The sequence below is a fragment of the Microplitis mediator genome, chromosome 1, assembly GCF_029852145.1.
Source record: "Microplitis mediator isolate UGA2020A chromosome 1, iyMicMedi2.1, whole genome shotgun sequence".
Classification (NCBI taxonomy): Eukaryota; Metazoa; Arthropoda; class Insecta; order Hymenoptera; family Braconidae; genus Microplitis; species Microplitis mediator.
The window spans coordinates 27,919,017-27,975,751 of NC_079969.1; the positions used below are offsets into that span (position 1 = coordinate 27,919,017).

The 56,735-nt window shown below is 31.5% G+C and overlaps 8 protein-coding genes across 12 annotated transcripts; 3 read left to right on the plus strand and 5 right to left on the minus strand.

Moving 5' to 3' along the window:
* Positions 1-9,250: 9,250 nt before the first annotated feature.
* On the minus strand, positions 9,251-13,382 carry LOC130671594 (transcription factor MafA). 4 transcript variants are annotated; one of them, XM_057475598.1, is made up of 4 exons: positions 13,274-13,382; positions 10,835-11,369; positions 10,205-10,530; positions 9,251-10,038 (listed from the first exon to the last, which is right to left on the minus strand). In XM_057475598.1, the coding sequence occupies exons 2-4, from the start codon at positions 11,346-11,348 to the stop codon at positions 9,655-9,657; spliced, it is 1,224 nt and encodes a 407-aa protein (XP_057331581.1). In that variant the 5' UTR covers positions 11,349-11,369; positions 13,274-13,382; the 3' UTR covers positions 9,251-9,654. The 4 variants fall into 4 exon arrangements, with proteins under 4 accessions (XP_057331581.1, XP_057331590.1, XP_057331573.1 ...); XM_057475607.1 differs by lacking the exon at positions 13,274-13,382 and adding an exon at positions 12,649-13,141; XM_057475590.1 differs by lacking the exon at positions 13,274-13,382 and adding an exon at positions 11,627-12,642 and having other exon boundaries at positions 10,214-10,530.
* A 5,430-nt stretch (positions 13,383-18,812) lies between these two features.
* On the minus strand, positions 18,813-23,474 carry LOC130664907 (coiled-coil and C2 domain-containing protein 1-like). Of its 2 annotated transcripts, XM_057465094.1 has the most exons (9): positions 23,208-23,474; positions 21,840-21,963; positions 21,681-21,781; positions 21,271-21,592; positions 19,875-21,186; positions 19,537-19,803; positions 19,300-19,338; positions 19,154-19,244; positions 18,813-19,088 (listed from the first exon to the last, which is right to left on the minus strand). In XM_057465094.1, exons 1-9 carry the CDS (start codon positions 23,253-23,255, stop codon positions 18,969-18,971), a joined length of 2,424 nt encoding a protein of 807 aa, XP_057321077.1. In that variant the 5' UTR covers positions 23,256-23,474; the 3' UTR covers positions 18,813-18,968. The 2 variants fall into 2 exon arrangements, with proteins under 2 accessions (XP_057321077.1, XP_057321086.1); XM_057465103.1 differs by lacking the exon at positions 19,300-19,338 and having other exon boundaries at positions 23,208-23,472.
* A 128-nt stretch (positions 23,475-23,602) lies between these two features.
* Positions 23,603-28,469, plus strand: LOC130664919 (V-type proton ATPase subunit d). The gene is made up of 5 exons (XM_057465117.1): positions 23,603-23,858; positions 23,938-24,288; positions 25,669-26,003; positions 26,074-26,151; positions 27,946-28,469. Exons 1-5 carry the CDS (start codon positions 23,738-23,740, stop codon positions 28,105-28,107), a joined length of 1,047 nt encoding a protein of 348 aa, XP_057321100.1. The 5' UTR covers positions 23,603-23,737; the 3' UTR covers positions 28,108-28,469.
* A 7-nt stretch (positions 28,470-28,476) lies between these two features.
* LOC130664926 (probable tRNA(His) guanylyltransferase) lies at positions 28,477-30,812 on the minus strand. Its single transcript, XM_057465129.1, has 3 exons — positions 30,363-30,812; positions 30,053-30,294; positions 28,477-28,812 (listed from the first exon to the last, which is right to left on the minus strand). The coding sequence occupies exons 1-3, from the start codon at positions 30,712-30,714 to the stop codon at positions 28,543-28,545; spliced, it is 864 nt and encodes a 287-aa protein (XP_057321112.1). The 5' UTR covers positions 30,715-30,812; the 3' UTR covers positions 28,477-28,542.
* A 1,218-nt stretch (positions 30,813-32,030) lies between these two features.
* On the minus strand, positions 32,031-34,345 carry LOC130665104 (probable tRNA(His) guanylyltransferase). The gene is made up of 3 exons (XM_057465384.1): positions 33,867-34,345; positions 33,558-33,799; positions 32,031-32,519 (listed from the first exon to the last, which is right to left on the minus strand). Exons 1-3 carry the CDS (start codon positions 34,216-34,218, stop codon positions 32,238-32,240), a joined length of 876 nt encoding a protein of 291 aa, XP_057321367.1. The 5' UTR covers positions 34,219-34,345; the 3' UTR covers positions 32,031-32,237.
* Positions 34,346-37,110: 2,765 nt separating this feature from the next.
* LOC130671286 (uncharacterized) lies at positions 37,111-40,107 on the plus strand. The gene is made up of 4 exons (XM_057475080.1): positions 37,111-37,585; positions 37,656-37,759; positions 37,852-38,294; positions 39,355-40,107. The coding sequence occupies exons 1-4, from the start codon at positions 37,499-37,501 to the stop codon at positions 39,429-39,431; spliced, it is 711 nt and encodes a 236-aa protein (XP_057331063.1). The 5' UTR covers positions 37,111-37,498; the 3' UTR covers positions 39,432-40,107.
* A 629-nt stretch (positions 40,108-40,736) lies between these two features.
* Positions 40,737-44,242, minus strand: LOC130671278 (neuroendocrine protein 7B2). The gene is made up of 5 exons (XM_057475069.1): positions 44,087-44,242; positions 43,585-43,675; positions 42,914-43,292; positions 42,644-42,834; positions 40,737-40,876 (listed from the first exon to the last, which is right to left on the minus strand). Exons 2-5 carry the CDS (start codon positions 43,654-43,656, stop codon positions 40,802-40,804), a joined length of 717 nt encoding a protein of 238 aa, XP_057331052.1. The 5' UTR covers positions 43,657-43,675; positions 44,087-44,242; the 3' UTR covers positions 40,737-40,801.
* Positions 44,243-48,311: 4,069 nt separating this feature from the next.
* On the plus strand, positions 48,312-52,584 carry LOC130666183 (uncharacterized). Its single transcript, XM_057467011.1, has 2 exons — positions 48,312-48,445; positions 48,554-52,584. The coding sequence occupies exons 1-2, from the start codon at positions 48,395-48,397 to the stop codon at positions 52,448-52,450; spliced, it is 3,948 nt and encodes a 1,315-aa protein (XP_057322994.1). The 5' UTR covers positions 48,312-48,394; the 3' UTR covers positions 52,451-52,584.
* The last annotated feature ends 4,151 nt before the right edge of the window (positions 52,585-56,735 follow it).

Consider the following 56,735-nt stretch of genomic DNA (forward strand, 5'->3'; position numbering starts at 1 on the left):
CATGAAGCTTTTTTTCATTAAAAAAAAAAAATAGTGAGTAAATAAATTTTATTACGAGAATATTCCGAAGGAAAATATATCAAAGAATTTTTATTTGGTGTATGATAGGACATAAAAAAGTAAAAGTCTCGAGATCGAGTCATGAAGGTACACAAGTAGTGTAGTAGCGATCAGTAGTTGTGTCGTGACGGTATAAAAGTACCCGAAGACACGTGAAGAAGAAGGTCGATCGTCGTCGGATAGTATAAGTATTCCCGAAGGCAAGGGGCAATTTGTCCCGGTCATTTGGCGAGTCCACTGGGACTCCCTGACTGTAATCCAATCACCAGCCACACTCTTTCTCTTGCCCGAATTTTATTTTTTTCCTTCCCTCTCACTCTCTCTCGCTCTCATCAACTCATCGGCTGCAATAGAGCACTATCTTAGCGTCCTCGATTCGCGCATTCTCGCCCTTGTACACATAACTAGCATCATTGTCTTGCTCTATCGGTCCAGTACCGCGATTGTCTTTCTCCATTTCCCGAAAGAACCCACACCTAAAGACTCATCTATCCGGTCATCTATTTGTCCCTCATCTATCCACCTTATAGTTATATAGATACCGCTATTTCTTCTCACGATTTGTATTCGGTTCACTTTCCCTGGACCTCGTGCGGACGCTGTCTCGCTCACCCTCACGGCGGCTGATTCTCGTGTATTTTTGCCCAGTGGTAGTCAGTGGAGATGAAGGTGGTGAAGACCCTACAGCTACTGGCTACTCTTTACTCTCACCCTTGCCAAACTAGTCATCGAGCCGTGACAATCGTGACCGAGTGACAAGTCGTGTTGACTTACACCAGCACTGATTGCGTCACTTGAAACAAACATTTTTTTTTTTTCGCTAATGTAAAAAATAATAAATTTTTCAAAGCGAAAAACTAAAAGTTTCATTGAGTTTATGACTGAAAAAAAAGTAAAATTTATAATCCGTGAAAACAATTATGTCTTGGAAGAGTCAGAAAGTCCTGTGGAATAGAGAAGGTTCGGCCTGGACGCGCAAAAACGGCCAATATCTCTCGTTTGATTTATATAGACTGTGCTCTTGCTCTCGCCGGAAATGGAAGGGGTCTGGTAAGACAGACGCTCCAGAAACTCGAGATATTAAATGGAATATTAAAGATTTAGCGCACACGCACACCCACACACTCGTCAACTCAAACAACTTTTATTTTAAAAAACTACCACGGAATATATAAAATAAAAATAATAGTAAAAAAAAAATTTAAGTGCCGAATGGACGATAGACTGATATATCTAAAAGACGTCAGTTACCTGGAAATCTACACGAGTTACTGCGTGCATAGAAGCTAAAACTGGCCATTTCAATAAACTACCCCCATAAATCCCTGGAGTAGAAGGGACAGATATCTAAGCAACATTTTTTTTATTCACGAATCCTTCCCTTAATCCTTGGAAAAATGAAACCGGGTATGAATTTTTTCGCCCGAAAATCGGTTACCGGACTCCGCTTTTCTATCAGATTAATAAATCGAACAAAAAAATTAGAGCAAGGAAAACATGATTTAGCTTTTCTTTTACACGTCATATAAATGTGTACATAAGCATTTATTCATATATTTTTCTCTTGTGACTCCTGACTCCTGACCACTTACTAAAGGGTCCAAAATTGCTTTTACTTTTTTTACTTTTGCTACAGATCGCGGTCAAGACCATAAAATTCTACTGCTAGGCTGTTGAATCCACCTGGTGTTTGGTGCCGTATTGCATGTAAAACATGAATGCATTCACGATATTGGTGACCCTTAGTCCTTTTTTTCATTATCTTAACAACAGATTTTTTCCTCCTTTAAGTATTGAACAAAAATTTGCGTAGTGAACGCGGGTTAAATCTGGAGTGAATGCGAAGCGGATGATTTTTAACTTCCCGCTAAGAAAATTAAAATTTTCAAAAATTCGGGAAGTTATTGGTTTCGGTCCGATTTGCAAAAACTGAATTTCTATCAGATTTTGACGTTTTGTGGTTCTAGGAAATTATCCTGACTAATTTTACTATGATGTCCGAGTGTATGTATGTGTGTACGAACGTACGTACGTATGTATGTATGTAAATATTCATAACTCTTGAACGGATGGACCGATTTTGATCTTTGAGGTGTCATTCGACGCGGCTTGTTAATATCTTGAAGCTGCGAAAATTTGAGCTTAATCGGTACGGTGCGTTCGGAGATATTTTCAAAAATCAAATTTTTTCAAAAATGTTTTGTTTGGATAACTTTTATTTTGCTCGATTGATTGATTCCAAAATCTACTCAGCTCTAAAACTTTATAAGCCGCGTCGAATGCCACCTCAACCATCAAAATCGGTTTATTCGTTCAAGAGAAACAGTTGACGAAAGAATTCAAAAAAAAATTTTTTTTCGTTTTTTTGAAATTTCTCAAAAACGACTCGATAAATCAATTTCAAAATTTGATCAGCTTTAGAACTTGATAAAACACGTCGATTGCCGCCTCAACCATCAAAATCGGTTTATTCGTTCGCGAGATATCGTGAGAGAAAGAAATGCTAAAAAATGTTTTTTTTTAAGACAATGGCATACAAAAGTATTATCGAGCTCGAAAATGTATTTACAATAATGTTTTTGAGCTCAACGAGCTCGAAAACAGCGGGAAGTTTTGGGGCTGGCCCGCAGGGTTAACCGATAGACCGATTTTTTTTTATTTAAACCTCCCAGAGTAAAATTTACTCCGAAGGGGAGTTTATTTTAGTATTGAATGGGGATTTAAATAAAATTCAGTTCACTGCGAAATCACTCCTGGAAAAACTCCCCCTTTACTCCGTATGCGTATTGACTCCCGATTTTTTACAGTCTAAGATATTCAAATATTTAACGTGATAATTGTGAAAAAAAATCTAAAAGAAACTGTCATGATTGAAACTATCACTGTACGTCATATATATTTTGTTGGACTACCAGCTGGTATGTGAGAGGATGTACAAAATACAATACACGTGAGATATAATACCAGAGAGGGTGGATGAATAACTGGTAGCAAGAGCCGAGAAACACCGTAGCCAACCCTTAACGAGGCTAATACACTTGTCACACGTCAACCCGGAAATCCATGACGTGCTATTAACGTCGGTCCTAAGCTCCAGAACAACTGTTGAACGTCATTGTTAATTTTAACGGGTAAATTATATACTCATCTACTGCTCCCTCGCTATCATTTACATCCATATAAACTACTTCATATTAACTTCAAATAATTAGTTATTAATTTCTCATAACCGCTCTTAGAAAATTTTTGTCTATAGAGTATAGAGCAATAGTCTATTTTTTTATTTTTTATTCTACTAATTTGAACTTGGAATAGTAACGCGCGGTTTTTAAATTCATCCGCCAGGTGGCGCGATAAAAATTTTTTCTCGTTGGCACAACTGTCCGTCAGGCATTGGAAGTTAGGGAGGGGGCAAAGTCAGACATCACTTATGAGAAAAAAATTTTTTTGGTAAAAAATGCTGACGGTTTGTAAAAAATAAGGGGTAAGATGGTCAGTCTGGACACTGCGGTCAATTTAAAATTTAAAAAAAATTATTTTATGAAGAAATGGTAAAATGGGCCACGATTGAAAATTTTTTATACTCAGAAAATTAAATGATAGGAATTATCATCTAGTGATAGTAAAATTTTTACTATCAATCCGATAGTAGTGAATATTATCTAGATGATTGTATAAATCATCTAGGTCGTAATAATATTAATTACAATCCCTGATAGTAACTGTTATCACCCTGATGGTAATTTTTACCATCCTGATATTATAATCTCTATTAAAAAAAATTATAACACTAACTGTTTGCATTTAAAAACTTTCGAATCATTCTAGATGATTGGAATTAAAAATTTAGGATAATAAACACAATTACACTGTAAAAAATTCGCGGAGTGAATGCGGATTAAATCCGGAGTGAATGCGGAGTGAATGAATTTTTAATTATGCCCCATACGCACACACATATATAGACGCACACACATATATAGACACACGCACCTACACATTTGCACACACGCAACCATTTGCACACACACGCACACATTCGCACACATCCGAACACACACAAGCACACACACACGTTGTTTAACAGTTTAATATAAATTAATATAAATATATTTAAGTATTAAAACCCCGGACCGGAGTGAATTGGGAGTGAAATAAAATCCACGTCACTCCGATATCACTCCGCTAAAAAAAAAACTCCCAATTTACTCCGCATGCGGAGTGATTGTTTCAAAACTCCGGAACTCCGAGTGGCGGAGTGAATGCGGAGTGAATTCGGATTTAATTTCAATCCGAATTCACTCCGAATTTTTTACAGTGTACTTAATTTTCTGAGTGTACTGAAAATTGAAAACTTTGACTGTTAAAATTTTTCAAGTATTAAAAGTGAGAAAAAATTTTGTAATTAAATTTATTCCTCGGCAATTTATTATTATACCCAAGTGTGAAAATTATTTTTCCAAGCATAAAAAGTATCGCAGAACATAAAAATTTTTTATTTACTTTATACCATGGAGAGTAGTTATCCGGTCATTGTAAGTCTGTCGCGCTAATAATGGGCGGGAAGTCCAGTAAGCCAGTTGACCGTGACTAGATAAAAAATAGTGGATGACAGTAGTAACGTCCTAGCTCGGACCCTCGGTCCAGGCATCTGTAACAAACTGTCGTTCTGCCCCCGACTTGTTGTCATGCTAATCGTATACGATCGTATGTGCGTTACACCCGCGTCGCATCACCCGATCTGTGCATCAGCTTCTTTTTCTTCACCCTCCAGCCGACTCAGTCTACTCCCCCTCGAGATCCCAGGCGAGCGGCCACGTCGAAAACGAAAACACAAGTACCAATGCAATGGACAAATAAAATAAGAGAATAGATTGCTACTGGATGGAACCGATTCAAGATTTTCTGGATTCGGAGTAAAAAAAATACAAGACAAATCGGATTTTATGGTGGCTTATATATATGAGCTGTGGGATAAAACGCGAATACCTACAAGCCAACAAGTCTGTCATTCTCATTCTCTCGAGGCTTCCCTCGTGTATAATATTATGTCCTACGAGTTTGTTTGTCTCTGCATCTGTTATACATTCATCTATTTTTTTTTATAGAGGCAAAGATTTTATTGATAAATTTATTTTTAAATATTTTTTGAACCTCTTATTATTTTGATAAAAAAAAAGGAATGGAAGAATCATTTAAAATAAATCTATGATAACATTAAACGACAAAACTTATTTTATACTGCTGGACATTGGCTTATATACTAGTGATATAATAAAATAAACTGTCAGCAGCAGCTCACATAAAAATGCTAAAAAGGAGCATCACTGGCCATAGACTAGTATGGATCTTTCATGGACTAGACTAGACTCCTTCCCAAATCAGTTAGACGTTAAATTATTCCGGAAAATCGAATTAATATCGGCATTGGTCCTGTCAGTGCTCGGATTATTTATTTCTTTTTTTTTTATCAAGTTTACAGCGAAGGAAATTTTGAAAAAAGAGATTTTTGAGTCTAGGAGTTAAAAGGAGAAAATACCTTGAGCTGGGTTCGAACCGCCGACCTTTGGAAATAATCAGCGGCGCAGTTTTACTTTAAATGAGCAAAATTTTTTAAAAAAATAAAAAAGTATGATGCAGAAAAATTTGAAAGTAAAAAACAGAAATTTCGAATTTTGAGAAATAATTTTTGAAAAATTGTTAAATTACAATTTTAAAAAATGATTACCTCGATTGTTTAAAATTAAAAACAAATAAATAATTTAAATAAAAATAATTTACTAAGAACGGGTCAACGCTCGGGTCGACGGCCATCAACAAAATAAATTTATGCAACGTCTTTATTTAATTTCACTGACTTTGCGATTTATTTATAAACATTCCAATGATGCAGTGATACCTAGATATCAAATATTTAATTGAGAATTAAAAACAATGAGTCACATAAAAAAAAGAAATTAAAGTAACGTTAAATGTTGAGGTAAAAGTACTTAAGTGACGGAGTTTCTTAACTTTAACGAGATAATTTTTATCCATCAAGCCTTGCGCAGCAGATTTAACTTCCCCCTTATAATTCATACCACCCTTAAACCTTGACACCCGTTAAATTAATTCCAATTGCTCAACTTTATCAATTTAAAATATAAAATATACGCTATTAATATTTAAAAAAAAATATAAATTTAAAAAAAATCTATTTTTTAGAAAAATAAAATTTTTAAAAGATTCAAAGGATAATCGGATCATCTCATGAAACCTGTTCGTCAGTGAGTGCAGGGGTGAGATTATTATTATACTCGTCATCTAACAGAAGAACGAGAGGACAGAGGATTCGATTGTTTTTCATCGATGCGTGAGAGCCCGTCGGGGATGAAAAAAAAAAAAGCGACTGGTTAAAACTGGATTTTATAAAGTTTCGCGGTATTACACCACGCGATTCCTTTATACTTTAATATTCTTTAGCAGTAAACCACTCGTTCAAAGTCTCTTATTTTATTTTAAGACCTTAACTTAACTCAACAGCTCACCAACTCACCAGTCATCAGCGTGATTGACGAGTGATATCGTTATAACTAAACGTTTTAGTCCTGCGAAGGCGCGTGCGATCTACTGTGATGATCTTGTTAGTCACTCCTGGACCTTTTATCCCCGGATATCTCTTTAATATAAATTTTTTTTTAATTCACTTTACTCGTGTCGATTTAACACACCTGCTATCAAATTTTTTTTATTTAAATCAATACGTTTTTTATTTTCCACAAATGATTATTCCTTGGAAAAAAAATTTTTGTTACTCGAAATTCAAATTTTTATTTTTACCGGAAATTTTAAAAATTTTTGACGGTTGGAAATGTCAATAAAAAATTATTTATTTAAATATACCGCAAAATTTGAATTTCGTTTCAAAATTTTTCAAATTGAATTGCGCGCGCTAATTTAAAAAAAATTTTTTGTAGACAAAATCAATACGTTTTTTATTTTCCACAAACGATTATTCCTCGGAAAAAAAATTTTTGTTACTCGAAATTCAAATTTTTATTTTTACCGGAAATGTTAAAAATTTTTGACAGTTGGAAATGTCAGTAAAAAATTATTTATTTAAATATACCGCGAAATTTGAATTTCGTTTCAAAATTTTTCAATTTAAATTCAAATTGAATTGCGCGCGCTAATTTAAAAAAAATTTTTTGTAGACAAAATCAATACGTTTTTTATTTTCCACAAACGATTATTCCTCGGAAAAAAATTATTCTTACTCGAAATTCAAATTTTTATTTTTACCGGAAATGTTAAAAATTTTTAACAGTTGGAAATGTCAACAAAAAATTATTAATTTAAATATACCGCGAAATTTGAATTTCGTCGCAAAATTTTTCAATTCAAATTTAAATTGAATTGCGCGCGCTAATTTTCAAAAAATTTCTTGTAGACAAAATCAAAATTTGTGCTTTAGATAGTAAAATTTATAGATTTTTATAACATTAGAGCTTTAGATCTCTTTGTTTGTTCACTAGGAGTCAGCTCGAACAATAAAAAAGCGAAAAAAAAGTTAATTAATTATTGAGACATAAAACAAAAATTAAAGTCCGTGAATAAATAATAAATTGAATATAATTCAAAGCCAATATCCAAAGAATAGTTTCCAACTCCGAAAATAGTGATCCGTTGACCAGGGGTCAAGATATCCGAAAACTAAAGCGGACATCATTCGTCTTCTCATCGGCGGTCTTTCCCTCATTCCCAATACCGGATCTCGTTTTCAATTCTACCCGATTCAAACCGTCCTAAGAAGAACCCACACTCTTTTTACTGCAATTCCTATTCCTCCTCTACTTATACTCCACCAACTTTTTCTTCTTTTTATCAACTTCCTCTTTGGTCCTCGTATTTCTTCATTCAGTCGCCGCCAAAAGTTTCTTGCACCACTACATATATATATCTATTACACATACTTTTATTTTTACTCCAAAAACAGAAATAAATATTTCAATCAGGAAAAAAATTTCGTTAGTGAAAAATAAAATAATAATTTTTTTTCCAGTGAATATGAAAATGTAAAGTGAAAAGAATATTGTAAAATACTTAGGCTTTTGTTACATACGAAAGGGTGACACGAGAGAAGATAAAGATAGGCCACGGTAGTTTCGTGACTTGACAATAAAGCTTGACTCAGCTTTACTTCATATAAACTTCTCTCTCTCTCTCTTCTCTATCTCTGTTACTACCCCACATTTACGTTCCCCCTTATTTTATTTTTTCGCAAAAAAATTACAGCATGCATCGGAAGATTTATTTGTTATCTTCTAATGCTTGTAATCACTTTAGTAAATTTATTTTATTATTATTATTTATTAAGCAAAGGAATTAAAACTGAAGGAGCAAAATAAAATAAAATAATTAATTTTAAAAATACAAATTATTAACATTTTTTTTTTTTTTAGTTTTATTATCGTAATAATCATCTTATATACAGATTAACAGGAAAAACATTTTTTTTTAAACATAGTGCACAATTTCTTACAATGAAATAACAAAAAAAATTATTTTGACAATTTTATTAAAAATATTTTTAAAAAATAAATTAATTTGGCCATTTAAATAATAATTAATTTTTTTAAATATTTAACAATTCAAAATTATTAATTTTTTTTTTTTCCTTTAATTTAAAATGAAAAAAAATATTTATCACGAGATATAAGCAGTCTCGCTACTGTAAAAATATATTTAAATCTTGACCTCGTATACGTACAATTATTTTGTTAATTTAAAATTCAGTTACTTATTAGTGATCCTATTTTATTAATCTGCATTAAAATATTACTCTATTTTTTTTTTTTTTTTTATGACAATTGGAAACTGTCATTTGCACATTTTCCCCATAGAAAAATTTATTAAAATTAATTAAGAAGTTTATTATTGCTCGTCTTTGAACCTCTATTCTAATAATAGATTCAAAAATATTTAAAATAATGACGGCCAAATTTTTCAACCAAATTTTAGCTTTTAATAGAAATTTAAATTTATAAACAATTACAATCTAGTTGATATTTTTTTACAATAACAATAGATCAATAGAGGCCGCGGCAAAATGGGTCTCTGTCAAAAAAAATTTTTTTTTAATTTTGACGTTTTAAATTTTCAATAATTTTTTTTCAAATATTCCCGGTGTTAAAAAAAATCATCATTTATATTTTCAAATTTCACTTTTTTTTTTACTTAGACTGCGATCACAATAAATTTTTTTTCAAAAAATTTATTAATTCGCGCATTTTTTCAAATTTTTTTTTTTAACCAAAATTAGACCTGCTCATTTTGCCCCTGCTCATCTATCCCCTCATTATTCCATAGTAATTAAACTTAATCACTATTAAAAAAAAATAATTCAATTATAAACGCACCAATTAAATCCTATTGCTAAATATATTTATATTCATATATTTATATATAAAAAAAAGGAAATGAAAATCAATCGATTGCACTTAATCCACAAGAGTTCTATAGCTCACATCACTTTATAAACTTATCTATAAAATAAATGATTAATAATTAATATTAATTACCCTAAGTCCAACAGGCGCCGGCGCGTCGCCGATGTCACAGATAAACTTCAGGACTTCCAGGTGCTGGTTGATGTTGATGGTGTCCTGGCCCCTGGTGCTGATGTTGGTTCGACATTTGTCCGGTGGTCTGTGACTGGGGCGTCGTCTGATGATGATTACCATGGCTACCATGAGTACCATGAGTCCCATGGTTACCGTGATTTTGACTGCACCTCGCGCGCAAAATTTCGTACCGCTGCTTATACATGTCGCGTTCTTGGGTCAGTTGGGCATTTTTTATTTTTATTTCCTGCAACTCGATCTTCAAAGTGCTATTGGTCGTTTCCAAGTCATGTCGCTGCTGCAGTCGTTTGCTTCGGCAATTTTGCGCGTACCCGCGATTCTTAAGCGTCCGTCGCTTCTGCTTCAGTCGCACGATCTTAACATACGCGAATAATTAAAATTATTATTTATAAATTAAAATTTCATCGAATTTTTAAGCATAATTTTTTTTTTTATTAATCAATGCTTGGAAATTGACGTAAAATTTTTTGTTAAATAATTAAAGCGACAGGAAAATGAATTAATATTAAAAAATGAGAGACCTTACTCACCTCCTCCCTTGGGCAGCCGTGCAGTCGCTTATTGAGTTCGCGAACGGACAGCGACATCAGGACCTCGTCATTCATCAGGTCATCTTGAGAGCTGCTGCTGTTGCAGTTCAAATAGTGACCGCTGGAACGATGGACGGGACTGTGACCGCCGGGACCACAAGAATTTGCTGAGCATACACTCAGTGGTCGTCCTGGTTGCATTGACATCGTGTGCATGCTGTCGTCCATTCCGTTAAGAATTCCACTGCTTGGAGGTAAAATTCCATTTCCTGGTCCTGATCCTGGACCATAGCAGTCTGACATCGTGATATATGGAGCTGAAAATTACCAAAAATTTTTTTTTTATTCTTTAAATTTCTGCACAGAAAAAAAAGTTATCTTGAGTCAAGAAAATATTTTTGAAGACAAACGTTTTCGGGAACCAAGTCAAGATTTTCTTGAGCCAAAAGAATTTGTCTTGGTTAAAAAAAATTCGTCTTGGTCGCAGAAGATTTCTACTTTATCTGAGAAAATTTAGGTCTCCAAAAAAATTTTCTTGAATCAAGAAAATTTACCTTCAGTCGAGAATTTTTTTTTTTCTGTGTCCTGAAAAAAAGTCCCGAATATTTTTAAAAAATTTACCTCCATGTCTGATATGCCTGGGTAAGTGTTGCAACTCTTGAAAATGATGATGACCGGAAGACCAACTTTCCGGAGGTGGTTCAGGAGTTTGTTCTTGAGGGCAATGGGGCCTCAAGTCCAAAGGTTCTTGTCTCAAGGACTGGGTCAGCCATCCCATTCCGCCATTCATCTGGTGCATGTCCGCATCCTGGGGTATCTGCTGATGCTGTTGCTGCTGAAGATTCAACAGAAACCCGGTCTTCTCGTTACGCAGATCGCGGTCATTGCGATGATGCTGCTGGAGCGGAGGCGGCGAGGCCGAGACTGGCGGAGTGTCCGGCGGCGTTCCCGGATGGGACAGAGTAGTCAAGTGAGTGGCAACTCCCGGGGGTGCTTTAACCAGGACTCCGTGCTGCACTTGTATGTGCGGCTGACCGTACAAAGGATGCGGCTGCTCTAGCTCATGGGCCGGGGGAGTCAATGGAGCTAACGCCAGACCCGCGATCTGGCCCGCGATGTTACCGTTCACCATCATCGCCGGTGAGCTTAGTCGTACCTAGTAAAATTAATTCATGAAATTGATGGTCCAGTTGGTACTCGACAAAATAAAAAAAAAAAAATTAACAAAAAGGAAAAAAAAATGATCAAGAAATTAATTATTAATTAAATAAATAATTAGGTGTTAGTCCCAAGGTATCAACGGGTTTGCAAGGACTTTATAAGCAATAAGCATTAATTTAAATTGTCAAATAAAAATATAAAAAATGAACAAATGATAAGAAGCGATTGTTTGGTTTAGGAAGCTGAGATCACCTCGCGCTTAACGTCGGCGGGATCGAGATGATCGAGAACAAATTCCTGGACGTATTCCCTTGCTAGGTGGTCCTCTTCTTCCATCTTGACCTCGTCGACCTCAACAGTTACTTGTTCCGCGGCCGTTGTCTCTACCGCGGAGGCTGCAGTAGTGACATAAGGACCCGGCTTCTCACCAGGATTTACTTTGTTATCACTTACGTTTAATGATACGTCTTCTTCACCGCCACCACCACCACTACTCTCTTCGGCGGCTTCTACACAACTCGGTACTCTTATCTGTGGCGTCTTGCTGACTTTTTTTAACTTCAGTCCCAATTACTGACTACATCAATTTATTTATTTATTAATTTTTAAATCCTGTGTCTGAATACGAACACTTTCTTACGCAATTGCACGTCACTTAAAGCCACATTAATTAATTATAATCATAATCATAATAAATCCCATTGCACAATTTTGGAAATTCACTATTTAAATTCACAAATTTAAATTCAAAAAAATATAAAATTTTCCCGGTAAAAATTAAAAAATAAAAATCCACTTAAATGTCATCACCCTGATCAATCATCGCGTCATTCGGTTTTACAATTCGCGGTAAAAAATAAGCGTAAAAAAAATAAAGTAGATGTCAGACACGAAACGATCGAGGAGATCTGTCCGATTAGCTGGCCGGTCACTGAAAGTGGATTCGCACCTCCTCGACTGGGTATTTTCCCATTCGTACATACGTCCCACCGTACAACAACATATTTATATGTATATACATATACATATATACATATATTTATTAACACTAGCTGAAAAGAGCGAGAGCTTGATAAAATGTACGTCTTAAAATGAGCAAGACCAGAGCCCCGGGGCCGAGTATGAGTTTACGAAAAATGAACTCGCCAGAGTTAAGGTAAGAGATAGGAAATGGGTTTAAGCTCACAGGTATTTGTGTTGTCAGTGTGATGATAGTGTGTATGTGCTGTTAAGAATATAGATATAGAGTGGGAGGGTAAGTTTGGACCACGAACCTGAGGATATTTCGTGCGCGGCCCACAGTAGATACACCAACCGAATGGGAACCTGCTCAGAGGCTCAGTCTGCCGCTAGTCGGCCATGACGTCACACTAGTAGGTGGAGCCTTTACTAGTCAGACCTTCGCTGGCAAAGGATTGGCTGATAGTACTATCACTTGCCATTGGTTCTGCTCCCACTCAGTAATTTTCACACACTTCTAACCCTCTGCGTACTTTACACACACTCACACACACACACACTCACACATGGAGGGTAGATTGAGAGTAAAATACCTTAAGAATACCGTCTTTAACGCTTGAGTATCAATGCATATCTACAGAGTTCCTTTACTACTTTTCTGAGGTGTCTATTAATTTATACTGAGATTATTCTCATTTTTCATCCCCTACTGGGGGTGGCTCTGGTATTCCTTTTTAAAAAGACATTTAAATTTACATAACTGTTGGATGATTAAATTGTTAATTGTCTTGTTATCATTTCTCACATATTAAGTACAAGATTTTAGTAAAAAAAAAAAAATGAAAGATATTTTTAATTGTTTTAGAGCGGGGACTTTAGTAAGACTGGGATTTGTGGAATTCGAGGCGGGAGATTATGGATAAAAAAAATAAAAATTACCTGGAATGAATATTTACGTATAAAATATTCTTATTTGGGTGTGCGTGGTATCGGTGTGGGTGTGGGTGTGTGGAGAGTGATACGAGCCGAGTGAATACTGAGGAGTGTAAGCCGAGGCGGTGCTCTTCTATAGTCTAGGAACGGCGTTGGGAGGTATGCGACGGGGTGGAGACGGGGGGGAGTCTGTGCAGAGGAACGGAAGAGGAAAGAGGGAGTGCTGGCTCAGCAGCTCGGTTCCGCTCGCCCCCCGGCAGCTTCAACTGGTAGCCTGCACATCGATACCAAACCTCTATCCAATGATACCTCGCACACGCCACATCAACCGCTAAAAAATCTTTCCATTCATATTGCGAAATTATCTTCGAATTATTTTCCCGAAATATTTTATCAGTTTCCTATACTTTATTATTATTTAATATTTAAATTTTGCACTGCAAGAAATTTTGGAGGGAACGCGGGTTGAATCCGGAGTAAATACTGAGCGGATGACTGTATATTTATTTGATCCCTTTGCTCTAAAATTTACTCCAAAGGGGAATTTATTTGAATATTTAAACTCCGGTTGAAAGTGAAATTTACTCCGAAGGGGAATTTATTTGAATATCTAAACTCCGGTTTAAAATGAAATTTACTCCGAAGGGGAATTTATTTGAACATTTAAACTCCGGTTTAAAATGAAATTTACTCCGAAGGGGAATTTATTTGAACATTTAAACTCCGGTTTAAAATGAAATTTACTCCGAAGGGGAATTTATTTGAACATTTAAACTCCGGTTTAAAATGAAATTTACTGCGAAGGGGAATTTATTTTAAAACCGAAACTCCGGGTCGGAATGCGGATTTAAAAAAATCTAGATCACTCTGCGGAAAAAATAAACTCCGTATGCGGAGTGATTTTTTTTTACTCCGGAACTTGGAGTGACGAAGAAAATTTGAATTTAAATAAAATCCGTAATGACTCCGAATTTTTCAGTGTAATTTACATTGACATGCGTTGCATATATATGAGGATAAGCGGGAATCCGCGGTATTATTTTTATTCGCGATTTTATTTATCGGCACTGGGATTTAGTAAAGAGATGAGAGCGAAGATATTGAAACGCACCTTTTTCATTTGGTATTAATGTCGCACGATGACGGTTGATATATAAGATATAAGATGACAATGAATAAAATGAGTGAGAGAGCGAGAGGACGATGTATAGCTTCTAACACACTAGGGGATTCCATTTGTCTCGCTGCAAGTACTTCATCTGTTTGCTATCCGCGCTCAATTATTAACGGATAATCGTTTTGTATTCTACTGTTCTGGAAACAATTCAAAATAAAAAAAAAACGACGGATTCGAGAATTTTAAAGTGGAAATGACTTTTTTATGTCATTTTACTGTAGATATAATTATTGTTAGTGATAATGACGTGAGAAAAAATTAATTAAGGAAAAAGGAAAATTAATTTGAATTTTTTTTTACACGGAAATTTTATAATTGTAGAGATCGTAAGTCGAAGTGGAAAAAATTGGATTTTTTAAAGAAAAAAAAATGTCAGCTGGGAAATAAAAAATTTTTCATAAAAATAAATTGCAACAAAAATTAACAATCAAAATTTTTTCCACGTCCATAATTTTCACTCGAAATAAAAAAAATTTCATATAATTTACCCCTAAAAAAAATCCTTTTAATCTCTTACAGTATTTTCATTACAAAAATTATGAAACAATAAAAATGTCACATCCATAAAAGTCTTTCACGATATGACAAATATGATGAGACTTCCGTTTCATCCCGAAAACTAGTGGATACTCCGGAAAACCACTAAATGTCTTTCAATTTATTTCTATCTCTATTTAATACTACCAATTTTTTTCTATATCGTAAATAATAAATACAAGCTCCAAAAAAAATAAATAAGTAAATTATAATAATTATTTTATCATAATCAAAACAACAAGCCATTAATGATAAAATTAATTGCACGTGGACAAATATTATGATGGAATAATCAGGCATCCGGGCAAGTTTTATGATACATTGTAGTACATAGTCCTCATATATGTACATATATATTATAAAATGTATGGCCTGTCGTGGTAATAATAAAAAAAGAGTAGACATATTACGTATTACATATGATATATATATATATATATATATATATATATATATGTATTATATCGTCTCTGAATCCTTCTACACCCCACTTTCCTCTTCTTGGGTATCGGGTCACATCACATCTCGTATCGCATCTACAAACCCAATCTCCACGCGCGCTATATAGCGACGCCTCGAGATCACGTCACATCCGGCCTTGGCGCCGATTAAGCGAAAAGTGATCAAGTCCACTACTGGTTAAATTTTAATGTGTGTACATTGTACATATCATGTGTTATATTATGAATATTTAATACTCATAATACAATACTCGTATATATAGATATATAAATGTATATATTTTTTTAAAATATTATATCAACGGTGGGTGTAAACTTACATACTGGGTTTATAAATTAAATCTAAGTCATAACATGTTTGTAGACGTCTATGGTGTTTTTTTTTTTTTTTTTGAATTCGCGGTATCTTTTACTACTTACTATCGGGATAGATTACGCAGTAGAAAATTCGTTAATAGTCAGTCGGGTATTTTTAATATTAAACTTTTTTTTAACTCGCGTATTTTAATTTTAAAAATTTAGTTACGGTCATTTTTATTTTTTTCAAATTTATGGGATTGAAAATCATTCAAATTTTTTTTTTTTGTAAAATACAAAAATTTAGTGACAATTTTTCTATAAAAATATAAATAGAAAAAAAAATATTTCTTAACACAAAAATTTTTTATTTGCCCTCAGTTAATTTTTACATTAAATTAAAAAAAAAAAAAAATTTTCTTATGGCGAGAAATTTTGTCTAGTCCTCAGAAAATTTTTGTTTTATTTCAAAATGGAAAATTTTTACTGTAACACAAAATCTTTTTTTTCTGACCCTGGCGGAAATTTTTCGGACTTTTCTCTGAAAAACTGAAAGAATCTTTAGAACTTTAGAACTGAGTTTTTCAGAGAAAATTCCGAAAAATTTTCACCAAGGGTATAAGAAAATTCCTTTTTAATTAAAAATTAAATAAATTTTAAAATTAATTCCATAAAATTTCAAATTAAATTTTCTATCAAAATGTTTAGGCCTGACCTCATCTTAGATTATCTTCAAAAATATTTATTTAATTATTCAAGTACAAAAATATAAAGACAAACAATTTAATCATTTTCCCGTTTTAATATAAATATAAATATATAGATATTTACTTATATATTTTTATCAATCAACGATAAAACAAAATTATTTATTGCAAACGTCGGTCAAAAGTTATCACGATCTAATAACCATGTGATACATTGTTGCAAACGATGAGCAACAAACTAATCAGCAACACTAAACTCCCATCTAAAATCTTATATAAAATGTATATGAACTTGTCGCTTGAACTTTTTGTATAAAAATCCCGATAACTGATGATTAAGTTCTTACCCAGCACATAATTACGTAATTCTATGATGACTATCAGCAGTTTATTAAATAAATAGTGAATAAAGTTACAATATTAGCATCGTACAATATACTACCATGTATATAAAATATATGTATATATATATAGAGCTGATATCAGTGATGCGAAATTAAATAAATGAATATAAACATCATTAATTTGCACGCATAAATTTACAGTTGGGCTTTTCTGCGCGGGGCAAAAGGTCAATATTACTTTTGCTACTACTACTACAACTTCTGTAGTAACTACAGTAACTACTACATTGTATAGCCGGCTCGTCAAATAATCTTTAGCGATGCGTAATAAATTAGCGATGTAGATCGTAGATCTCCGAGCGTTTAATTTTCTCTGATCGCATCACTGATTTAACCCTTTCGCGGGAGTTTATATAGACATTAAGAGCGAGCAGATACCACTGACGGATATCGCACGTGCTCGAGACTCAATTGTCTAATTGGCAAATAAATCCTACCGTTGTTTTCGAGCATCTCTCGAGAGACGAGACCAGAGACCCTGATCACTTGTCGATCAATAGACGCCTGTGGCTTTTTTTTTTTTTTATTATTTATGCATCAGTGGAGTATTTACTTTGATTTTTATTTTTCTGCCGTTTGACACCACGGGGTGACGACCCTGTCAACCCTTTTACTCTACAGTAGGTTTTTTTTTGTGGCTGATTTTTAAAAATTACGCGACGCGCGATTGGAATGAAAGTTTTGGATTTGAAAATTTATTTTTGAGAACTGGGTTAGTGATAAAAAAATGTCGAATTTTGAAAATTAATAAATAAATTGTCAGTACATTAATTAATTAGAAAAAAAAATTATTTATTAATTTTTTTTCGAAGTATTTTATTTTACACTAGTAAAATTATAATTACAATAAAAATTAATTAGATAATTAATTTATTTAATGAATGTTACATTAAGGTAAAAAAAAAAATTTGCCCCCATTCGGATAGAACTTTAAAAAAATATTTCAAAATTAATTAATTAATTAATTAAATTTTGAATTAAAAAAATTATCAGTGAGCTTTTAATTACTGGATGTTAGTAATTAATAAAATGTCAAATTTTGAAAATTAATAAATAAATTTTCAGTACATTAATTAATTAGAAAAAAAAATTATTTATCAAGTTTTTTTCCAAGTCTATTTTATTTTACTCTAATTAACTAGTAAAATTATAATTACATTGAAAATTAATTAGACAATTAATTTATTTAATGAATGTAACATTGAAGTAAAAAAAAAATGGCCCATATTGCCCCCACTCGGATAGAACTTTAAAAAAATATTTCAAAATTAATTAATTAATAAAATTTTGAATTAAAAAAAAAATAATTAGTGAACTTTTAATTACTGGATGTTAGTAATAAATAGTGTCAAATTTTGAAAATTAATTAATAAATTTTCAGTACATTAATTAATTAGAAAAAAAAATTATCTATTAATTTTTTTCCAAGTCTATTTTATTTTACTCTAATTAACTAATAAAATTATAATTACATTGAAAATCAATTAAATAATTAATTTATTTAATGAATGTAATATTAAAAAAAAAAAATAGCCCATATTGCCCCCACTCAAGTAGAACCAGATAATATTTAAAAATTAGTCAATTAAATAAATGAAATTTTGAATTTAAAAAAATAATTAGTGAGCTTTTAATTAAATAGCGTTTAAATAAAATAAAATTATTTACTCTTTAGCAACTGGAGTAGTTACTGTAACTACAGTTGAAGATTGTAGTTGTGACAGAAGCTGATTCCACATTTCCTGGAGAACAATACACCTGGTGAATACCACTAACAAACTATTGTCCAGTAATCGTCAGTGTCTCATTCATGCGCAATATATTCGCTCTCTGTCTCTCCCTTTCGGGTCAAAGTTCCATCGTAATTAACCTTCACAAACACACACCCACACCCACACCCACAAATAGACTCTTATCAATTAATAATAATTAAAATCACAAAAATAAAAATGAACCTTCGGGTAAATATTTACATATCTTTATTCATAAATACATTTGATAAAAAATAAATTGTTAATTTTATCACATCAATGTGCAATAAGGCATGCGCTTCGAAGTACCAGTTAAATTAAAAGTATTTTTTAAAAAGCGAGTTAAAGAATCTTTAATAATTAATAATTAATTATCAATAACAAGCCATCTGTCCGTCATCTTCTCAATCTGCTTGGTCGAGATCGGGTTTCGGAGCCGGATTTTAACTTCCAGTTTTCCTCCGCTAGCTTTCCTTCCATTCATCAACTGCAATTATTTTAATTAATTAATAATTTACTAATTTATTGGTCAATTAATTTATCAATAAGTACCGGAAATGAATCATGCAAAATACACTGGGTTTCCAGTGGCTGCAATTTGACAGTAACGGTACCGAGCAGACTGTCGCTTCTTAGAAAACCTCTGTAATAAAACAATAATTTAATTAAATAAAATAAAGTTAATTAAGAAATCGTACCTGGGGTGGAGGCAACACATCAAAGGATTTGTTGAGCATCTGTAAATTAATATATCCTAGTCTACATGGATAATTTTACTGATCATAGATAAAAATAAAGAGCAAGAGTGTAACTAATTATCTAAACTGTCAAGCAGGAAAATTTTCCCTATCAAAAAAATCCTCTATGGATTCCCATGCAACCCCTTGGATTTTTTCGATAGGCTGATGTTCAATTAAATAATTGTTAATTTTTACCCTTTGGACCAGACTTGGCACTTCAATGCGTGCCGTTTAAAAGCGCGCTGACACTGTCGTGACGATCTGTCAACACTTCCGGTCAGTGTAAAAGTTGAATCATACTCGGGAGTACTCGTGTTGCGAACTGTTGGAGTTCTGTCCGTCGGCGGACGTTCTGGCGGGTAAGGAAACTCGTAGATGACGTAACTGTCAGCTTCTTTTGGATAATTGACTCCGCGGATTATGGAAATTTCCAGGTCGCTGTCAGTCAAATCCGTGCAGCTCCTAAATTTTTTAAAAAATCATTTTAATCAGGACTTTAAGTGGGGGTTGATTGGAGAAAAAAAATTAATTACTGGACGATGGCATAAGTTTTTGATTCGTAGTGATGTTGGGGTGGCGGTAGTCCGTCTCGACGACGAACGCGCAGCATGTCGACGTCTCTGCTGTAACCCAGAGCCATGCGCTCCCATCTGTTGTAACCGGGAACGTCACCTAGAGCTTTTGCGTGGTCGCGAGTGGCCAGACAAACTTTTCTGTGTTTAATCAACTGCTTTTCCAGATTGTCGTAGATCTCCTGGTCGGTTCCGGTGATTTCCCCGGGCTGGCAGTCGTCGGAAGACACCAGAGCGAAGCTGTCACTAGACGAGGCGTCGATGGCTCCGTGGAGTTCCTCTTTAGCGAGTGGGGACAGAGGAAGTGATTTCAAGTCCACGGGCAATCCGCAAGTACTCGCTTGCAGCAGAGGATCTATTCCCTTTGCTTGTCTCAAGTAATCTCGCGCCAGCTCCAGGTCGCCGTCTTTTTTGGCCATCAGCGCCGCGCGCTTCAACTCCGCCTGGCGTTTCTGCAAAAATAGCGTTTGCTTCTGCGCCCGGGTGGTCGTGGGCTTCTGGCCACGTGGTGGTGCCGTGGGTTTATTGTCCTCACCTGGACTGGTCTCAGCTTTCTCTGGAATTTTAGGTCTAGGAGCTGCTGGAGCCACTGCCGGCGCTACCAGAGCTGGAGTATTCAATACGATGGGAGGAAATCCCGGAGGAACTGGTAGCTCATCAACAGGAATAGGTTTCCCTCGGGCATGGAGTTTGATAGCGTCCTCATACTGCTTGCAGATACGTCCATATCTGCGTGCCTTTGACGAGTTTCCCTCTTCCTCGGCAGCTGTCTTAGTACGGCGATAAACTTCCAATCTTTCCTTCAGCGCTCCTTCGATACCTTCGCCAGTGACAGCGGCTGCTGGTTCTTCAGCCGCTTCCTGAGTTTCGCTCTCTTCCTTAGCGACGCTCTGGTCACTGACCTCCACAGCCGTAGCAGCCGGTGCTGGTGGTAAGTCCGGCGTCGACGGCATATCAGATAAATCGACAGGTTCTCCAGCTGTCAATGCTGCTATCACTTCATCAAATCGTTTCGCTATTTTAATATATTTCACTGCTTCTTCTAACTGCCCAGACTTTTTCCACGCAACTGCTGCTATTTTGTATTCCTGCTGGCGTTTTTTTAATAAATTTAATTTTTCTTCATCAACTGGCACTGGTTCAGTTGCTTGAGCTGGTTCTGGCTCTGGTACAGGTTCAGGTTCTGGTACAGGCTCTGGTTCAACAACTGGTTCTGGTTCTGGTGCATCAGGACTTGAATTTTCCAGTGGAATTCCTTGAGTATCAGATTCCCCTAAACATCAGATTGCTTATCATTTTACTTTATATTTTAAATATTAAATATAAAACGTTGGATATAAATAGATATTAAATATACCTTGGTCAGCATTTGTGTCTTGAGATACTTGAGTTGCTGATCGCGGAAGCAAAGGCGGCATATCTGCTTCGTTGACATTTCTACCAGCTTTAGCGTCGCGTAACATTCCTTGAAGCGTTTTAACACCGCGATTATAACGCCTCGCTTTTGACGTGTCGTTATTATTCTTCGCTTTTGTCTCCGCTTGTTTGTACAACTCCAGCCTTTCTTCCAAGAGTTTTATTAATTCTTCGGAACCGGCACTGGCCGCTGCTGGACTTTCTTCTTTATCTTCTTTGTCTTCTGGTGATCCGTCATCGCCCATTATTGCGTCAAGTTCATTCTAATAAAGAAAACCAACCAGTGATTCATCATCATCATCATCATCATCATCATCATCATTATGATCAATAAATAAAATAATTAGTTACCAATAATTCAGGATCGTCATCATCACCAGACAGTTCTTCATCATCACCAATTTCTTTGAACTCCAGATCCAAGTTCATTGGCTCCACTGGAGGTTTTGGTGCTGAAATAATATATGATATATATTTAGAAATTTATATCAAAGAAATTTAGAAACAAACCTGGACGTCTAGGCCGCGGGTTGTCACCCATCATCAGCTGATGTAATTCGGCTTCCAAATCTCCATCATCATCGTCATCAGCTCCCATCGTGGGGTCAAGACCTCCCAGAAAATCAATTCCCAGCTAAAAAATAATAAATTACAATAAAAAAACTCGAAATCACAAAGAAAACAAAATGACTGACGTTATGCGATGTAATAATTTTTGAATTTTTTTAAAAGCGGTAAATTATTCAAAAAAAAATATTTTAAAAAATTGCACTAGTAGTTTTTTTAATTTTCTACATGTGCATTTTTTTAGTTTTTTTCTAATTGAGTTTTTGGAAAAAAAATCAAAAAACTGTTAATTGTCTAAGTCTAGGAATGAGTGTAAATGTAGCAGACAGACAAATTTAAAATTAACAATAAATAGACTAAATAATTAATAAAATAAAATTTTTAAAAATTGCACTGATAGATTTTTAAATTTTCTAGTTGTGCATTTTTTTTTAAATTTTATTTTTTTAAATATTTACTCACTTTATTAATAATTTTAAATTTGTCTCCACTACATTCACACTTATCACTGACGTTATCCGATGTAATAATTTTTGAATTTTTCTAAAAGCGATAAATTATTCCAAAAAAAATATTTTAAAAAATTGCACCAATAGTTTTTAAAATTTTCTACATATGCATTTTTTTCTAATTGAGTTTTTGAAAAAAAAATCAAAAAATTGTTAATTATCATGATCCTGAAGTTAGCAGACATTTAAAAATTTTTGAATTTTCGTTTTTCAATAAATCAATTGCAAAAAAATAATATAAAAATATGCGCATGTAGAAAATTTTAAAAACTACAGGTGCAATTTTTTCAAATATTTTTTTTTAATGTTTTATCATCTAAAAAAAAATCCAAAAATTATTAGACATCTGCTAACTTCAGTATCTTTAATTGTCTAAGTCTAGGAATGAGTGTGAATGTAGCAGACAGACAAATTTCAAATTATAAATAAATTGAGTAAATAATTAAAAAAATAAAATTTAAAAAAATTGCAGATAGTTTTTAAAATTTTCCACATCTGCATTTTTTTAAAATTTAATTTTTTTTAATTATTTACTCAGTTTATTTATAATTTTAAATTCATCTGACGTCTGCTACATTCACACTCATCACTGACGTTATCCGATGCAATAACTTTTAAATTTTTTTAAAAGCCATAAATTATTCCAAAAAAAATATTTCAAAAAATTCCACCAGTAGATTTTCAAATTTTCTACATGCGCATTTTTTTATTTTTTCACTAATTGACTTTTTCCAAAACAAAATCCAAAATTCTAAATTTCCACCTCTGGATAAAAAAACTAAATGACAAAAAAAATAAATACCGGATTATTAGTCCGTGGCCGCTTATTTTCTTTCTTTTTCCCAAACATTTTTCTCAAATCATGAATTACTTCCAAAAAAAATGGTGAGTAAAATCAACGCAGTTAAAATATTTATAAACTATCATGTCATTTATCAGTTAAATTACGTCACCATCAACATAAAACCTCATGTTTGTTTTCAACTGGACTTCATCCTCATGCTCATGTTGATTTCCATTCTCTTCTCATAAAAATGAATTTTCATTGGCACAAAAATACTGCCGCGCCTAATCAATTACCCCGATTTTCTTACTCTATACCTCATTTCCTCTCTTTCCAACCTCAAATCAATCATCTCCAAGAGCAAGAGAGACATCTACATGTCCCAGAGTGACTGCGACAACTCGAGTTTCGAAGGCAACTTCACGTTACTCAGTCATATGATCACGTCTTGTCTTGTCTGCTGATAGAAGGGCGAGTCCAGATACTGATCTCCAGTCGTCCATTTAATTAAATTCTGTCTTGCCAGTTTTTAAATAAAATAATTAATAATGAAGGGTTGCATTTTTAATATCGACAACGGATATCTCGAAGGTTTGTGCCGTGGATTCAAGTGTGGAATTTTACAACAGAGTGATTATCTTAATTTAGTTCAATGCGAAACACTCGAAGGTAAAATTATATTTATTTACTTACTTATTTATAAACCCATTTAAATATTCAAATTTATTAACTTATTTTACTCAAACAGATTTAAAATTACATCTTGCTGGTACTGATTACGGGAGTTTTCTGGCGAACGAGCCTTCGCCATTGGCTGTCAGTGTCATTGATGACAAATTAAGGGAAAAATTAGTAATTGAGTTCCAGCATATGCGTAATCATTCTGTTGAGCCGCTGGCCCAGTTCCTGGACTTTATAACCTACAGTTACATGATTGATAATATTATTTTGCTGATAACTGGAACTTTGCATCAGCGACCGATATCAGAGTTGATTCCCAAGTGTCATCCGCTGGGCAGCTTTGAACAAATGGAAGCTATACATGTTGCTGCTACACCCGCTGAATTGTACAATGCAGTATTAGTTGATACTCCACTTGGTAATTCATTTTATTAATTAATCTAACGATTGAAGTTCACTCCTTTGGGAGTACGCGGTCTCTACCTTCCCCAGATGACACTTTTAATCAAGTGGGTGGACGTTAACTACCGAGTCCATACTCTGGGTCAAACACTTCTACCATCTCAGGAAATAGAGACTCTGGTTGGTGGGCTTGGAAAGGCCCATGTGGTACCAGTTCATGACCAGGTTGCGTCAGGACAAAATGATAAAACGGAACCTCGACACTCATACCCTAAGAAGAATCCTCTCCGTTGATAATCATTCAGATTCTAGACATGCCACCAACACAATCTCTCCCTTATCCGTCACCGTCATGAACCACTCACGTAAATTTACCTCGTCTAAGAATTGGCTAATAAGCAAACATTTAATTAAACAGAACTGACACACTTATAGCCAATTGTTCATGATCCTGAAATTAGCAGACAATTCAAAATTTGTGGATTTTTTTTGAACAATTAAATTTGAAGAAAAAAAAAACTAAAAATATGCACATGTAGAAAATTTAAAAAACTACATGTGCAATTTTTTCAAATATTTTTTTTTCTATGATCCTGAAGTTAGCAGACAATTCAAAATTTTCGGATTTTGTTTACAACAAATCAATTACAAAAAAAATGCACATGTAGAAAATTTTAAAAACTACAGGTGCCATTTTTTCAAATGTTTTTTTTTTTTTAATTTACTGTCTAAAAGAAAATCCAAAAATTATTAGACGTCGGCTAACTTCAGTATCATTTTTTTTTTCTGGTTTATCGTCTAAAAAAAAATCAAAAAATTATTGGACGTCTGCTAACTTCAGTATCATAATTGTTCGAAGATAAATTTATCAGAAATAATTCTGATTCTGGGTACAACTCGTTACCGATATCAGTTACCACGGCTCCGACTCTAGGAAACTTTAAAAAATTGTTATGATACTGAAGTTAGCAAACGTCAAATAATTTTTGGAATTTAAAAAAAATGATAAATTATAAAAAAAAAATATTTTGAAAAATTGCACTTGTAGATTTTTTTATTTTCTACATGTGCATTTTTTTAGTTTTTTTTTTTTTGCAATTGATTTGGTGAAAAAAAATCCAAAAGTTGTTGATTGTCTGCTAACTTCTGGATCATAAATTGTTACGATTACTTATTACATCAGGAACAGATTTAAAAGTATGGGTAAAAAGGGCACTTCTGCCTCTTCTGCGTCCGTCAATGTCTTGACCTGTCTCTAGTGAGGATGAGTATCACTAGAGTCATAGACTGGGGTCAGATTAGAGGACATCTGTCCTCTGATCAAATTAACTTGCATTAGATTTTTATTGAGGCATGAGCTAAATATTGGGATGATTTCAAAATTTTTTTTTTGCAGCTCCGTTTTTCGTCGACTGCATCTCCGAGCAAGATTTGGATGAAATGAATATTGAAATTATAAGAAACACTTTGTACAAAGCGTATTTGGAAGCTTTCTATAACTTTTGTAAGGACATTGGAGGGACTACTGCTGATTCAATGTGCGAAATTCTTGCTTTTGAAGCCGACAGACGTGCTATCATTATAACTATCAATTCATTTGGCACTGAGCTGGGTAAAGATGATCGCGCTAAATTGTACCCCCGTTGCGGGCGTCTTAATCCTGATGGTCTCGCTGCTTTGGCGCGAGCTGACGATTACGAGCAGGTCAAAGCCGTTGCTGAGTATTATGCTGTAGGTTTTTTTTTACTTATTTTTTATTAATTAATTTATTTATTAATTACTTATGTGCTGGTTATTTTAGGAGTACAGTGCACTCTTTGAAGGAGCTGGCAATAATCCTGGAGATAAAACTCTGGAAGATAAATTCTTCGAACATGAGGTAATTTATTTAAATAATTAATTAGTCATTTTTTAAAATTATTGTGGTAATTAAGAGACATGCGATTCGAGTAGTTATGATCTTTGAAAAGGTTCTAATCAGAAAATTTAAAAAAACAGAAAATGGGCGTCTATATTATGAGTAAACGAGAATATTTAATGAGTGAGAATGTAGCAGACATCAGACACATTTAAAATTATTAATAAATAGAGTAAATAATTAATAAAATTAAATTTTAAAAAATGCACATTTACAAAATTTTAAAATTAATCAGTGCATTCTTTAGAAATTTTATTTTTTAAATTTATTTATTTTATTTATTTTGACGCCAATCGGCTGTACACTAATGAAATATAATATGATAAAAAGACATATATAATAGGGTGGGTTGAAAAAAAACTTTTTTTTTGTTTTTCTTAGCATGTTTTTCTTAGAATTTGTACCTTATAAAAAAAAAAAATTTTTCAAGAAAAAAAAAATTTTTGTACTCAACATTTTGAGGTGGCCCACTCGTTTTTAAAATAAATAATTAATTAAACGGGGTAGTTCCAACGAAAAAAATTTTGTTTCGTCCAAAATCGTAGAAAACATCTAATAATTGTCGAATGTGATTTTTTTTACTTCACTTTCATTTTAATTCAAAAGAAAATGCTTTTCGTTTTTGGATTTTTTACTTAAATTACAAAAATAATAGGAAAAAAATTTTTTCAACTTCTGACTTTCAATTAGCTTTCAAGGGGACATCCTACAGATTCTAGAACACCATGTAATTTTTTTCGTTGGGACTACCCCGTTTGATCAATTATTTATTTTAAAAACGAGTGGGCCACCTCAAAATGTTGAGTAAAAAAATTTTTTTTTCTTAAAATTTTTTTTTTTTATAAGGTACAAATTCTACCCCCATGCTAAGAAAAACAAAAAAAAGTTTTTTTTCAACCCACCCTACTCTACATAAAAATAATATTAATGATTATTCGTATTACAAAAGTAACTTCTTGGTACTGGCTGAGAATGAGGCAATTGTATTGCCAAAAAAGTCGATGTCCGAACAATTTCGATTGACTAGTCTTGCTATTCTGTTAAGTGAACCATGAACTACGTAATTTTTATCCGATTTGACAGTGTAGAGTAGTCGAGTTATCCTGAGACCAGGTCTAGGGCTAACAAACCCAAACATTTCAAGTGTTTCCGGTGAGTCTACTAGACTGTTGATAACTTTGTATACAAATGTCAAATCCGCGACTTTCCTTCGGCTTTGCAGGCTGCTTATTTTAAATTTGGAACTAATATCATTGACACTAACTGACACTTAATTATTTATAATTTAAAATTTGTCTGATGTCTGCTACATTCACATTAATAATATTTAATTTTCATGATATTAGATGGTTAGATAACGTCAGCAGAGCTCAAAAAAATTATTTTTTAAATTGTTTAGGTATTGAAAAAAAAAAGTTTTTCATTAAATAGACATTTAGGATTTTAAAAAACGCGCCGTTTTTTATTTTCAATGCGTAAGTAACTTACATTGCAACGGAGATATTCTCTGCTGAAAATAAAAATTCGATGTCGACTGACTTTACACCCATGTAATTAATTATAGATTGGGTTTAAGTATTTTTAAATTTTATTATTTTTTTCGAAAAAGAAAAACCTGTTTCGAGTAATGATTTTTTTTTTCTATAGAAGTTATAAAATTAAATATTTAAATTTCCAAAGAACGGACTAAAATTAACTAGACTTTTTATTCAAAAATAAAAAAATGATAAATAAATAAATAAAAAAAATTTACAGGTGCGTCTGAATGTCCATGCATTTCTTCAACAATTTCATTTCGGAGTATTCTACAGTTATTTAAAACTAAAAGAACAGGAATGCCGCAATATCGTTTGGATTTCTGAGTGCGTTGCCCAGAAGCATCGGGCCAAAATCGACAACTACATACCGATATTCTAAATAAAACAAACCGCACTCATAATTAATTAAAATGTGTACATTAAAGAATAAACTAAAAAAATAATTGAACAAATGACCTCATCTATTAAGCTACTGTTGGCGCCTCCATACATAACGGCGTATATTTTATTATTTAATGAGGAAAATTGTATAGAGTATTAATTAACCGCGAGTTAACTTGTTATTGTCATTAATAATTAATATGTTATAAAGTTATAATTGCATTCCATTCTGAAATCGTGTACCCAAATTAACCTAAATCATATATAAATATATAAAGATATTAATAAATGTATATGTATATGTATATCATACTGTAAGAAAGATAGACATTGATATATAATAAAAAATCCATTACTTTATTTTGCTTAATTAATTACTGAACAAATTTAATTATCAAAAATATATTTTAATTTACGGAATGTTTACTTTAAACTAGATTTTTTTTAGCACCTTTGGTTTTTTTTTATGAGCTTTAGGTTCTAAGATTTGGGGATTCTCTTCCCAAAATTTATCTCCTATTAGGTCGGCAGTTAAAGTTATTACCGTTGGTTTCCATTTACCAGTATCATCAGGTAATAATTTTTTAATTAACGTGGAACCTTTGCGGAATATTTCGGGCTCGTTATTATAATTTATATTGAAGCTATGAAAGAGCAATTCATTCTTGTCACTGCTGGATGTTCCTTCCAGAGCTTCTTGTGCCTAAAAATAATAATTATTAATTATTATTAGCATTATTATTATTATAGAGCAACCATTCTCCATACTTGTTACAGTATGGCCGAAAAGTAACATATTTTAAATCAATTGTTACAAATCATTAGTCAAGGAGGGAAAGTGATCCGAGATACAAAAAAAAGAAAATATTTAAAAATGAGCCAGTGGTAGTGGGGAGAGACGAGTCGCCAAAAAAAAAAGTCTCCATGCCGTAGGCAGGATAATTCATGACTGCCTCGTCTGAAATAAAAAAACCACAAAGATTTCTGTAGTACGTAAATTTATCTTAAATTTCAACGAAGAATTTTTTTTTCAATAACTACTTATTTTTTAATTAAACAAAAGGAAGAATTTTTGGGAAAAAACAGAGTTTTTTTATTGCGCTTTTACCAAAAATTAAAAAATGAATATTTTGTTCATTCCTTCGTTCAAATCCAAGATAAACTTATGTTCTAAAGAAATCTTTTTGGTTTTTTTATTTCAGATGAGGCAGTCATGAGTTATCCTGCCTACGGTATAGAGACTTATTTTTTGAGACGACTCGTCTCTCCCCTCTACTACGGGCTCATTTCTCAATATTTTTTTATGAAAATTTAGCAGAATATTCTTGCAATGATGCTTAATAATGTCAAAAATTTTGTGAATTTTAATAACGAAACTACTCTGAAAAAAAAATCACATCCTCTTTTTTTTTGTATCTCAGACCCGCTACATGATATGATACTGAAGTTAGCAGACGTCTAATAATTTTTGGATTTCATTTTAGACAGTAAATTATAAAAAAAAAAATATTTTAAAAAATTGCACCTGTAGTTTTTTAAATTCTCTACATGTGCATTTTTTTATTTTTTTTTCTGATTGATTTGCTGGAAAAGAAATCCAAAAATTTTTCATTATCTGCTAACTTCAGGATCATTACATGATCCTGAAGTTAGCAGACATTTAACAATTTTTGAATTTTTGTTTTTCAAAAAATCAATTGCAAAAAAATAAAATCAAAATATGCACACGTAGAAAATTTTAAAAACTACAGGTACAACTTTTTCAAATATTTTTTTTTCTATGGTTTATCACCTAAAAAAAATCAAGAAATTATTAGACGTCTGCTAACTTCTGGATCATACCCGTTACCTCTAAAAATATTTTTTTTCTTCGACAGACTGAATAATCTTGAAATTTTTTTAAAAATATATTTTCTGGATAAATATTTTTCATTATAACATACCTGCGCGGGGGTCATATTTTTTTTCTGCACTAGATTCCAGAAACACGTATTGTATAAATTGTTTTCATGAACATCAGCTTGTCGCCATGACAAATAACCTCGTAAATCTTGGTCTAATGCAAAGAGACCGACTCGGCCTCCAAAAGACACCGGATATTTCCGAGGGGTTAAACCAACTTTTGGCCATTGTGACGCGAACGTCCCTGTGAAAGCAGAACATAAGATCGACGCTAATTGGATTGCTGTAAAAAAAAAAAATAAATAAAAATTAATTTAAAAATTTAACTCAACTATCAAATAATTTTTTTACCTTCACGATTGTAAGCTTTGGTTTCTCTTTCAAAAACGAACGAATACTCGTCACTTTGCCCATATGCCAAAACAATATCAGGAAATTCATTCATGACAGCAGCCGCTGACTGATTCATCAGCTCCAGTGCTCGAATGTCATTTGGTTTTGAAAATTTGTGATCATCGGAAAACTTTGAGAAATTTTTGCCGTCTACTCTTACGACGATCCAGGAATTTGGCCACAAAACACTTTCTACTTCGAATTTTCTGTAGTACTCGGACATACTCTCCGCTATTGTTGGAGATGTCTTGAAACTACGATAAATTTTAGTGTTTACTGAGGAAATTACTTTTTTAAATAAAGACTGCATTTTAAAAAAATAATTATTCGATAGCAATCAACAGTGAGTTATTTTTGAGTTCAACACGTGGTTGTTCTTATTAACTTTTTTTATTTTTAGGTTAGAAAATTGTTTGGTAAATACTGACAGCGTTTTCATTTCGCGGGAAAAAAAAATTTGAACTGTCAGATCATGAAAAAATTATGAGTGTAAATGTAGCAGACATACGACAAATTTAAAATTATAAATATATGAAGGAAATTAAAAAAAAAAATATTTTAAAAAATTGCACTGATAGTTTTTTAAATTTTCTACACGTGCATTTTTTAAAAATTTTATTCTATTAATTATTTTTTCAATTATTAATAATTTTAAATTTGTCTGACGTCTGCTACATTCACACAAAAAAATTTTATAAATTACACCGGCACACAAAAAAAAAAAAGTTGCCTGTACTTTTGACGGGACCGGTATATCTTTATGTATTTCGACCCGCTGAATCCGAATCTGAGGTCTATTTGACCCGTACACCGTCAAATTTTCGAGAAAACTTTGAAAAACCGAAAAAAATGACGAAAATCGGCAGTTTAAGTGATTAAAAAATTTTTTTTGACCTAAAACAAGCATGATTTTTATGTATTCCGACCCGCTAAATACTTATCTCAAGTTTATTAGGACCATAAGCCGTTAAAAGTTTAAGTAAATTCCAAAAAACCCTGAAAAATTACAAAAAATTCTAGATATTGTGTTGAAAAAAATTTTATAAAATTAGATCAATCATGAATCTCATGTATTTTGATCCGCCGAATTTAAATCTCGAACTTCTATGGCCCAGACATCTCTACAAATCTAAATAAATGGTAAAAAAACTACTGAAAATTAAAAAAAATCAAGTCTGTTACAATAAAAATCAATTTTTAAATAAAAATAAAAAATTTTTAACATGTTATCCGATCTGTGGAATATAAAATTAAAATTCCACCAAGACACTAGTGTAATGAAAATAATATCAACATAAGTAGAATTAACTAAAATTTTTTGAGGTTTTAGATCAAAATAAAAGTTAAAAATACTTAAAGCTACAAAAAAAATTTTCCCATGTTAGTTAAATGGTAAAATCGAATTTTTCAATGAGCTAGGTCTGTAATCGACATAGAATTTTTTTTCTTGCGAGAAAATTTTTCTTTTGTGTTGAACTATGGTTTTTTCCACATGCACTTTTTTTTTTTTTTTTTTTTATTTATTAATTTAAACTACAATCTGTTAATTAACATTAAGTAATTTTTATGGTACATATATTACAGGTTTTAGAGGTAAGCTCTATGGCTTGCGAGGTATTTAATTAGTTGAAACGGTTTTTCAGGTCTGACGGTACACATGCACTCGAAAAAAAAAAAATCTGGCTCCAAAATGAAGCACCCTAAAGTATATGTATATTAACTGTAAGAAAGATAGACATTGATATATAATAAAAAAATCCATTACTTTATTTTGCTTAATTAATTACTTAACAAATTTAATTATCAAAAATTTTATTTTAGTTTACGGAATTTTCACTTTAAACTGGATTTTTTTTTAGCACCGTTGGTTTTATTTTTATGAGCTTTAGGATCTAAGATTTGGGGATTCTCTTCCCAAAATTTATCTCCTATTATGTCAGAATTTAAAGTTATTACCGTTGGTTTAAGTTCGCCAGTATCATCAGGTAATAGTTTTTTGATTAGCGTGGAACCTTTGCGGAATATTTCGGGCTCGTTATTATAATTTATGTTGAAGCTATGAAAGAGCAATTCATTCTTGTCACTGCTGACTGTTCCTTTGAGAGCTTCTTGTGCCTAAAAATAATAATAATTTATTAGAAGTTGATAAATTCATACTTGTTACAGTATGGCCGAAAAGTTACATATTTTAAATCAATTGTTACAGATCAGTGGTTCAAATTTAAAATATTAATTTATTTTATGCCGTAAGATGGACGGTGGAGTTGAATTACTACCGGATATAGGAAAATAATCATGGAAATAAATAAAAATATCCATGATTTTCCTCATCTACCCTCGTTCATTCTCCGTAATGGTCAAAGTATGACCGAAAAGTTATATACTGGTCAATTGATACAAATAGCCAAGGAGGGAAAGTGGTCCGAGATACAAAAAAAAGAAAATATTTTCGATATTTTTTTTTTCAGAGTACCTTCGTTATTAAAATTATTAAAATTAGTGACATTATTAGGCATCATTCCAAAAATACTCTGCTAAATTTTCATAAAAAAATATTGAGAAATGAGCCAGTGGTAGAGGGGAGAGACGAGTCGCCTAAAAAAAAAAAAGTCTCCATACCGTAGGCAGGATAACTCATGACTGATTCATCTAAAGTCAAAAAACCAAAAAGATTTCTTTAGTATGTAAATTTATCTTAAATTTCAACGAAGAATTTTTGGGAAAAAACCGAGTTTTTTGATTGCGCTTTTACCAAAAATTAAAAAATGAATATTTTGTTTATTCCTTCGTTCAAATTCAAGATAAACTTATGTACTAAAGAAATCTTTTTGGTCTCAGTCATGAGTTATCCTGCCTACGGCATGGAGACTTTTTTTTTTAGGCAGCTCGTCTCTCCCTCCTACCACTGGCTCATTTCTCAATATTTTTCTATGAAAATTTAGCTGAATATTCTTGAAACGATCCTTAATAATGTCACAAATTTTAATAATGTTAATAACGAAGGTACTCTGAAAAAAAAATCACATCCTCTTTTTTTAGTATCTCAGACTCGTTTCCCCTCTAAAAGTATTTTTTTTTCTTTGACAGACAGAATAATTTGTAGATTTTTTAAAAAATATATTTTCTGGACGAATATTTTTCATTACAACATACCTGCGCGGGAGTCATATTTTTTTTTTGCACTAGATTCCAGAAACACGTATTGTATAAATTGTTAATATGAACATCAGCTTGTCGCCATGACAAATAATCCCGTAAATTTTTGTCTGACGGATAGAGAACGACTCGGGCATCAAAAGACGGCGGATATTTCAAAGGGTTTAAACAAAATTTTGACCAATGGAACGTGTACGCCGACGAGAAAAGAGTACTTACGTACGTCGCTAATTTTAATTCTGTAAAAAAAAAAATAAATAAAAATTAATTTAAAAATTTAACTTAACAATAAAATAATTTTTTTACCTCGACGATTGTAAGCTTCGGTTTCTTTTCTAAAAACGAACGAATACTCGTCACTTTGCCCATATGCCAGAACAACATCAGGAAATTCATTCATGACAGCAGCCGCTGACTGATTCATCAGCTCCAGTGCTCGGATGTCATTTGGTTTTGAAAAATTGTGTTCATCGGAAAACTTTGAGAAATTTTTGCCGTCTACTCTTACGACGATCCAGCAATTTGGCAAACAAATATTTTCTCGTTCGAATTCTCTCACATACTCGAATTTACTCTTCGCCATTGTTGGAGATGTCTTTAAACTACGAGATATTTTTGTGTTTACTGAGAAAATTAATTTATTAAGTAAATAACGCATTAAAAAAAATAATTATTTGATTGTCATAAACAGTGAGTTTTTTTTAAGTTCACCACATGGTCGTTCTTATTTACTTTTTTTATTTTTAGGTTAGAAAATTATTCGGAACATATACTGACAGCGTTTTCATTTCGCGGGAAAAAAAATTTTAACTGTCAGATTATGAAAAAATTATGCGCGTAAATGTAGCAGACATACGACAAATTTAAATGATACCGAAGTTAGCAGACGTCTAATAATTTTTGGATTTTCTTTCAGACGGTAAATTTGAAAAAAAAAAAATTTGAAAAAATTGCACCTGTAGTTTTTAAAATTTTCTACATGTGCACATTTTTATTTTTTATTTTTTTGTAATTGATTCGTGGAAAAAAAAATCCAAAAATTTTTAATTGTCTGCTAACCTCAGGATCATGAATTTAAAATTATACATAAATGACGAAAAAAAAAAAATATTTAAAAAAATTGCACAAATACTTTTTTAAATTTTCTACATGTGCATTTTTTTTAAATTTCATTTTATTAATTATTTACTCAATTATTAATAATTTTAAATTTGTCTGATGTCTGCTACATTCACACAAAAAAATTTTATAAATTATCAGTCAAAATAAAAATCTTATTTTTTTTTTAAGCTGTCAAAGAATCACTTTTTCTAAATAAATTTTTCTCTTGCGAAATAAATTTTTAAAAAATCTGTTTCGAGTAGATTTTTTATTTCTATAGAAATTATTAGATTGAATATTTAAACTTACAGACTAAAATCAACCAAAATTTTTATTTAAAAATAAAATAACTAAATAAATTTACAGGTGCGTTTAAACGTCCATGCATTTCTTCAACAATTTCATTTCGGAGTATTTTACAGTCATTTTATAAAAATTGTGTTGTGAAAATTACACTAAGTATCGTATTAAATCTAGCCGGTGTGAATTAGAAATTTTTCCTCCGTCATATGTGTAATTTATGATAATTTTGCGTTTAAGGCAAATAATTATAAAAAAATTAAAAGGTTCAAAACACGAGTTGATATCTAAATAAAATTGCTTAAACCTAGAGAAAAATTTTCTGGGAGAAAACACACGTATGGAGGAGAGAAAAGTTATTGGTACCAGGCAGCAGTAGCGGAAGTAATTCGATGCTCGCCACGAGATGGCGCCCAGTCGCTGTGTAGCGTCCGTGGCAAGATATATATCTCAGAACTGTTAAATTCCAAAGTCAAATACAATTTCATCATCAGTATTAAATTGTCATTTGACAAAGTGAAAATATAATTTATCTTTATCTTTTTAGAGCTTGTGCCTAAAAATAATAATTATTACTTAGATGTTGATAAATTAATCAATTAAAATTCATCATTTAGGTAATGCTGAGCAACCATTCTTCGTAATGGTTCAAGTCTGACCTCAAAGTCACATATTGAACTCAATTATTAATCATAAGATTATCTTGAGACTAATAATCTCCTCGATGACCATCAATCAGGTTTCAGAAAATTTCACAGCACTCAAGCGGCCTTAGTGTTATTTACTCAATTATTCATAATTTTTAATTTGTCTAACGTCTGCTCCATTCACACAAAAAAATTTTATAAATTATCAGAGTCAAAATAAAAATCAGATTTTTTTTTAAGCTGTCAAAGTATCACTTTTTCTAAATAAATTTTTCTTATGCGAAATAAATTTTTAAAAAATCTGTTTCGAGTAGATTTTTTTTTTCTGTACAGAAATTATTCAATTAAAAGTTTAAATTGACAGAGACCAGACTAGAATCAACCAGAATTTTTATTTAAAAATAAAATAACTAAATAAATTTACAGATGCGTTTAAACGTCCATGCATTTCTTCAACAATTCCATTTCGGAGTATTTTACAGTCATTTAATAAAAATTGTGTTGTGAAAAGGGCGACCGCCTTTTTCTTCTCATGCAATAATTTCTTGCGACAAAATTTCTCAGCAATAATTTCTCAAGGCATATTTTCTCACCACAAATATGGTGAAATTATATATAAATTTACAGACTAAATTGAGACCGAAATTGTCTGTTACTGATGATGAAATCTGACAAGCTATTGACAGTGATGATTTTACTTATCTTATATTATTTGATTTCTCAAAAACTTTTGATTATGTCAAACCGGAAGTATTATACACTCTCATGTACGAAATGGGTTTCTCGATCGAAGTAACTTGCTGCGGTTTCAATCTTACTTCACAAATAGATCACAGTCAGTTCTTGATCCTGATTGAAAATTTTTGAATTTTTTTTCACTAAAACTAAAATTAAAAAAAAAAATATGCGCATGTAGAAAATTTAAAAAGCTACATGTGCAATTTTTCAAAAATTTTTTTTATTTTATAATTTATTGTTTTTTAAAAAATTCAAAAATTATTTGGCGTCTGCTAACTTCAGTATCGTAAATTTAACTTAAAATAAAAATATCTCTGAAACTATGAAACTTATGAACAAAATCATTGATACCTTTTTTTTAGGAAATTTAATTTCCTACAAAAAAGGTCATATTCAATTTTCATGTAGAATGATTATTTTACGAGTTATCATGATTTGAAGTTTAAAAAATTAAATTGTGAGTTTAAAAAGTCGCTGCTGTCACGATAAAAATTCAAAAAGCTGCCGTAAATTAATGCAATAAATTATTTAATGTAAACAAAATATCAGTAATGATTTTCCTCAAAATATTTCATAGATTCAAATCATCAATTTTAGTATTTATCTACAAATTATTAACCTGTCAAATAATTCCCTCGAATCCATAATTTAAAAAATTTGAATTTTCCCGCGGTTTCATGACCACTGGCGCCACAAGTAAATTTTTCTTTTTTCCTTAAAACGTAAAAATAACAATCAATGTAAAATCTTCCTCGTGGCCATATGGATATCGACCCCAACCATTTCATTCTTCACGTGTCCGGTCCTCGGTTCGAATCCTCCGACTTCCAAATTTTTTTCACCGAAAAAAAAAAAATAATAATAATAATCCAGTCTACTGATGACAGTTCTAGTAATTTCTTGATTAATTTAATTAATCACTACAAGTATAATTAATTTCCAAATTTTACTAGACCCCAGAAAGTCACTAGACCACAAAAAATTCATCGCCGGTACCAACAAAAAAAATCCATAATAAAACAGAGCCAGCATTGCATCAGAAGCATCTGGAAGAGTTTTATTCAAGTCCACGTGATGACTGACAGAGGATACAATTTTTGAAAAATAGTTGACTCATAAAACCAAATAATTATTTATTAAAAATAATAAAAAATGTCCGGACAAAATGACGAGTTGAAAAAACTACTGAGTAGTCCAGTAAAATCTTCCGATGACAGTTCAATGGCACCACCACTGACTGTAAGTAAAAGGTTATAATTAAATTATTTATTATTTATTTATTTATTAATAATAATAATTAATATTTTAGACAAATGTACCGAGGCCAAGTACATTGCAAAGTAACCCGCAAGCGTCGATGACACCTTCAACTCCAGCGGGAAACCAGAAAGAAGTATTGGAGCCTGTGCTACAGTAGGTTTTGTTAATTATTTTAATTATTTTTTATTATTATTAATTATTATTATAGATTGTAATGGGTCTAATAATGTCTGTACTGAATGCAGGAATGTCGTATCGACAGTTAATTTAGGAACTGAGTTAAACTTAATGAAAATAAATGCCTGCACTCGTAACTCCGAGTACAATCCGTCGAGATTCACTGGACTGATAATGAGAATACGAAACCCTCGTGCTACTGCGCTGATATTTACCTCTGGTAAACTGGTTTGCACTGGAACCCGGTGCGAAGAAGACTCTTACCTGGCGACCCGTAAATTTGCGAGGATCATACAGAAAATCGGGTTCCAGGTAAAGTTTATGGACTTCAAGATCCAGAATATTGTGGCGACTTGTGATTTAAAGTTTCCAATTAAATTGGAAAGTCTGTGCGAGTCTCATGGCAATTTTACGTCCTACGAACCGGAGTTGTATCCGGGTTTGATTTATAGGCTGATTGCTCCGAGAGTCGTTTTGCTAATTTTTGTCAATGGGAAAATAGTAATGACAGGTAATTATTTTTTTTAAATTAATTGTAATGAGCGACTGGAAATTTTCTTGATTGTCTGCAGGTAAAATTGTATTTTAGTCATAAAAAAGAATCAAATGTTGACATGGATTTTTTTTAGGGGCGGATGTGAAAAGCTGAGAAAATTTCGCGTAAAATGAGTACCCACATCGGTATGTTATTAGCAAGTGATAATTGATCGATTTTAATTGTCAATTAATTATTTGTAATGAGAGAAATTTTTTTTAATAGAAACATAGCGATGTTGGTACTCAAACTAGCGGAAATTTTCTCAGTAATTCAAGGGTACGAATCATTTTTACTTATATTCATTTTGTCGATTGTCTGCAAGTAAAATTGTATTTTAGTCACGAAAAAAAATCAAATGTTGACATGGATTTTTTTTAGGGGCGGATGTGAAAAGCTGAGGAAATTTCGCGTAAAATGAGTACCCACATCGGTATGTTATTATCAAGTGATAATTGATCGGTTTTAATTGTCAATTAATTATTTGTAATGAGAGAAATTTTTTTTAATGCAAACATATCGATGTTGGTACTCAAACTAGCGGAAATTTCCTCAGTAATTCGATGGTACAAATCATTTTTACTTATATTCATTTTGTTGATTGTCTACAAGTAAAATTGTATTTTTGTCTAAAAAAAAAATCAAATGTTGACATGGATTTTTTTTAGGGGCGGAGGTTAAAAGCTGAGGAAATTTCGCGTAAAATGAGTACCCACATTGGTATTTTATTATCAAGTGATAATTGATCGATTTTAATTGTCATTTAATTATTTGTAATGAGAGACATTTTTTTTAATGGAAACATATCGATGTTGGTACTCAAACTAGCGGAAATTTCCTCAGTAATTCAAGGGTACAAATGATTTTTACTTATATTCAAATTCCAAAATAATTCATTGAATTTTCATGAGAAATGGAAATCATTTTTTTGGGAATCATGACAAAAAATAATATATTTAGTGGCTCATTGCTTAGAAATGTCGAGACTCTTGTGAATCGAATAATTAATGAATTAATTTTGAATTATTAATTACAGGAGCGAAAGACCGGAATGATTTGACGACAGCCTTGAGTAATATTTACAACACATTACTAAGCTTTAGGAAAAAATAACAGCGTAAAATGACTCCCATTAACCGGTACAAAGTATTCGCGAAATTATTTATTAGCATTTGCTTTAATTATGTTTATATATTTATAATTAATTTTTTTTTATGTAAAAATTAATTAATTTAATTATCTCTAAGCCTTGTACATAATTTATCATTTAAACTTATAAACGATCAAACCTATAAAATGTACATACGCATTAATTTAAATTTCTAATTGCACTGATCGTAAATGTAAAAAAAACACAAAATTAGATTTCTCTTTAATTGAGATTATTTATTAATTTTAATAAAGGCATGTTAATTTATACGAGTAATTAAATTGCCCAGTTAATTAATTTTCGATTGTAATTTAATTTTCTCAAGTACCAGGTACTGAAATAAAAGTCCGCATTTTTTTAGCATTCAATATATTTTTAATTATATTTAATAATTAAAGAAATAGCACCATTAGTAAATACATTTTACTTCCATTTAATAAATATATTTTTTTTCTGCAGTTATCGCACTGTAAGAAATCGGGAGTGATTACGAATTTTATTTGAATCCGCATTCACTTCTACTCGGAGTTTAATATTTAAATAAACATGATCCTGAAACTGACAGACAATCAAAAATTTTTTAATTTTTTTCAAACAAATTAATTATTAAAAAAAAAAAAAAAAAAAAAAAAAAAAAAATATCTACATTTAAAAAAATTAAAAAATCTAAAAGTGCATTTTTTTCGAATATTTTTTTTTTTCATAATTTATCAGGAGAAAAATAATCCAAAAATCATTAGACGTCGGCTAACTTCAGTATCATAAAAATAAACTCTAGGAGTAAATTTTACTCCAAAGGGATTAAAGAAATACGCAGTTTCCGGTTCATATTTACTCTGTATTCACTCCAAAAATTTTTTACAGTGTGGGTAATAATTAATTATAATATTTAATTATTATTGTTAAAAATATTTGAGTACATACTGATTTTTTGTTAAAATATGTAAATTTTCAACGGTACAAATAAAATATTTGTAACATATATATTTTATTATTTTTTTTTTTTTTTTCATTAAATTAATCATAATTATTAATAATTAATATGTATATTTTTTTCCAACATTTGCGTCCATGCAAATGTTTTTTAATTCATATTTATATATATTTTGATAATTTGATATTAGACCATAGATTATATATTTTTTTTCAAAACGCTGTCAAAAATTGCCCTCAATAATTTTCTGAATAATTTATTCGCAATAAAATTTTTAAATGAATTTCGATTTTTTTTTTTTATGTAAAATTAGACTGAGTTTTTTTTCAATTAAAAAAAAAAAAATTTTTGGAAATTATTAGTCAGAAATTTTTGAATCGTAATTTTTTTTTATTAAAATTAGTACGAAAAAATATTGATCCCTTTTTTGGCGGCTATTGGTAATTTTTCACCCCGGAAGTAGGGATTGCTTTCCTGAAAAAAAAATAAATGATCAATTATTATTTTTTTTGAAAAATTACTATCCAGTAAATGGGCAAATAATTTATGATCCTGAAGTTAACAGACAGTTAGCAATTTTCGGATATTTTTTTCTAACAAGTCAATTACAAAAAAAAATGGCTAAAAATATGCACATGTAGAAAATTTTAAAAATTATAGGTGCAATTTTTTTGAATATTTTTTTTTTATAATTTGTAGCTTTTAAAAAATCTAAAACTTATTAGACGTAGGCTAACTTCAGTATCATAGTAATTTACCCCCATGAAAAAAATTTATAAAAAAAAAAGTTTGGAAAATCCAAAAGTGCACGACTCATAATGCTTATTTGATCGTAAACATTAAAATATTCCGAAAGGGTAATGTCGTAGGCAAAATAAAAAAAATAAAAATAAATAAAATTTGAAAGACAAACGTTATTTATTTATATAAAAATGATAAAAAAAATAATTTTATTTAAAATAAAAAAAAAAAAAATAATAAATTTCAAACGTAAAAAATTCCGAAATTTTTCGCCGTACGATCTGTGAAAAATTTTACTTTTTTTTTCTATTTTTATTTTTCACTTGTTTATTTATTATTTTTATTTATTTATTTATTCGTCTAATCTCAATTTTTTATATTTTTATTTTCGAAATACCCGCGCCAAATGAATCGGTTAAAAGTATGGCGCAGGCACACTGGGTGATAGTATGAGAAAAAAAATACCACGCATGCGCACTTGTTAAGACGAATGTCCACACATATTTTTTAGGCTAAAATTAAAGAAAATTCGATTTAATTTTTTATTAATTACAATTGCATAACACAAAGTTAGATAGCCATTTTCGAAAGCAAATCCTTCTAGGGCAAGACGAGTCATTTAAAAAAAAAATGGAGTTAAATTATGGATTCTTTTTCGAGATATTGTGTTTTCAAGCTACAAAATTTTTTTACTGCTTGACGGGAAAATTTTTTAGTTTATTTTAATGATTTTCTCGTTTCTATTGCACTGAATTTATGTTCGAAAATTGCAGAAATAATCTTTATTAAATTATCTGTAAAATGGTGCATCATTTGAGATGTTTCTGTTTCCTAATAACACGATAATAACAGAAATAGTTGAAGAAAAGGAGGCGAAAAAAAATTTCGATCGTAAAGCACTCCCTAATGCTTCGCATTATGAGTCGTGCAATATATGTTAAATATAAAAAAAATATATTTTTCATATAAAAAAAATATATTTTAAATAGCTAACTTTTGGCCAATTTTCGTATATATTTTATAAATTTTAAATATATTAAAAATATATCTTAGAATATATAAAAAATACATGTATAAAAATATACAAAAAAAATATTTTTTTTATATTTAAAAATATACAAAAATTATATAAAAAATATATTTTTTATAGATTTAAAATATATTACTAATATATTTTTTTAATATTTTTAAATATAAGAAAAATATATTTTTCGCATATTTTTATCCATGTATTTTTTATATATTTTTAATATATTTAAAATATATAAAATATATACGAAAATCGGCCAAAAGTTAGCTATTTAAAATATATTTTTTATACATATTTTATATATATTCATATATTTTTTATGTATTTTTAATATATTTTTTTTATAAATTTTTTTCATGGGTGTAGCGACCAATTAATTTTTTTAATTCAAATTTTATTCAAAAGATTAAAGATAAAAAAATTTTCCGACCATTGGTTGGAAAAATGTCCCATTGAAAAAACAATTTTACCTGAAAATGTTCGACTATTTTTTCAAACTCCGAATTTGCAATCTGTCCACTCATAGCAGCTTGATTGTTATCATTATTATTGTTCAAACAATCTAACATATGTTCGCTGTCGCACATGCAATCTTGGGAGGCTTGAAAATCGCGACTGAACGCTGCTGAGTTTTCGAAATTCTCCAGACAATTATTGGCGCCTAAGACAAATAATTTAATTTACAAATAAAATTATTTTCTTTTTTTTTTTTTTTAACAAATATTTAAAAAAAAAAGTACTTGTGTATCCAATAGGACACGGGTTGGGCGGAGTGCAATAAGCCGGCAGCGTATTTTCCGATTTTTCTTCTTTGGGTCCCTTGGGAGCGGGAGCTTGAATTTTGTGGCTGTCATCAACGACATCCTGAGTCAATCTCTGGTTTGCTACAAGCGTGCTGTGTCTCAGGTACTCGTGGTCGCGGATACTCGGATTAGGATTAAGTGCCTCGATTCCTTCGTAATCAATCGGCATTTCTGCGGGGATTTCCTTCGCTTTATCATAGTCCTCGGAATCGCGAGCTGTGTCTTGATACTCGAGATAAGAGTCCGCTGTTTCTGCCAAATCTTTACTCATGTGATCAATTATATCCCGGAGTAGTAAATCCGAATACAAACGATCCTTTTTTTTTTTAATACAAACATGAAAATAAAAATAATATTTTTTTTCACTGCTATGATTAATTATACAAATTTTTTATTCAAATTTTTATAAAATTATTAAAATTTCAATTTCAAAAAATTTTTTTTCCTCTGAATTTTTAAATTAATTAGACCTTAATTTTTTAATCTCTGAGTAATTAAAAGAAATTATTTATAATTTTTGAAAATTACTTTAGAATTTAATTAAGAAAATTAAAAAAAAAAGAGAATTCTTTAAAAAAAAAAAATTATTATTATTAAACAAACTATACCTTCACTGATGGTATGTACATTGTTCCATGAACAATTGTAATAATTGTCAGTACTCCAATTGTCGATATCATTTTTTAAATTTTCAATCACCTGGAAAATTTCAAATAAATTTACAAAATTTTTTTATCAATTAATTTCTCAATAAAAAAAATTAATAACAGAAATTTTGGTTAAATTTTTTTTTATTAACCGACAATTCAAATTAATACACTAAAAAATTTTCGGAGTAAACGAGAATTAAATCCGGAGTAAATGCGGACCGAATTTATTTAATTCCCTCGGAGTAAAATTCACTCCTGGGAGTTTATTTTTTACAAAACCTCCGATTCGGAGTGAATGCGGAAAAAACTCCAGATCACTCCGAAATGATTTGACTAAAAAAAAATCACGGATTTTTTTTTTACTCCTAAACTCCGAGTGGCGGAACCGAATTCGGAGTGAAATAAAATCCGCATTCGCTCGTAATTTTTTACCGCGTAAATTGTAAATAAAATTACTTACGTGTAATTAAGTACAAATATTTGTTTGTATTGATAACAAAAAAATTTAGAAGCAACAAAATGACTTGTGTTGTTAAACTAGTCGTTCGTTGGATGAAGAACGCACGAGCAAGTAGATCGCGCCTTCCCTGGTGTTATTTTGTATTAAAGTATTGATCATCCTAACAAACGGATGTTCGTAACGCGCTTTTCTCACGTGAATTTACCACCCACGTTATCCCTCGACTTTGCATCGCTCGGCTAAAGTCAACGCGCATACGACCCGACCCACATATCTATTGTATAGATAATATAAATGTATATATGTATATGTATATTGACTGACATGTTCATCATCTTAATCACAAACTTTCATTGACAACTCAAATCTAATTTATTAAATAAATTAACTCATTTACTATAATTGTCTGCGGGTATCTGATAAAAGTAAAAGACAAATTTAATTTATGCCTGAGAAATAAAATTGAATTATTTGTCATAAACAATAAATTTGTAGGATTGAGTGATCGAGTAACAAACAGTCTAACAAAGCCAGAGGGATGATAAAATGTATTGCGTTCCCAGTGGTCGGTGGGGTCGAAAGATCAAAGGACCCCTTTCAGAATCGTTACGTCGACCAAAAAGCAGGTCGCTTATTGTGCTTTTGTCACCTTCATTAAATTACGTTTATGTAATTTTACTTTTTATTTTTCGTTCTTATTATTTTATACACTGTAAAAAATTCCCGGAGTGAATGCGGATTAAATCCGGAGTGAATGCGGAGTGAATGAATTTTTATTATTCACTCCGCAGGGGAGTTTTCGCGGAGTAGATAATTTTTTATTAATTTAATCCCTCCGGAGTGAAATTCACTCCGGAGCGGAGTTTTAAAAATATTATTAATAAAATATAACTCCACATAATAAAATCGAAGTAAAAATTTGCGTATTACATTATTGATCACCTGATATGCACACACATACACACATACATATTTAGGCACACTCGCACACATTTGCACACACGAACACATTTTCACACATGCACACATTTGCACACAAACACCTGCACACACCCAAACACACACTCACACACACACACACACACACACACACGCACACATTGTTTAACAGTTTAATATAAATTTATTTAAGTATTAAAACTCCGGACCGGAGTGAAATAAAATCCGCGTCACTCCGCAATCACTCCGCTAAAAAAAACTCCCAATTTACTCCGCATGCGGAGTAATTTTTTTAAAACTCCGGAACTCCGAGTGGCGGAGTGAATCCGGAGTGAATTCGGATTTTATTTCACTCCCAATTCACTCCGGATTTTTTAAAGTTTATGTTATCAGTTTTACATAAAAAAATTTTGAGTTAATTTGGAGTGATTACGAATTTTATTTAAATTCAAATTCACTCCGTGACCTGAAGTTCCGGAGTAAAAAAAAATCGCATACGGAGTTTTTTCCGCATTGACTCCGATTCGGAGTTTTCATGTAAAAATAAATTCCTAGTAAATTTCGAACTGGAATTTCGATGTGAAAATAAATTCCCTGGAGTGAATTTTACTCCAAGGGAGTAAATAAGTAAACAGTCATCGGTTCGCATTCACTCCGGATTTACTCTACTAATTTTTTACAGAATATGTAGATATATATATATATATATATTTTTTTTTTATTTATTAATTTATTTTTAGCCCGGGCTTAAAAATTAAATTCACTCGTCCTTAATTAGCACACTCGCATCGCTCATATTATTATTTAATTTATGATATCACTTATTATTTGAAGGAGTACAAATTTTCTGTACTTAATAATTCTTCTGCTATCTTGGACGGGCTTATTTACTATAAGAAGCCGAGGGTAAAATAAATTTTTTTGTGTTATGGTTTAATTTGTTCCAATATTTCAACTCAGTAAATTTATCTCAGTAAATTTTTAGATTTTTTGTCTCAATACAGAAATTTTTCCATTAGAAATTTTGATAAAAAAAAATTACAATATTTTATATTAAATCAAAATATTTTCTGACGTAATAAAAATAAATATTCCGTCATATTTGCACCCCATAGTATAAAGAAGTTGTAGACATACCAATTTTTAAAACTACAATTTGCTCTACTTCTACTACTAAGTAATTAATTTTTCCCACCAAAATAAACTTTAATAAAAATATCATGATGACTTTTGAATAAAATATCTCAAAATCTCCCCTCGCACTTGTAAAACTTTTAAGTTTAATCTATTAATTAAATAGCTGTAATAAAGTTTAAAAATTACATCCACTGAATATAAAATTCTAATTTTCACTTTCGTTCCCCATAAAATCTCAACATAAAAAAAAAATAAAATAAATAATTTAGAGAATTTGGTGACAAAAAATACAACTCATTGTTAATTGTGTTTTAAAATCAAGCCGAGTTATGTGATACGTGCCAAAGATTCCTCGCACGCGAGTCAATGATTCCAATGTACATCGTGTCCTATCGATGCTAAATATTTACGGAATTTTATTTTATCAATCCTTTTTTACTGAACATGACTATAAAGTCCATCCTAAATTTTATTCATCTTTTTTTCAAGTGAATAGAAAGTAAAAAAAAATTTTCAAGAACCAGCTCACGTTTGAAATTTATTTTTAAAATTTTTATTTTGTCAACTGGTTATCTCGGTACGGAAAAACATCTGCCTTGAAATAGATCTCTATATATATGAAATAAATATATATGAAGATGGTATACTTATTTGAGAAAACGGTTGTTACGGTCCTCTGTCGTCTCGGCGTCGCGAGTATTGATCCCCCGCGAACGCGCCAACAGGAGCGAGTTTGCTCTGGCCACTATCTGAATGGGCCACCCCCGCCGATTTCATCTCCCTTTTCTCTACTCTTCATCACTCCTCTCATCATCCACTCGAATTTAGTAAACGAGACGACCGACTGATGCCTCTTTTTTTAAACTATTAAACCTTGTTCTACTTTTTTTACCTTATCTCTAAAACTCATCTTATCTAAATATATCTCCCCAGTATTCAAATTTTTTTTTAATTAAAAAAAATTCCTTCAAATTATCAATTAATTTCTTATCAACAATTAATCAATTTCAAAATTCGCTCATTTCTATTGCACAGAAAAAAAGGATTTTTTGGCGGAAAAAATTTTTACTAAGAAAATTTCACTTGACTCTAAGAAATTTTCACTATAAATTAAAAACAAAAATTTTCTTGGAAGAAAAAATTTTTGGCTGCAAATTCATAGGGCAAAATATTTATTGGGCCAAGAAATCTTTTTTTCTATGATCCTGAAGTTAGCAGACAATTAAAAATTTTCGGATTTTATTCTGAACAATTAAATTTGAAGAAAAAAAAAAACTGAAAAAATGCACATGTAGAAAATTAAAAAGACTATAAGTGAAATTTTTTTTAATATTTTTTTTTTTATAATTTATCGTCTTTTAAAAAATCAAAAAATTATTAGACGTCAGCTGACTTCAGTATCATTTTTTTCTGTGTAAAATTAAAGAAATGTTCCCAAGTAGCACTGGGCTTTGTGACATCTATAAGATAGCAGTGTTTTGATCTATCGATAAGGCACCAATATGTTGACAAAATAAACAGAAATTTATGTCCTCGAAAAAATATCTGTTTAAAGAAATTGACTCAAGTGACGACAAAAAGTAAATTACAAATAAGTCGTCATCTAAACGATTTTTTAATCGAAATGACTTTTATGGGATGGAAAAAAAAAGAAATTTTCTATGACTCCTAAAACCAACACCTGTATGTCTTATTTATACATATTTATACCAAAAAAAATTTTGAAAAATTTCGTCTCGACCTTTTTCTTATGATTCCGCAAAAACCGTGGCTCAAAAAATTATTTTGCCAGAAGATCTTTAAACTAGACTTCAAGCTTCAATTTGCTTTTTTTTTTTTGGTACGATAATTTTTCACGAAAATACAGCCTTCCAAAAATCACTAAAAAATTTATAAAATTTTCTTGTTCCTTTAATTTTTTGGATGTGTCTAAGAAACGGCTTCGAAACAACCAAAAATTTGTCTTGTCCTTTTAAAAGACGTCTTTATGACGTTAAAAGTTGTCTCTGTTCTACTCGGTTTTTTTTTTAAATTTAAATTTAAAGTAAACGTCTAATTGATGTGGAATTGTTTTATATAAAAAAAAATTAATTATTCGCAACAAACTTCAGTCGAATTTATATAATAAAAAATTAATTAAAATGTTTATTAATTCATTATCGACATGATTATTTATACAGACGATTTAAAGTCCACCAAAATAGATCTGATGGTGGGCTGCGAGTGGTTAATATGAATGGAAACCAATCCTGTATATCTAATACTAAAGTAAACAGAATTTCGGTAAATATTTGTCTGTTTTTTTTTTTTTTAATTTAACCTCTTATTTAATTTTTTCATTTCTTCCTCCTATTATTTTTTTTTTCATAAAAAAAATTTTTTAAATTTTAGAATACTGATATAAATTTAAATAATGGATTCACTTGTGATAAATACGATCCATATGTGGACGTACTTCGTACTCTATTTGTCCCGAGTGTCGACAAGCGAATTTGTGAATTACTCGAATTATTTGTTTGCGATAAAAAAGATACACCGACATATTGGGAAAGGTGTCTAAATATTGTCGGGACGATAAAATATGAAGTGGGGGTCGTCCAAAATTGTCTTAAACAAGTTTTCTACTATTTTGTAAACAACGGGCTGGTAAATTGTGTCATCAACACTCTGGTGTTGAGCAATCGGCTGAACAAAGTCTGCCGCGATCTGGACACTTTGGGCGAAAAAAATATTCTGCGATACGCGAACGCAGTGAGTTACGTTACCGAAAAAAATTACTGGCGTTTATCAAAAAATTCTGCTTCTATCGCATCGAGAGTTGAAGTCGAAGTCGGCTCCACTTTAGCGGCCTCCCCTAATTCCAGTTCTACGCCTCGGGATTCTGATGCCAAATATCCAAAACGCAGCAGTAAAAGGAGAAGTTCGAATTTTGAAAAAAGTTCTGACAGAAGTTCTTGCTCCTGTTCTTGTTCCAATGGCGAGTTGCAGGAAAATTGCGAAGAATCAGATCCGAGTAATGACGGAAAAAATTTGATGGTTTTAATCGGGGACCCGCGAAATTCAAAATATTCAAAAAAACGAAAGTCATCTGTTCCTTGTAAATGTGAAAATTTGATTAGACATTTTGTCAAAAATGATATGAGTGAGTCGCCATTGAGTGTCAAGGCTAAAAATAAATTAGAAAGGGCATTAAAGAGCACGTGCTTTTCTTTGAACGAAATATTAGAGCCTATGGATGCTAAGAATTTAAATAAATGCCGATTGTTGTGTAAATTACAAGAAAATTATGTTAAGATTCAATTAAAAAAACAAGATACTGATGGTAATAAAACTTGTTTGTACACCGAAAGAATTGATTTTTCCAAAAACGATTCTGGGTCTGTTGCAAATCTAGACAATATTCCTGAAGAAAAACCAATTGAAAATAACTGCCAATTAATTGATGATAATTTCGATGTCAATGAAAGTGATTTGAAAGGTTCAAAAATTGTAACCTCGACGAAAATTTATGATACGAGTGTTCGTAAGAGTAGAAATGAATGTATAAGTATCAAAAACTGTGGAAATGTACACGGTGATTTATGTAAATGTAGAGGACAATGTTTTTGTGATCTTGATTCCTTTGATGGCGATAATTTTATCACTGCGAGAACCAGCGTTAAATCTTTGGATGAATCTTCAGTCATGTGTGATTCTGAACATTCTTGCTCCTGTTCCCTGGGCACGAGTGTTTCAATTGACAGCGTAATTGAAAACAAAAATTTTTCGGCGGGAAATAAAAAAAATTGTTGTTCAAGTGGTAAAGAAAATTGTGAGGAAAATAAAGAAATGTCCAAGGATTCTAATATTGATATTTATATAAATATAAGTGAAAATGATGGAAATGTAATTTCGAAAAATTCAGATGATTGCAAAGTTATGAAGTCAATTTCGGTGCAGACTATTGGGGAAAATTTTGAAAAATGTTGCGATGGAATAGGAGACAAAGAAAAGGTCAGTGATAAAAAGTCAGAGGAATGTGAAGAAAAATTATTTCCGGTTGATTCGGTTGTCTTTGAAGTTTTGAAAACTATCGAGGAAAATTGCGATTGCAATGAAAAAGAGGATTTAGAAGGCGCGAGTGATGACGAAACTGGCGGAGTTATGGAATGCGCGGAAAAACCCGAAGGTAAGACAGGGGAAAATATTTCTGAGTGTGAGGAGAAAAGTTCTAAAGAAAATTTGGAGAAAAATGAATCGAGGAAACAAATTTCTGAGGGTCATGTTAAAAAAATAGTGGACAAAATAGAAGGAAATAATTGGGACTGTAATTGCTCGAGTTGTTCGTTGGAAGAAAATGATGAGAAAAGTGAATTAGATTGCATCTGTTCTACATGTTCGGTGGATGAAAAATTAAATGGAAAACCGGGTGAGAAAAATGGACAAGTTTCCGAGAAACATGAAATGGGTTGTAATTGTTCATTATGTTCTTTGGAAGAAACGAAATTGGAAAATGAAAATATTAAGAAAGAACCGTCAGTTTTATTTGAAATAAAGTCGGAAAAAGAGTCGAAGGAAAAAGGGGAAATTGCTAAAGAGATTGAAGGGAATTTGAAAAATAAATTTGAAGTAGAGTGTTCGTGTTCGTCAGAGTCTTTTCAAGTGGAAAAAATGCGCGAGGAATTTGTGGAAAATAATAAAAAAAATTCCGAGAAAAGTATAAAGGAAATAGTTGCAGATAAAATTGAGAAACCGGTTAAATTGACGCAGGTTGACAAGAAAGAAGTAACAATTGATGATAATAGAGAAATGAACGTTGAGGTTTGTGCCTGTAGTGTCAATTCTGCTGATGTTTTTACTTCCGCACACTCTGCTTTGACACGAGAACCGGAGGCTTTTGAAACTGGAGCCAAAGTGGGAGATTGCGGTGTCGATTGTGATACGAATCTGTGTTCGATTGGAGAAAATTTAAATTCTGACTCGATAAAAATTGAAGAAAATCCAAAGACTGAATGCTCAGAGTCCAAACCTAAAAAAACTGCTTCAAATTCTGGGAAAATAAAACAAAATTTGAAAATCAAAGAAGAGTCAGACGAAAATCCGACTGCGGAAAAAATCGTAGTAAAGACTAAGAGGAAAAGATCTGACAGTTCAGTAAAAGTAAAATCACTAGAAATTGAAACCCCTAGAACTCGTCGGTCAAATAAAAATTCAGCTCCAGAGTCTCGGAGATCTGTCAGGTCGGTAAATATTTCAAAAACCTCCAGAGCGTCTTTTTCGCCAGCAGAAGCCGATTGCGGAAGCTCTAGTTACTACAGAAGCAATTTTTCTCTCCACAATTTCTACTTCAACTGCGACTGCAACGAAACCCGTAATTTTTCCAAAAAAGTCTCAGCCCCGAAAAATCACCCGCGGGCCAATCACTCGCAAAAAAATTACCAGTCAATACATTTCGACAAATTGCAACGTCATGAGTCCCGTCAGCGGACAAACGTTCGCGCAATTATTTCAGCCGTGTGTCGTAATTTCCGGCACGTATTTTCACGCGAAACTCTGCAGAAATTAAAACACATTTTCCACGTGAAAATATACAGGCTTCTAAAAGAACGCGATAAATCAACAAGTACCGCTGACTTACCATATTATAGTCGTCATCATAATCATCGCCCTCATCATCATCATCATAATAAAAATAATAGTAAAAAAATTCTAACTAATGAATTTTCATCCGATTACGAAAATTTATGCCCAGTCCATAAAAAAGCCCAAATTTTATACGACCGTAAAAAGGCATCGAGAAATAATTCATCAAATTTTCAAAAAAAATCAGCGATAGAAAATTCATGCCCGTACTTGGACTCAAATTCGTCTTCGAAGCATCACAAAGAATTAATAAATCACAGCAAATTACGCTGTCACTGCAACGATCTAGTGAAGAAAAGTTCCCAGTTCGAGTGCGACAACAAATACGATGTATTGAAAAAAATAAATTACCATTATTATTTAAAAAAACGTCTGTCTGAGAGCTCGCTGTCTACTTACTCACAAGTGTCGCCATTAAATTACCCAAATAGCAACAAAAAAAAAGTCTCCATGTCGATGCCAATGGATCCGGAAAATTCATCACAGGAGTCACAGTGTCAGTGCTACAAAAAAATGATCGCCGCCAAACACTTGGCCGAGTATTTGCAGTCGCGATCGCGGTACAGAAGGAAATCAAATTATGAAAATGATCGCGGTCATCATAATTGCTGCGGATCATTGGACGACATCAAGTTGTTACATAGATATGTTAATTTAAATAATTGAAGGGACTTTATATATACATATATATTTTTTAATTTTATATTTTAATTTTTTTTAGCAGTAATTTATATTTATTTTATATGAATTTTTTATTGTGTAAATAAAAGACGATGACAATAACAATAAAATATAAAATGTAGATGAAAAAGTAAAAAAAAAAGTCGAAGGACATTATTTACAAAAGCGAGTGGGGAATCGATCTGATGCTCAGTCTTTTGTCATTCGCACAGCCCATTACGGTGAACCCCACGACAATATATAGCTGAGTACTTTACCTTTATAGATGTTTAACACCCACACATGTATATGTATGTATATGAGACGATATACATATATTTTCATGGATACATTAAAGTATATAAGTATGTGTGCATGTGTGGGTGTAAATGTAACCGTTAAAAATCGTGTCGTGATATCAACTCAATTAGGACACGATATGAGGTCTCATTTTATTGACGATAAATATATTATCATATTTATCAAACATGTAATTATTTTTGTTTATTTATTTTTTGAATTCTTCAAAAAAAATGATCCTGAAGTTAGCAGACATTTAAAAATTTTTTAATTTTCGTATTTCAACAAAAAAATAAATACAAAAATATGCACATGTAGAAAATTTAAAAAACTACAGGTGCAATTTTTTTAAATATTTTTTTTTTGTCTTCTATCGCCTAAAAAAAAATCCAAAAATTATTAAACGTCTGCTAACTTCAGTATCATTCAAAAAAAGGATTTTTTTAATGATCCTGAAGGTAGCAGACATTTAAAAATTTTTGAATTTTTTTTTCTCAACAAATTAATTGCAAAAAAATAAAATAAAAATATGCACATGTAGAAAATTTAAAAAACTACAGGTGCAATTTTTTTAAATATTTTTTTTTTGTCTTCTATCGTCTAAAAAAAAAATCCAAAAATTATTAAACGTCTGCTAACTTCAGTATCATTCAAAAAAGGATTTTTTGAATGATCCTGAAGGTAGCAGACATTTAAAAATTTTTGAATTTTTTTTTCTCAGCAAATCAATTGCAAAAAAAAAAAATAAAAATCTGCACATGTAGAAAATTTTAAAAACTACAGGTGCAATTTTTTCAAATATTTTTTTTTTTATAATTTATTGTTTAAAAAAAATCTAAAAATTATTAGACGTCTGCTAACTTCAGGATCATATTTTTTGACGCAAGAAAAATTTTTGATTATGAAAAAAAAAATTTTCGTAAGAATGGAAAAATTTTTTCTTACGAGAAAATTTTTGTTTTTAATTCATAGTCAAAAAATGTATTAGGGTAAGTAAAAATTTTTTGCGCAAAAAAAAACTTTTTTTCTGCCCGTATGGAAAAAGTAGGGGAGAGTGGGCCAAAATGGGCTGATATTTATATTACATATAAGCCCTCATTTCTTAAGGGGCCCATTTTGCCCCGCTCTCTATTATATATCCGTATATATTCGAGCAAATCTGAATATATGCCACATATATGAGTCATATATTTAATTTTGCCCGTATATATCCCGGATATACTTTTTTCGTACGGGTGAGTTGGGTTTTTTTTTTTTGCTTGAGGAAAAAATGAATCTTGGGATGATTGGACTACTAAGAGGTCATTGGTTGTATTTTTGAACAATTTAAAAATTTGACAATGAGGCAAGTAGAGTTTAAATAATTAAAGTGAGGTCATATTGAAGTGAAGTCAAATATTGGACCAAATAGTTTTGGGCTTAATGAAATTCTCAGGGAAGATTTGTAAAGTTTATGGGGAGATAGTGAGTAAGTAGGTCTAAAAACTGGTAGACATAAAAATGCCCGGGGGATTTAAGTAGTGAAATAAATCATGAAAACTTTAGTTACAGTCGAAGCATGTATTTAACATTAATAATAGACTTTGTAATAGCGATAAGTCTAGTCGGTATTAAAATAAAAGTAACTGTCATGTGCAAAAAAATTTGATTAGTTTCTAGTTTCAATGCCGGGTTAAAAAAAACTTTTTTTTTTAATTGTTATCTAGGTTTTATATTTAAATAACTGAGGTCCCTGGGGACAAATCAGTGACCAGCCTTGAGATCCTGTTCAGATTTTCAAAAAAATGTATAGAAAATTCAGACTCGCTCTTGCGGCCAAAATGAAAATTTTTTTGTCGAATTCTTATATATATTCTATCTAAAAAATATATCTGTTGACCCTGAAGATTAAAGTCAGCGATTCCAGCCTTCAGATCCTATCCGAGTCGACTTCCAAGGAAATGCATAGAAAATTCAGACAATTCTTCAAATCCTATATCAAGTATTAATTTTCCAACCCCATAAATTTAAAATTTGTAACCCCTCTAGCTTCTACTACCGTTAAAGAAGTTAAAAAAAAAAGAAATGGCAAGTAGTAGCCCGGGTCAAAAATAAAACTTGATTTAGACTTGGTTTACCAAGTCGAAATTTGGAGCCGTTTTTCACAAGACAAACTCGACTTTTTTTACGGTGATATGAAATATATTAAGTTTTCGCCTTGGTTTAGACTTAACTGGCTTACTTAGTCACGATTTAAGACGAAAAAGTTTAAATCAAGTCGAAATTGACTCGGTTTAGACTTATTCGACTTAAATTTTAAGACGAAAAAGTCAAGATCAAGTCGAAATTGACTTGGTTTAGACTTATTCGACTTAAAATGTAAGGCGAAAAAGTCTAAATCAAGTCGAAACTGACTTGATGTAGACTTATTCGACTTAAATTATAAGTCGAAAAAGTCAGAACTAAGGTGAAATAATTTTTATATATTAAGGCGAAAGTAAGGCGAATAAATGACTTTTTTTCGACTTGGTTTAGCAAGTCGAAAGTAAGGTGAATGACTATCGTGCTCAAAGTAAAGACGAATAAGTTCAAACTAAGATGAAAAAAGTTCAAAAGTTGAAAAAAATTAAATTTAAGTCGAAAAAGTCGAGATCTTATCAAAAAATCGTCGGCCAATCGATAACTTCAAACGAAAATAAGGCGAAGCGGGCCTGAATCAAGTTTTATTTTTGACCCGGGAGTTCTAAAATCTTGAAAATTTGATCCTAAAAAAATACTGTCGTAAAAACTCCATCGTCCAAGCGACGAAATTCTATAACATAAATTTTTATGAACGTAACTATTATCCATAGTATTGGAAAGTACAATCGCAACAATTATCAGAATCCAAGCAAGTGTCGAAATATTACGAGTCCAATAACCGTTGCTGTGTCCACAGTATAAAAGTTTTCGGCACAATAGAGTAAGTATAAATGACCAAAGTAAAATCGACGCGTGTAATGCACTCAAGTAGTAGAGGTAGTAGATAAAGTACTTGTGTGTACAGCCCATGAGTAAGTCGGATAGGAATGAAATAAAAGATTGTTGGTCGGGAGCACAACGGGCCAGTAGCAGCATCTCATCCTCTATCCTCTACTCGTTTTCCCCCAGTTTGCCCGATCGATATTTCCTGGCAACCGCCGAGAGGGTTCTACACTACATCCCGTCTGCTCTCTGCTTTACTCTGTTTGTAACAATACCGAGAGTTAGCTCCTAACGTCTACCCGAGGATTCCATCCCCCGGCTTCCGGCTTTGCTTTCCTATTCCCTTTATGACTTTTTCCTACTAAAATCAGCTTTACTTTTATTATTTTTTCCCCAAATGCTACAGCCTTCCCACCGCCTATTCGTCATAATTCACAGACATGTTACTAAAATGTCGCCTCAGAAATCACTAAATTCATTTTATTCCTCAATCCTCGATTCCCATTTTTCATATTTCGCTTTCATTAATTATTATATTTATATATACATTTATATTCCCATGCCCACGTGTCCATGTGTCCATGTACTATTTATCTATTATTTTTATACTGAAAAATACATCCTACATATATTTAATTTATACCAATGGGAGCTTCCACTGTAATATCAAAGATCCACCGAATGCGAATACGCACGCGGCAGTGATACGGGCGTAAAACTCAAGGGGAAAAGTTTATCACTATTCACCATCACATCTTCTCTCTATTTATCTCCGACAATTCACTATAAGTCTCTTCACTGACAATTCAAACTCGATTATAATTGAATTAGAATTTTTATTAAATTTTTATCAACAACATAATTCGATTTATTGAATTATTTTTTTTTAATACACAGAAAAAAGAATTTCTTGGCGCAAGAAATATTTTGTATTATGAATTGAAGACAAAAATTTTTCTTGGCTCAAGAATTTTTTTCTCGCCTAAAAAATTTTTTTCTTGTTCCGAGAAAATTTTTTCTTACCCCAAGAAAAGTTTTGTTTTCACTT

Bases quoted from the DNA above. Each gene is read 5' to 3' on its own strand.
- LOC130665104 (XM_057465384.1), bottom strand. From the start codon at position 34,218: ATGCGTTATTTACTTAATAAATTAATTTTCTCAGTAAACACAAAAATA. The intron at 33,800-33,866 runs GTAAAAAAATTA...TTTTTTTTACAG, and splicing joins CGAAGCTTACAATCGTCGAG to AATTAAAATTAGCGACGTAC. The intron at 32,520-33,557 runs GTATGTTGTAAT...TATTATTTTTAG, and splicing joins AAAATATGACTCCCGCGCAG to GCACAAGAAGCTCTCAAAGG.
- LOC130664907 (XM_057465094.1), bottom strand. From the start codon at position 23,255: ATGTTTGGGAAAAAGAAAGAAAATAAGCGGCCACGGACTAATAATCCG. The intron at 19,339-19,536 runs GTAAAAATTAAC...ATTAATTTACAG, and splicing joins TGCCAAGTCTGGTCCAAAGG to ATGCTCAACAAATCCTTTGA. The intron at 19,089-19,153 runs GTACTTATTGAT...AAATAATTGCAG, and splicing joins TTTTGCATGATTCATTTCCG to TTGATGAATGGAAGGAAAGC.
- LOC130666183 (XM_057467011.1), top strand. From the start codon at position 48,395: ATGAATGGAAACCAATCCTGTATATCTAATACTAAAGTAAACAGAATT. The intron at 48,446-48,553 runs GTAAATATTTGT...TTTAAATTTTAG, and splicing joins CTAAAGTAAACAGAATTTCG to AATACTGATATAAATTTAAA.
- LOC130664926 (XM_057465129.1), bottom strand. From the start codon at position 30,714: ATGCAGTCTTTATTTAAAAAAGTAATTTCCTCAGTAAACACTAAAATT. The intron at 30,295-30,362 runs GTAAAAAAATTA...TTTTTTTTACAG, and splicing joins CAAAGCTTACAATCGTGAAG to CAATCCAATTAGCGTCGATC. The intron at 28,813-30,052 runs GTATGTTATAAT...TATTATTTTTAG, and splicing joins AAAATATGACCCCCGCGCAG to GCACAAGAAGCTCTGGAAGG.
- LOC130664919 (XM_057465117.1), top strand. From the start codon at position 23,738: ATGAAGGGTTGCATTTTTAATATCGACAACGGATATCTCGAAGGTTTG. The intron at 23,859-23,937 runs GTAAAATTATAT...TTACTCAAACAG, and splicing joins TCAATGCGAAACACTCGAAG to ATTTAAAATTACATCTTGCT. The intron at 24,289-25,668 runs GTAATTCATTTT...TTTTTTTTGCAG, and splicing joins ATTAGTTGATACTCCACTTG to CTCCGTTTTTCGTCGACTGC.
- LOC130671594 (XM_057475580.1), bottom strand. From the start codon at position 11,710: ATGGAAGAAGAGGACCACCTAGCAAGGGAATACGTCCAGGAATTTGTT. The intron at 10,531-10,834 runs GTAAATTTTTTA...GGTAATTTTCAG, and splicing joins CAGGCATATCAGACATGGAG to CTCCATATATCACGATGTCA. The intron at 10,039-10,204 runs GTCTCTCATTTT...GCGTATGTTAAG, and splicing joins CAAGGGAGGAGGTGAGTAAG to ATCGTGCGACTGAAGCAGAA.
- LOC130671286 (XM_057475080.1), top strand. From the start codon at position 37,499: ATGTCCGGACAAAATGACGAGTTGAAAAAACTACTGAGTAGTCCAGTA. The intron at 37,760-37,851 runs GTAGGTTTTGTT...TACTGAATGCAG, and splicing joins GTATTGGAGCCTGTGCTACA to GAATGTCGTATCGACAGTTA. The intron at 38,295-39,354 runs GTAATTATTTTT...TATTAATTACAG, and splicing joins TGGGAAAATAGTAATGACAG to GAGCGAAAGACCGGAATGAT.
- LOC130671278 (XM_057475069.1), bottom strand. From the start codon at position 43,656: ATGATATCGACAATTGGAGTACTGACAATTATTACAATTGTTCATGGA. The intron at 43,293-43,584 runs GTATAGTTTGTT...AAAAAAAAAAAG, and splicing joins TGTACATACCATCAGTGAAG to GATCGTTTGTATTCGGATTT. The intron at 40,877-42,643 runs GTAAAATTGTTT...TTTTTTTTTCAG, and splicing joins AAATAGTCGAACATTTTCAG to GAAAGCAATCCCTACTTCCG.